Source organism: Somniosus microcephalus, chromosome 26 (assembly GCF_052327205.1).
Source record: "Somniosus microcephalus isolate GS21.2 chromosome 26, FLI_Smic_1.0, whole genome shotgun sequence".
In the NCBI taxonomy this organism is placed as follows: Eukaryota; Metazoa; Chordata; class Chondrichthyes; order Squaliformes; family Somniosidae; genus Somniosus; species Somniosus microcephalus.
Window position 1 is genome coordinate 46,372,333 of NC_141012.1, and position 72,089 is coordinate 46,444,421.

The following is a 72,089-nucleotide window of genomic DNA, read 5'->3' on the forward strand; positions in this document are numbered from 1 at the left end:
ATGAGCCTTAATTTTGCATGATAATCTTTTGTGTGGAACCTTATCGAAGGCTTTCTGGAAGTCAAGGTACACCACATCCACTGGCTCTCCCCCATCTATTTTACCAGTTACTTCCTCAAAAAATTCCAGCAGATTAGTCAAACACGATTTACCCTTTGTAAATCCATGTTGACTCTGTCCGATCCTTTCCCCATTTGTCAAGTGCTCCGCTATTTTATCCTTAATAATGGACTCTAGCATTTTGCCCACAACCGATGTAAGGCTTACTGGTCTATAATTCCCTGCTTTCTCTCTACCCCCCTTTTTAAATATTGGGATAACATTAGCTACCCTCCAATCCACGGGTACTGTTCCCGAGTCAATGGAGTTCCGGAAGATGATCCTTAGAGCATCTGCTATCTCCAGGGCCACCTCCTTAAGTACCCTAGGATGTAGTTTATCAGGCCCCGGGGATTTGTCGGCCTTCAGTCCCCTCAACTTACCCAACACCATATCCCTAGAGATACTAATTTCTGTCAGCTCCTCCCTCTCATTAGTCCCTATGTTTGCCGATATTCCTGGGAGGTTATTTGTGTCCTCCTTTGTGAATACAGAACCAAAGTATGAGTTTAATTGGTCTGCCATTTCCTTATTCTCCATTATATATTCTCCCGAATCGGACTGCAAGGGACCGACTTGGGATTTTACCAGTCTTTTCCTCCTGATATACCGATAAAAGCTTTTGCAGTCTGTCTTTATGTTTGCTGCAAGTTTACTTTCGTATTCTATTTTCCCCTTCCTGATTAATCCCTTTGTCCTCTTTTGCTGTATCCTGTACTGCCCCCAATCTTCCGGTCTGGTGCTTTTTTTTGCCAGTTGATATGCCCTTTTTTTTGATTTTATGCTGTCCCTAATTTCCCTCGTTATCCACGGTTGAGTCACCTTTTTAGGTTTATTTTTATGCCAAACCGGTATAAACATGTTCTGGAATTCTTCCATTCTATCTTTGAATGCTTGCCATTGTCTATCCACTGTCAATCCCCCCAGAAACACCACCCAATCAATCTTACCCAATTCCCGTCTCATACCCTCGTAATTCCCTTTATTTAAGTTCTGGACCTTAGTCTCTGATTCAATTTCCTCACTCTCCATCTCGACTGAGAGCTCGATCATATTATGATCGCTCTGACCCAAGGGGCCTCGTACAAGAAGATTGCTGATACATGGAGCAAGGGTGGGGAACTGGAGTTGAGGTTCAGATTGCCCATAATCTAATTGAATGGCAGAACCGACTCAAGGGGCTGAATGGCCTCCTCCTGTTCTGTGTGTGTCTGTGTGGAGTTTGCACATTCTCCCCGTGTTTGCGTGGGTTTCCTCCGGGTGCTCCGGTTTCCTCCCACAGTCCAAAGATGTGCGGGTTAGGATGATTGGCTATGATAAAATTGACCCTTAGTGTTAGGGGGATTAAATACGTGGGGTTACGGGGATCGGGTGGGATATGTGTTGGTGTAGGCTCGATGGGCCGAAATGGCCTCTATCTGCACTGTGGGGTTTCTGTGATTCTGTGATTCTGTGACACTCAGTGAACCAATTGTAATATGGGCTTGGGGATGAAGTGACCAGCAACATGGGCTGATTACCGTCTCGCAATCTCTTAAAAATATATATATTTAAAGGGGGAAACAAGTCATGAAATTAGTCATTAAATCGGCTGTGCAACAAATAATAGATTACGATTTGGCAACAATTACCATTAGTTTTAAGCTGAGAGGCTTTCATAATGGTGAGCACTCACCTCTAGTAGGGAATGAGATGCAGATCATACAGGGCACTCATTTTAATCTAATTTGCTGGGCGGGAATCCCATAGCCACCCAATATTACTCTCAATGGAAAGAGAAATCGGGCGGGGGTAAAACTAGCGTTGCACCCGATCCCGTCAGTTTCCCGACAGGTGTTCTCGGTTCAAATTGTCCCCAAGGTGTCTCTGAAGAAACAAAGATTCATCCCCCATCATTAGGGCAGGTGATTTTCCATTATTCAGAAATTGGCATTTTCGCTACTTTGAGGACTTTTAACTCAAATTCGTGTTAGTTATGAGGTAAGTCACACTAATCCCAGTAAGTAAAGACGTTCCCAAGATTTTGTGCAGTGTGGTATGCCCAATCCCTTGTCCTAGTCATCACAGCTCCTGATCTCAGCCACAGATGATATCAGGAAGATGGTAGCAAGCGGAGGCCAAACAGATGCAGGAGGGGCAAATCAGAGGGAGATGGCATCTGGGGCGCTTTCAAGCATCTTCCAGTGATTGGTCTCAGAGCGAGACCATTGGAGGTCTGGGAGCAGGTTACCTGCTGCCCATTCCAGTAGAGGTGGTGCAAGACCTGGGGAGATGAAGAAAAGAAAATGGAAGAAAATTAGCACAAGATCACTAATGTCTGAGTAAAGCTGTATGCAGTGACATTGAAGCCAGGTTGACCCCACCATCAATAGGGCTAGTTCATGGACAGGGTGCCTGTCTGATTCTTGCTGATGGATTGAATGTTCCACCATTTTCTGGTTCGTAAACGAGCAGTGTCCGGTTTAAACCCAGGTATTTGAAAGTAGGAAAACTATAAGCAGAAATTTTCATCACATCTGATGCCCTGGGAACCATTTCACTGTGAAAGGAGACATCGAAGGTGGTTTGCTTTGATTTTCTTGAGCAGAGAATATATCTAACTAGGCTCCACCACATGGATAGAGGAAGGCAGCAAGCAATAGTAAAACATTCCTCTTACAGAGGTAGGGACTATCAGAAGGCAAATTGCCAGAGCCCCGTCTTGTACCACTTCAAGTGGTAATAAAATGATTAAGATGATTGTTGAACAAACTGTCTTTCGGTGTCAGCTCCTTCTCAATCAATGGTCAGATCCATTTTAATGTTGTTTTCCTTCTCTCTTTAGGTTCCTCACTCCTCCCCCTACCACCATACAGTGACCCTCAGGGGTCTCTCAATGCTCCTGAACTGAGTCAACGTGCATTGAGATGTGGACACAAAACCCATGTCCAGTCACTTAGTGTGACACTTTTCAGCACCAGGTTGAGCTCCACACCACGTCATAAACATCAGATTTAATGGCCTATCATGTAATATCCATTTAGAACATTCATTTCCAAAATTCCATAGATTCTGGACCGGTTCCTGTGGATTGGAAGGTAGCAAATGTAACCCCACTGTTTAAGAAAGGAGGGAGAGAGAAAACGGGGAACTATAGACCAGTTAGCCTGACATCAGTAGTAGGGAAAATGCTAGAATCTGATATTAAGGATATGGTAACAGGGCACTTAGAAAATAATAATAGGATTGGGCAGAGTCAACACGGATTTAGGAAAGGGAAATCGTGTTTGACAAATCTGTTAAGAGTTTTTTGAGGTTGTAACTAGCAGTATAGATAAGGGGGAACCAGTGGATGTGGTGTATTTGGATTTTCAGAAGGCATTCGATAAGGTGCCACACAAGGGATTATTAAACAAAATTAGGGCTCATGGGATTGGGGGTAATATACTAGAATGGATTGAGGATTGGTTAATGGACAGAAAACAGAGAGTAGGAATAAACGGGTCATTTTGGGGTTGGTAGGCTGTAACTAGTGGGGTGCCGCAAGGATCAGTGCTTGGGCCTCAGCTATTCACAATCTACATCAATGATTTGGATGAGAGGACCAAATGTAATATATCCAAGTTTGCTGATGATACATTCCCACCCAGCTTTGTAAGTTGTGAGGAGGATGCAAAGAGGCTTCAAGGGGATATAGACAGGCTAAGTGAGTGGGCAAGAACATGGCAAATGGAATATAATGTGGAGAAATGTGAAGTTATCCACTTTGGTAGGAAAAATAGAAAAGAGTATTTTTTAAATGGTGAGAGATTGGGAAATGTTGGTGTTCAGAGGGACCTGGGTGTCCTTGTACATGAATCACTACAAGTTAACATGCAGGTACAGCAAACAATTAGGAAAGCAAATGGTATTTTGGCCTTTATTACAAGAAGATTTGAGTATAAGAGTAAAGACGTCTTACTGCAATTATATAGGGCCCTGGTGAGACCACACCTGAAGTATTGTGTACAGTTTTGGTCTCCTTACCGAAGGAAGGATATACTTGCCATAGAGGGAGTGCAACAAATGTTCACCAGACTGGTTCCTGGGATGGGTGGATTGTCCTATGAGGAGAGATTGAGTAGACTAGGCCTATATTCTCTAGAGTTTAGAAGAATGAGAGTTGATCTCATTGAAACATACAAAATTCTTACAGGGCTTGACAGGGTAGATGCAGGGAGGATGTTTCCCCTGGCTGGGGAGTCTAGAACCAGGGGTCACAGTCTCAGAATAAGGGGTCAGCCATTTAGGACTGAGATGAGGAAAATTTTCTTCACTCAGAGGGTGGTGAATCTTTGGAATTCTCTACTCCAGAAGGCTGTGGAGGCTCAGTCATTGATATATTCAAGACAGAACTCGATAGATTTATGAATATTAAGGGAATCAAGGGATATGGGGATAGTGCAGGAAAGTGGAGATGAGGTAGAAGATCAGCCATGATCTTACTGAATGGCAGAGCAGGCTTGAGGGGCTGAATGGCCTACTCCTGCTCCCATTCCTTATGTTCTCATGTTCTTAATTGGAAGAACATTCATTACCACACAGACTGCAGCAGTTCAAGGCGGTGGCTCACTACCACCTTCTCAAGGGCAACTAGGGATGGGCAATAAATACTGGCCTTGCCAACGACACCCACATCCCATGAACGAATAAAAAAGGTCAGCCTTAAAAACATGGCAGATAGATCAGCAATGTGAGGCTGATTGGACTAAAAATGACATTTATTAACATCCGCCCTATGAGTGAAGCCGTTTACCTTAACTCCCTTCCTGAAGACTTTGAGGAACACATTTTTCTTAACATTTTTACCATTGTTTCCCTTTGGAAGGGTGGAGGGAGGGTGAAGATGCCAATAAAGAATTTCTCAGGTAAAACCACCATCTCCCCCCCTCCTGGTTGGCAACAGGCACTAGAGCATTTTGCTTGTATGGAGGTATGAGAGTCCACTGGGCTCATACTAATTAAAATGACCCCCTCCTGACCCCGCATACTCTGGCAGGATTAGTGCTGGAGGGCACCAATGAATGTGATCGCGACATAACTACCAATTTCAGGGTCATTCGGCTCGTTAACTCTTGTTTGTTAACCCTTGTCTGTTAACCCTTGTATTTGAGCTATTTCACAGGTACGAAGTATTTAATTAAAAATATAAATGTTAAATGTAACCCAAGAAAACAAGTTGAAGTGGCTCTCTGAGAATCCTTCTCACAGTAATGCCAACCGAGTGGATGGGACTTTATTTCTGCAGATACCCTTTATACATTGACTTATCATATAATTTGTCCCCATTTTTTTAGAATTACATGCCACTTCAGAAAGATTTCCTCTCTGCTGGTCACTTAGATTTAGTTGCCCATTTGATTGAGTTACCAATCTGCACTGTGGTGATCTGTTCCGAGCCGTTGTACTTCCCCAATAGAGAAGAGTGAAGACCAGGAAATAGGTTCCTCTAACCGGGCCACTGTTACGTGCCTGCTTGTGGCCTGTTCAGAGGGACACTGCTGGAGGCTTTTATACCCTCATCCCTCCTCTCTCAGGTACAGGCCACATGAGCAGAAGAAAAGGTTTTTAAAAAAATGATTTGTCTGTCAAATGAAAATGATGATATACGAAGGGGCAGCTCTTCCTGTTGCTGCGATTAGGGTTATTGGATTACCCTGGCACAGCGAAAATTGGGCGGCCTAGCTATCAATTTAAATGGACAGAAAATGGGGCCGGCTCCCGTACGGATGTGAACTCCCTCCCACTCGGATTTCCTCTATCCGCCACGATCCAAATGCTCCGGCGAAGCAACAAGAAAATCTGCCCTTAACCGCAGGTGATGTGTAATTAAAGTTTGGTCAAAGAGGTCGGTTTTAAGGAGGGTCTAAAAGGAGAGTCAGGTGGAGAAACAGAGGGAAGGAGTTCCAGAGTGTGGGGACTGGTCAGATGAAGGTACGGATTCCAATGGTGGACTGATAGGAGGGGGAGTTGCTTAAGAGGCCAGAGTCAGAAGAATGGAGAATTTGGAGGAGGTTGCAATGCTAGAGGAGGTTACAGAGATAGGGAGGGGCCATAGAGAGATTTAACCATAGGGATGATGAGTGAGCAGGACTTGGTGCGGACTAGGATACGGGCAGCAGAATGTTGGACCAGCCAAAGTTTATGGTGGGTGGAGGATGGGAGGTCGGCCAGAAAAGCATTGGAGTAATTGAATCTGGAGGTGACAAAGGTATATATAGGAATTTCAGCAGCAGATGGGGTGAGGTATGGGGTGCAGGCAGGTGATGCTACAGAGGTGAAAGGAGCCAGGCTTTGTGGTGGAGTGGATATGGGGTCATAAACTCAGTTAGGGGTGAAACAGGATATCAAGATTACAAACTTATCGGTTCAGCCTATCCAGGGAGGGGATTAGAGTCAGTGGCACAGACATAGAGCTCGTAGCAGGGGTGAAGATAATGGCCTTGGCCTTCCCAATGTTTAGATGGAGGAAATTGTGCCTTACCCAAGACTGAATGTCGACCAGCAGTGGAAGATTCATGAGAGATGGTGAAGAGGGAGAGCTAGATGTCATCCGCATACATGTGGAAGCTGAGCCCATGTCTGCAGAGGATGTTGTCAAGGAGCAGCATTTCAATGAGGAAGAGGAGGGGGTCAGTGGTATATCCTTGGGGGACTCTGGAGGTGGCAGTGAACAGGTTGCAGGAGAAGCCATTGCTAGAAATGTTCTGGCTATCATTGCATGGGACCCAGGTACAGTAGCGTAGTGGTTATGTTACTGGACTAGTAGTCCAGAGAATGTGAGTTTAAATCCCATCTTGGCTGTCTGAGAATTTAAATTCAGTTTAAAAAATGTGGAAATAACAAACTATTAAAGTGACCATGAAGCTGACAGATTGTCATAAAAACCCAACTGGTTCACTAATGTCCATGAGGGAAGGAAATCTGCCGTCCTTACCCGGTCTGGCCTATATGTGATTCCAGGCCCACACTAACTCGTAACTGCCCTCTGAAGTGGCCGAGCAAGCCACTCAGTTGTATCAAATCAGGGCAACTAGGGATGGGCATTGGGCCTGAATTTCCGATCGGAGGCTCCCTGCGGGCGGATGCCTCCCATCAGAAAAAATCTATGCACTTACCTGCTGGCTCCGTAGGTCTCGACACTTCCGATCCTGGGCCTCTGCTCTATGAAATGCGCAGAGGCCCAGATATCCCAGGGGTGCAGGTGGTTCACAAGCGTCCCCGGGATCACGTGGGCCATGGGGAACCAATCAAAGAAGGGAATCCCCCCCTTCACACTTTTGACAGGTTTCGATGCACGGATCTGTCAAAAGTATGAATGGGGATCACTTAAAAAACAGTTAAACATTAAGGGGGAAAAATTCAGTTGTTTGCGCCTCCCGTTAGCGCCTTAAGAGGGTGCCAATTGGGGCGCAAAGCAACTAGCGCCCGGGTGCGGCGATGTTTGCGCCGCTCACGAAATTAACTAGACATTTTGCAGCAGTGCTAAACACTACCGCCACGATCTCCTGCGCCGGCAGATCGTGACGTCAGTCGAACGCGCAACGCCCCGTTAGCGCCCCGGACCGGATATTGAGTGGCGCCCCCTCCCTTACCGCCTGCCGCTAGCAACGACAGGTTGAGGGCAGCGTTATGCTGTCAGAAAGGGACTAGGGGAGCGCTATTTAAAGGCGACCGCTTCCTGCCTTTTTTTGTCGGTGACATTTTTGCACCACACATTCTGAGAGAGAGAGAGAGACTTCTGGAGAGATTCAACGCTGTGTGAAGGAGTTTTGGGTACTGAGCAGCACTTTGCAGGTTCATTTTGATTGGCCCTTCCTTGCTTCGCCAGTGATCTGAGGTAGCGCCTCGCTCCTCGGCCTTTGCGCCTTAAGACAGGTGTGAAGCGCCTGATTTAGCGCTCCAATCACCTCCAGGGGCGATAAAAGCCAAGTTTGCCGTCGGGGCGACAATTAGCACCAGGCGCTAAACTTTGCGCACGGCCGATAATGGCGCCCCCAAACGGGGCGATACTGAATTTTTCCCCCAAATACATTTAAAAAAAATCACATTTAAAATTAATTAAAATGACATTAAATTAAATATTTTAAACACATTTAATTTTTCTGAAAAAATAATTCAAGTTTTTTACGGGGCTAAAAATAAACTTACCTTTTTTAAAAAAGTATTTTAAAATGATAAATGAGTGAAAATGTTTAACTTTTTATTTTTTTAAACTCTTATGCGGGTAAAAGTAGGCCTTATGCTGCTTTTACCAAGCGTAAGATTTTTAAAGGCTTTCAGTGGGCGGAGGTTGTGCAGAAAGCGGAACTCTCCGCCCGCAGGCGGATGATGTCAAGAGGATTCTTCACAGATTGCAAGTGCCGGGTTTTATCGCATGTGCTTCGCATGCCTAAACCCAGCACTTGCCCGGCCCCTATGGGTGCATGCACACCTCGTACGCATCCATAGGGGTCGCAAAATCCGGCCAATAAGTGCTGACCAGTGATCCAGATCCCGAGAAGGAACAGCAACAAAACTCGCACAAACAGAAAAGCAATCAGATCATCTGTTTCTTGTGGAGCTGGTTGAGCTTTTGTTCAAATAGTGCCATAGCCCAGATTGGTTTCGCATCTCCTTCAATAGACAGCCCGTCCGACAATACAGCATTCTCTTATGACTGCGCTGAACTGTCGGTTTAGATTGTGCAGTTAGATCTATAGTGGGACCTGAAACCAGTCTCCCGACTGAGAGACAAGACTGCTACCAACATTCCAACATGTATTTCAACAGTTTAAGAAATAGAACAGAAAATGGCGGAAGTGCACAGCACAGTAAGGAAAGAGTTAATCAAAGTTCTCTTAAGTCTGCTAGTTGCAGATTTCTCTTTATATGGTAGTAACATTAACCTTTGCCTGTTAAGTCAATTTAAGTCAATGACCACTGAGCTGCGGAACTGAGACTGACTCTAAAGTAACGGTCAGTTTAATCACTTCAGTAAGACATGTCATTTCATAGTGATTCATATATTTCAGAGAACTTTAATCAGTTGATAAAAAGTGCAGGAAAAGCAGTTCGCTCTGCAAAGCAAAACACCTGGGTATACATCAGCCTATTTAATTGGGGCCTCTGTAGCAGCAGGAGATTGACTAGTACCGAATGGTACTGGATCAAAGACAAACTTATAATTAAAGATTTCGTTTGGTAGAATAGCAATTATATGTAACAAGAGTGAAACTATTGACAAGATAACAAAGTAAGGGTTCTCGTTAACACATATAACTCGCTATGTAAGGAAACGAAAACTATTGGTAAGGGACAAGCTCATTGAAATTCACCTTATACGGGGTTGTCACTTAACTTTCGTATAATCATATAATGCAGAAATGTGTGGATTGTCACATAGAGGGGGGTAAGGGAAAGGTATAAAAAGTGGGAGTTTGTGCAGATATCTAGGATTCAATGAGGTCTGATCAACCTGTATACCGAGCTCGGAACTGTGACACGGTTGATTAACTCAACTAAACTAAACTGTCAGGTTCAGTTTTTAAGCTCTATCTTTTAAGTCTATATTTAAATACTACCGCAGGTACTGCAGACTTAAATCTATGACACCTGATTTTCAATGTTCAAGAATGTTATTGATTTGAGGAGTAAATTATAAATAAGAGCCGATCTTCTAACATCTGAAAGAAGAAAGCGGGCTAACGATTTATGTGCGATACTTTGTCAGGGCTGGCTGCTTGCTCCATTTCTCTTTCCGATGCTAATTGCCCTGCTGTGTATTTGTGCTGCTTCCGATTTCTATTTCACAATTCCAGCGTTTGCTGTTTATTTTCTTTTATCTCCAGGAATCTTCTCCTGATCCCAAGTGAATCTGGTGGCAGCATCACTAGCAACTGGTTCCGATCTATTGGACCACAGCTATGGAGATCCCTGGATCAATGTACCCAATTTCATCAACAAAGGTGAATGTGAGATATATTTTTAAAATGTTAGCTGATTTCCATGGTATTTATCAGGGGTACTTCGGTTGTGATGTTTAGCTCCTAATTCAGAACTGTGTTTGACTTGGCCTTTCCCTTTTAAGGAACTTGGTCCAATGCTCTCTGCAGAGAGGTTCCTCAGGTGAATTAGAGGGTCATTGCTGAGCAAACCTGTTGATTTACCGCTCCTTGCAAATCCCTGCCTTCTGCCCCTGGAGACAGGGAGGAACGAAAGAACTTACATTTCTATAGCACTTTTCATGATCTCCGAACTTCCCAAAGGACTTTACAGCCAATGAACTACTGTTGAAGTGTAGACGCTGTTGTAATGTGGGAAACGTGGCAGCCAATTTGCGCACAAGAAGCTCCCACAAACAGCAATGTGATAATGACCAGATAATCTGTTATAGTGACATTGGTTGAGGGATAAATAATGGCCAGGAAAACGTAGAGAACTCTCCTGTTCTTCTTCGACCAGTGTCGTGGGATCGTTTACATCCACCTGAGAGAGCAGGCAGGGCCTCGATTTAATGGCCCAGAAATTCGGGTCGGGGGCGTCCCGCGGGTGCAAGCCCCCGACCTGCACTTACCTACTGCGCCGGCCGTTGCGCTGTGGGCCCGCGTGGGATTCCGATCCTGAGCCAGCTCCAACTGCCGGCGCGCAGTGCTTGCGTATCCCAGGGGCGCAGTTAGTTCGAGGCGTCCCCTGGGATCACGTGGGCCATGGAGAGCCAATCGGAGCAGGGAATCTCCATTCATAAGTTTGACCGGAAGAGCTGTCAAACCTATAAATACTATCAGCCCCAAAACATCACTAAATCTTCAAATAATTTTTTTTTTAAATCACATTTTTAAAATAACTATAAATTACATGAAATAACTATTTTAAACAATAATTTAAATTTTTGAAAAAATTAATTACGTTTTCTAACGGGGCTAAAAATAAACTTACCTTTCTTTAAAGTATTTAAAAATAATAAACCTGTTGAAAAAATATTTTAATTTTAATTAATTCACCACTTACCTTGTAAAAAGCAGGCCTTGCGCCTGCTTTTTAAAAGTGCAACTCCTGGAGACTTATCTTCCCGGAGAAACCTGGAAAAAAAAACGTAAGTTCGATGCGCACGCGCTGTCTCTCCGGCGCACGTGTTCCACCTCTCAATCCCTTCTTTCAGGGGAACGGAAGTGCCGGTTTCCCGCGCATGCGCAGTGCATGCAGGAAACCGGCACTTCCATTGGGCCTATGGGTGAGTACCCCGTGCGTACTCGCCCATGGAGACCTGAATTTCTGGGCCAATATCTCAGCTGAAAGACAGCCCCTCCCTCAGTACTGCACTGGGAGTGTCAGCCTAGATTCTCTGCTCGGGTCTGTGGAGTTAGAGTTGAACCTTCTGACTCAGAGGATGGAGGTGCTACCACTGAGCAATGGCTGACACCTATCAATGAATTACATCGGACTACATAGAATACACAGCACAGAAACAGGCCATTCAGCTCAACCAGTCCATGCTGGTATTTATGCTTCACTTGAGCCTCCTCCCGTCTTTCCTCATCAAACTCTATCAGCACAACCCTCTATTCCCTTCTCCCTCATATGTTTGTCTAGCTTCCCCTTAAATGCATCTATACTATTCGCCTCGACCACTCCCTGTTGTAGCGAGTTCCACATTCTCACCACTCTCTGAGTAAAGAAGTTTCTTCTGAAATCCCTATTGGATTTCTTGGTGACTCTTATATTGATGGCCTCTAGTTTTGTTTTCCCCCACGAGTGGAAACATTCTCTCTGGCCGGAATTTTCTGTACCTGGGCAGGTTGGGTATGGGCGGTCCTTGTGGTGGGTAAAAACCCAGTTCGTCATTCCATCCCACTCCTGAGATCGACTTTCTGTTAATGGGACCTAGTAAGGCAGCCCTGCACCTTACCCAGCCCTAGTAAATCGTGTAGGTCTGATGACATCATCAATGATGCCTTTTCAGCTGGGACATTTAAAGGAGCCATGGCCACATTGCATTTGAAGGTTCATCAAGGAGTGTGCAGGCACTGCACTGCGCCATTGGAGTGTTGCGAAGAGTTTTAAACATGACTGCACTGAGACAGAGGGCTGCACCCAGGTTCTCCGATGACTCCCTCCATAGGCTTGTGGAGGGAGTGAGAGCCCACAGGGAGGTCCTCTTCCCTTCTGATGGGCAGAAGAGACCTCCCCAACAGATCAAAGGAGCCTGGCTCCAAATAGAAGAGGAGGTCAACAGCAGGGATGTTGTGAGGAGGATCTGGGTGTGGTGCTGCAAATGTTTCAATGATCTCATTAGATCAGGAAAGGTGAGCACAAAGCTACACTCAACTACATCCTGCTGTGCCTATCATCACATCCCACCACTCTACCTTCCCAACCCTACTCCTGCACATTCTTACTCACACCAACATACCTTGCACGTCTACCCATCCCCCTCTCTCTATCTACATTATCACATCCCCATCTAGCTAGCCACCCCTCACACTCACCCTCATCCTAATGCAATCATACCAACTAACCACACACAAGGAGGCCACTTGGCATTGGCACCACACTCCATCATAGTCACCCTCTAAAGATGTAACCCATTCCATCACTCTCACTCAACTGTCTCTCCTTTCCCTCCTTGCAGGGGAAGAGAACCCACAATAAGAGGGGGAGGGAGACAACTGGAGGTGGCCCTTCATCATTGGCCATAACAGCAGCAGAGGAGGTTGCCTTGGAAGTGTCTGGAGTCGAAGAGCAGCTGGTGGTGGGAGACAGAGAGATGGGGACATCTCACCAACCTGGTGACAGAATTACATCTCATACAGCCACATGGCATACAGCAGTCACTCATATGGGGACTGATGTCAGCAGCCAGTGAATGTTCATCATGTGCATAATGGTATCTGTACCCATTCTTAATATAAAATATCTAACTCAGCTCTTTACTCTCCCACAGGTCCACAGGAAGACAACTCCTCAGAGGAGCCTCCAGCCTCTGAGGGCGCACCGTCACCAGACATAAGCGAACCCAGCACCAGTGCAGATATGCACACCTCGGTGGGTGCAACAATGAGATAGAGTAGTGTTGTCATCTGGTGTCTCACAACTCATAAGTGAGCAAGAGCAGATGGTGGAGACAGGGACAGCAGTGGAGGTTCCTTGCTGGAGGGCGCATGATGCTCCCAGCTCTGCTCAGCTGCAAGCAGACGCTGAACCTCGGGGACCATCCAGAAAGAGGGCGTTCCTGGACCAGCAGCAAGAAATGCAGCAGGCTCTGACAGGTTTTATGACCGCGATGTCTGCAAATGTCCAGAGAATGGAGGAGTCCATCTCCAACATGAGCACCAATGTGTTGCAGGTGATGGCGACTGTAGGTTCTTCCATGGAAAGGATACCCACCTGCATGGAGCAGCTAATGTGCCACTCACAGGAGCACATGCTATCTATGGAGAACAGATGGCTATCTACGGAGAATCTACATCCTAAGGTACTTAAGGAAGTGGCCCTAGAAATAGTAGATGCATTGCTGGTCATCTTCCAAAATTCTATAGACTCTGGGACAGTTCCCATGGATTGGAGGGTAGCTAATGTTACCCCACTATTCAAAAAAGGTGGTAGAAAACGGGGAATTATAGACCGGTAAGCCTGACATCGGTAGTGGGGGAAAATGCTAGAGTCCATTATAAAAGATGTAATAGCAGAGCACTTGGAAAACAGTGACAGGATCGGACAAAGTCAACATAGATTTACAAAAGGTAAATCGTGTTTGACTAATCTCCTGGAATTTTTTGCAGATGTAACTGGTAGAATAGATAAGGGAGAACCAGTGGATGTGGTGTATTTGAACTTTCAGAAGGCTTTTGATAAGGCCCCGCATAAGAGATTAGCATGTAAAGTTAATGCACATGGGATTGGGGGCAAGGTACTGACTTGGATAGAGAACGGGCTGGCAGACAGGAAGCAAAGAGTTGGAATAAACGGCTCTTTTTCCGAGTGGCAGGCAGTGGCTAGTGGGGTACCGCAGGGATCAGTGCTAGGACCCCAGCTATTCACAATATATATTAATGATCTAGATGAGGGAACTCGATGTAATATCTCCAAGTTTGCAGACAACACAAAGCTGGGTGGGCGTGTGTGCTGTGAGGAGGATGCCAAGAAACTCCAGTATGATTTGGACAGGTTGGGTGATTGGGCAGATGTATGGCAGATGCAGTATAATGTGGATAAATGCGAGGTTATCCACTTTGGTGTCAAAAACAGGAAGGCAGATTATTATCTGAATGGCAATAGATTGGGAGACGGGGAAGTGCAATGAGACCTGGGTGTCCTTGTGCACCAGTCGCTGAAGGTAAGCATGCAGGTGCAGCAGGTGGTTAAGAAGGCAAACGGTATGTTGGCCTTCGTAGCGAGAGGATTCGAGTACAGGAACAAGGATGTCTTACTGCAGTTGTATAGGGCCTTGGTGAGACAACACCTTGAGTATTGTGTGCAGTTTTGGTCGCCTTTATCTGAGGAAGGATTTTCTTGCCATGGAGGGAGTGCAGCGAAGATTCACCAGGCTGATACCTGGGATGGCAGGAATGACATATGAGGAGAGATTGGGTCGATTGTGCTTATACTCGCTGGAGTTTAGAAGAATGAGAGGGGATCTCATTGAAACTTATAAAATTCTAACAGGACTGGACAGACTAGAAGCAGGAAGGATGTTCCCGATGGTGGGGGAGTCCAGAACCAGGGGTCACAGTCTAAAGATAAGGGGTAAGCCATTTGCGACAGAGATGAGGAGGAATTTCTTCACCCAGAGAGTGGTGAACCTGTGGAATTCTCTAACACAGAAGGCAGTTGAGGCCAATTCATTAAATATATTCAAGAAGGAGTTGGATATATTTCTTAAGGCTAAAGAGATCAAGGGATATGGGGAGAAGGCAGGGACAGGGTACTGAGTTTGGATGATCAGCCATGATCTCATTGAATGGCGGAGCAGGCTCGAGGGGCCAAATGGCCTACTCCTGCTCCTACCTTCTATGTTTCTGAATAGATGGCAGAGGCTCATAGACCTCCTCTCTAGGACGTGGGTCCTCATGGCCCCACTGCTGTGCAGCAAGGTGCTCTCCAGCTCCTTGCCAGCAGGGAGGGTCGGGTGGCCCATGAGAGGGATGATGGTGAGAGGGGACATGGAAGTGGGGGCTCCTCTCAAAGCACTCACACTTCTCCCCCGTTCCCCCCCCGCCCCCCCACCCGCCGCCGTCAGTCAGAGCCTCAGATGGCTCCTCGGATCTCGATGGCCAAGTCTGCCCCTGCACAGTCGCAGGATGAGCAGACTTTGGCGGGGCCATCACAGGCTCCAGAACCCAGAGGACGCCCACCAAAGGACATCTAAGCAGTCGCAGCAGGGAAGTGAGCGAGCTGCCTCTACCTCTGCTAAAGCCACAGGGGTTGCACATCATAGAAGCACACGTAAGAGAAAGATGAAACACAAGTAGATGCACAAAGGTAGCCACTTGGGTATTTTGATAAATGTTTCTGTAAAGTTTCCGTTACTGTGATGCCACACACAACTATTTATTTTCACCACTTTCCGGTCATGAACAAATTTGTGTGCACCTTTGGAAGTGGCTTAGTGTGAAAGAAATGGTTTGATCATTGTAGGGATGCTTTATGGTGTTGCTGTGGGGCGACGCAAGCCTGGTGCAGCATGTGGCAGCCGTATGGGTGTAATACGTAAAGTTAAGTAAATCTGGCCATGATGAGGCCATCCCTGGCCTTCCGGGCAGCAATGTGCTCGGGTGCTGGTGGGATCTGGACAGCAGGTTCCTCCTGCTCCTCCTCCGCTGATTCTGAAGAGGCTGTATGCTCAGAGCCTTGGTTCTCATGCAGCACTAATCCTCGCTGCTGCATTATGTTGTTCAGGGCACAACAGACCATGATGTTTCTGGTGACCCTGGCTGATGTGTACTGAAGGGGTCCTCCAGATCTGTCAAGGCATCTGAAATGCATTTTCAGAATGCATATTGTCTGCTCTATGACACATCTTGTGGAAATATGGCTTTCATTATATCTCTCCTCGGCCTCAGTACTTGGCCTCCTCAAGGGTGTCATGAGCCACGTCTGCAGTGGATAGCCCTTGTATCCAAGCAGCCAGTCGGAAAGTCTGTTTGGAGGAGCGAAGAGCTGAGGGAGGGTGGATTGGCGCAGGATGAAAGAGTCATGGCAGCTGCCAGGGAATTTGGCGCACACTATGGGTGCAGACGAGCTGCACATTGAGGGAGTGGAGCCCTTGTGGTTGACAAAGACTTCTGTGTGATGATGGGTTCCTGATGGCCACAAGTGTGCAGTCGATGACGCCCTTCATCCATGGGAACCCAGCCAGAGCGGCAAAGGCCAGCACCCGCTCAGTAACACTGGCTTCATCAGTGACAAAGTTGATATAATTGGCTGACTTGTCAAAGAGGGCATTGGTGACCTGTGTGATGCACCTGTGGGCGGTCGACTGCGAGATGCCACAAATGTCTGCTGCAGATACCTGGAAGAAGCCTGAGGCGAAGAAGTTGAGGGCACTGGTGACTTTGACAGCCACTGGTAAGGCATGTCCACCCTTTCCGCAGGTCTTGCTCCAGCAATCTGCAAATGTCGGCGATGACCTGGCGCGATAGCCTGAGCCTCCTTTGGCACTGCTGCTCCGTCATGTTGAGGGCTCATCCTCTGCCTCTATACCCTGTGTTGGGGGTATCGCCTCTGACGCGGTGTAGCCCTGCCCTGATGCCCTCTGTCCTGTGGAGCATCAGGTGGTTGAGGGAAAGGTTGGTGCTGCTGGTATGCATGGAGCTGCTTGTGTTGGGGCTGATCGTGGTCCGATTCTGAGGACCAAGGTAAGACAGTATAAATGGCACCCATTCTGATGTAATCGATGGCAGGTCAAGTTGAGATGACAGAAGCAATCTGTCAATGATGTGATAGGTTCTACCAATGAGGTGTCAGTGGATCCTGACTTTGCTGGAAACACTTTCAACCTTGAGAAAGCTAAATCTGTGCTGACAATGCGCTCAGCAACAGCATCTGCATTAGGAAAGTGACTAGCTGTCAGGTGGGAGTTTTTATTGTACATTTCATGCTGTGCACTAATGAGGTTCACAGGCGTGGTTCCCGAGCTGCATGATTCCCATGCTCATTGAGGGAAATTGGAAAGGTTGGGTTAAAAGGACGCTTAAGGGTCTGACAAGTACCTCATAATGATCTCGATTACCTCAGCCGCCTCTGCTGTTCGGGTCGCTGCCACGCTGGCAAATGCACCCGAGGGAAAGACACGTGTGGGCAGGATGACGGTGGGTCCCCAACCCGCTCCAAGGTTTTTCATATTTCTCTCCCAACCCACCTCCAATTGCGCCCCAACGGACCCCAGAAAATAGTGTCTACTCTATCAAAACCTTTCATAATTTTTAAGACCTCTATTAGGTCATGCCTCAGTCTTCTCTTTTCAAGAGAAAAGAGACCCAGCTTATTCATCCTTTCCTCATTGGTATACCCTCGCATATCTGGTATCACCCTTGTAAATCTTTTTTGCACCCTCACCAGTGCCTCTATACCCTTTTTATAATATGGCGACCAGAACTGTACGCAGTACTCTAAGTGTGGTCTAACCAAGGTTCGATACAGGTTTAGCATAACTTCACTGCTTTACAATTCTATCCCACTAGAAATAGACCCTAGTGCTTGGTTTGCTTTTTTTTACGGCCTTGCTAACCTGTGGTGCAACCTTTAGTTATTGGTGTATTTGCACTCCAAGATCCCTTTGACCTGTACCCCATTTAGATTCTTATTTTCCAAGAAATATGTGATCTCATTTTTATTATTAAAATGTAATACCTCAGTTATCTATGTTGAAATTTATTTGCCAATTATATGTCCATTCTGCAAGTTTATTAATGCCTTCTTGTAATTTGTTGCAGCCTTCCTCAGTAGTGATTATCCTCCTACCCCCTCAATTTGGTGTCATCCGCAAATTTAGAAATTGGCCCAGAAATTCGGGTTGGGGGCTTCCCGCGGGTGGAAGCCCCCGACCTGCACTTACCTAGCGAGCCAGCCATTGAGCTGTGGGCCCGCGTGGGATTCCAATCCTGGGCCTGCTCCAACTGCCGGCGCGCAGTGCTTGCGTATCCCAGGGGCACAGTTAGTTCGATGTGTCCCCTGGGATCACGTGGGCCATGGGGAGCCAATTGGAGCAGGGAATGCTCCATTCATAAGTTTGACAGGAAGAGCTGTCAAAACTTATAAATACTACGGGCCCCAAAACATCACTAAATCTTCAAATAATTTTTTTTAAATCACATTTTTTAAATAAACTATAAATTACATGAAATAACTATTTTAAACAATAATTTAAATTTTTGAAAAAAATAATTTTATTTTCTAACAGGGCTAAAAATAAACTTACCTTGCTTTAAAGTATTTAAAAATAATAAACCTGTGGAAAAAATGTTTTAATTTTAATTAATTCACCACTTCTGCTTTTTAAATGTGTAAATTCTGGAAACTTACCCTCCTGGGAAAACCTGCAAAAAAAACGCAAGTTCGATGCGCACACGCAGCCTCTCCCGCGCACGCCCTCTTAACCCCTGCTTTCAGGGGTACGGAAGTGCCGGTTTCCCGCGCATGTGCAGTGCATGCAAGAAACCGGCACTTCCATTGGGCTTACGGGTGAGTACCCCGTGCGTACTCACCCGTGGAGACCCGAATTTCTGGACCAGTATGTTTTTGATTCCAAAGTCTAAATCATTAATGTAAATTGTGAACAAGTGGTCCCAACACTGATCCTTGTGGAATACTACTACCCGCCTTCTGCCACTCTGAATAACTACCGTTTATCCCTACTCTCTGCTTTCTGTCTTGAAGCCAGCTTGCTTTCCATTCTGTTACTTGTCCCCTGACTCCGCATGCTCTGACTTTATTCATTAGTCTGTTATGCGGTACCTTATTGAAGGCCTTTTGCAAATCTAGATATTATATCTTCTCTTTACCCTTGTCTACTCTCTCTGTTACCTCTTCAAAGAATTCAGTGAGGTTCGTTAAGCAAGACTTTCCCTTCTGAATCCATGTTAACTATTCATTATTATATTTTTGGATTCTAGATGTTTTTCTATTTTCTCCTTTAGTAGGGGTTCCATTATCTTTTCTACCACTGATGATAAGCTGACTGGTCTATAGTTCCCTATCTCCTTAATTATACATATAATGTTAGCTATCCGCCAGTCCTCTGGCACTACACCTTTTCCTAACAAATTATTAAATATTTGTAATAGTGCCTCTGCTCTCTCTGCTCTAGATTCTTTTAAAATGTGTGGATGCAGACCGTCTGAACCAAGGATTTTATCCACTTTGAGTTTGATTTGTTTATTTAATATTTCTCCTTTTTTAATTTTAACTGCAGTTATATCATTTCTAATCACTTCTTCCGATGTCAGGTCCACCTGCTCCGTCTCCCTGGTAAATACTGAAGCAAAATAATTATTCAATATTTCTGCCATTTCGCTATTGCTGCCTATGATTTTAACTTGTCCGTCCTTTAGTGACCCTATTCCCATTCCGACTTTCCTTTTATTCTCCGCCTCATCTGCTCAGATGATGCCACCTTCCACACCAGTGCTTGTGACATGTCTTCCTTTTTCCTCAACCGAGGATTCCCCTCTACCGTGGTTGACATGGCCCTCGACCGTGTCCGTTCTAGCTCCCGCACTTCTGCCCTCACCCCTGCCCCTCCCTCCCGGAAATACGATAGGGTTCCCCTTGTCCTCAGCTTTCACCCCATCAGCCTCCACATTCAAAGGATCATCCTCTGCCATTTCTGCCACCTCCAATGTGATCCCACCACCAAATGCATCTTCCCCTCCCCCTCCCCTTTCAGCATTCCGTAGGGACCGCTCCCTCCGAGACACCCTAGTCTACTCCTCTATCACCCCCAGCACCCCTTCCCCCGGCACCTTCCCGTGCAAGCGCAGGAGATGCAACACCTGCCCATATACCTCCCCCCTTCCCATTGTCCAGGGCCCCAAACGCCCCTTCCAGGTGAAACAGCGATTTACTTGTACTTCTTGCAATCTAGTATACTGTATTCGCTGCTCACGATGTGGTCTCCTCTACATTGGGGAGACCAAATGCAGATTGGGTCACCGCTTTGCGGAACACCTCCGTTCAGTCTGTAAGTTTGACCCCGAGCTCTCGGTCGCCTGTCATTTTAATTCACCACCCCATTCCCACTCAGACCTCACCGTCCTCGGGCTCTTGCATTGTTCCATGGAAACCCAGCGTAAGCTCAAGGAACAGCACCTCATCTTCCGATTAGGCACTTTACAGCCTTCCGGACTCAATATCGAGTTCAACAATTTCAGATCATAACCTCGGCCCCCATTACATTTTTACATATTTTTTATCCACACCTTTGTTTTGGCCCTTCCCCCTTTTTCTCTCTCCCACATGGCAGCTGTCTCTCATTCTGCCAGCGCATTTCACACCTAATCTAGAGCCGTCTTTTGTCTCCACTAGTCCTATCACCATCTCAACTGGTTTTGAATACCTCTTAATGTCTCTTCACTTCTCTTTTGTTCTTTCATCCCCATTTCCCAGCCCCCAAACAGGCCTTTTAATCTGTTTCATTTCCTGTGCTTTTTCAGTCCTGATGAAGGGTTTTGACCTGAAACGTTGGGGTCGATTTTCATTGACCCGTGGAGTCGGGATTGGAGGCGTGCGGGGGGTTAAAGTCCCGAATTCGGGGGTCCCGACACCATCCCGCCCCCAACCTGCCTCCATGTAAGTTTCAAAGGAGGCGGGTACCCGCCCCACACTGGGACCCGCCTACCCGAGGCGGGAAGGGATTAGTGCCAATTAACTGCCTGTTAACAGGTAGCTAACAGGCAGTTTTTAGCCTAATCCCTATTTTAAAGCTTGAAGTGTGGGATTCCCGACAGCTCCAAACCACGCCAAGTTAGAGGAGGCAGGCCGTTGGGTTGAAGGACTTGGAGGGGTCGAGATGTCGGTGTTCAGGTGAGTGATGTGTGCATGAGTGCAAAGGTAAGTGTGTTTGGTGTGTCTAAAGTGTGTAAAGAAGTTTAAATTACCTGTACTTACCATTACAGCCTTCCTTCCTCTAGGTTTCGGGAGTCCATCATCTAAGCGGCACAGAAAGCAGAATGGCTGTGAACTGTCAAAAGTGACAGCCTGCAGCTTTCTGTGCTGGTGAGATTTCTAACTGAGTCTGTGTATAAGGACTCAGGCTAGAAGTAAGACTGTCAGTGTTTGACAGCTTCAAACAGCTGTGAAACACTGATATTTCATCTGTCAAAACGTCTTGACAGATGAAATTCAGTCTGTGACGTCACCTGTTGCCGGGTGGCCCTTAATTGGCCTGCTGAGCCCGCTGGGTGGGCACAACGTCAATCAAGTTAAAATGGCGTGGATTGGCCGCATCTCGATGGAGGCGGGACTACAACCCCAAATGTTGTAGTCCCGCCTCCTTCCCGACTTCTGAATGAAAATCATCCCCGTTGACTCTATTTCTCTCTCCACGGATGTTGCCTGGCCTGCTGAGTTTTTCCAGCATTTTCTGTTGTTATTTCGGATTTCCAGCATCCGCAGTATTTTGCTATCATTCCTTTTTTTATTTATGTGCCTCTGGAATATTTTACTATTTTGTTTTATGTTCCTTTATAAGTTAATTTCATAGTTACTATTTGCCTTCCTAATTTTTTTTGACTTCTCTCCTAATCTCTTCGTAGTCTCCCTTGTCATGCTCTCCCCTGCTGTCCATGTACTTAGTGTATACCTCTCTCCTTGCCTTCAATTTTTCCCTTATGTCTTTATTCATCCATGGTGTCTCATTAGTGTTTAGTTTGTTCTTGTTTTTTAGCGGAATATATTTTTCCTGGACTCTGTTGAGCACCGTTTTAAATTTTGCCCATTGCTGTTCTACATCATTGTTTGTCAATATTGTTGTCCATTTTATTTTCCCAAGTTCTATTCCCAGCCCCTCAAAGTTAGCTTTTCTCCAATCCATTACCCTGGTAAAAGGAAAGTATCAGGGTCAGAAAAACCAGCTGGAAATAAGTGGCTTTCTTTCTACTTTATTTATAGCTTTGGCACTTCTGAAGTGTGATGGGTGTGTGCTACATGCAAAACTTTCATATTTACCGATAACAATAACTGGCAACCACACACTATACATACACCTCTGATTCCTTCTTTGTATTGTACCAATGTATACTTGTACAGAAATTGAGTTCATGTATAATTATTCGGATCTGTAAGCTAAATTAATAACACATCAAACGTTGTCTATTTAAATTTTAAATTATTTCCTCCATTGTGCCTTATTCAACACCATTTTAATTGGAAAAAACATTCCTTGGTGTCGGTATTCACTGAACTGTGAGTCGCAGAACAATTCCCAATAGCCACAAAGGATCAGAGCAGCAAGGAAGCAGAGAACCAGAAAGGAAGGATCAGAGAGGGGAGATAAATATAATGGCGTTACTGACAAGTGACGTTGTTTTTCATTTAGAGGTATATTCAGACAGGGATTTGAACACAATAGGGTGGAAATTGGTTCCGGACAGTTTTCGGGCCTGAGATAGGAGTTCCGAGATTCACCCGAAATTGGGCCTCGGCTCTCATCAGCATATTGCGCCAATTGGGTGTCCAGAGGGCAGCTTGCTGGTTCCATGAGGATGAATTTGGCTGGCTGTCTCCCCAGCAGCGGCCTTCAGGTAGGTCCTGGGTGGGAGGCGATCAGGAGCACTCTTGATCCTCCCAGCTCCACATTCAGGTAAGTAAATTTTTTTTAATATATCTTTTTGTTGGCGGCCTGCAGTGGTCCCTTTTCAGGACCGCTGGTTAGGCCGCACGTGGACCTGATTATCCGGAACACAGCAGACCTGGCGCTGGCTGCATTTAAGACAGCTCAATTTTCAGAAGGGTCCCTCAAATAAGCATTAGGCTTCTTATTTGCAAATGGAAAGGGCCAAATGCCTGCTCTAGGCATCGGCCCTAGAAGCCTAGACTGGGGCCTTTATCAAGATTGGATGCCACATTGGATGCTCGTTTTATGCCTTCTAGGCCAACGCACAGAGGCACCACGTGTGCCTATTTCTAGCCAAGTTGAAAACGCAGACCAGAGGAACTTGCACCTTGAAATGTGAAAAGTAATGGAAGATTACCCAGTCTGAAACCTGCAGCAGCTGAACTGGCTCCTGATTAGCAGTCAAAGCACCCCTCAACCCCCAGCACACCCTGCAGTGCTACTGCAGCCTGCCTAGCGCAGTCTAATCAGGAGACTTACCTGAGCCTTTGGGAGTTGAGAGCTAACACAGATGATCCAGGCTCCTCCCAAATTACTGAGGGTTAATTCATGTTTGTGTTTTTCTATAGGGGACCACATGGGCCCATCTCTTGTGTGATGTGTTGAGTGCGCTGGTACTGCAACTGTTAAGAATTTTCACAGTGGCCCCTGACGTGATCTGAGTCTCCAGCAGGGGCTGAAGTCTGGATTAGCCGAGAAAATGCTTCATGCTGAATATTGAGTTCCACCCTGTCTCACAGCTGGTGTTCCAGGCAGGGAACCCCACTTAAGACTAACGCGAACTTTGGGCTCATTTCACAGTATTGAGTCACTAAGAGCCGTTGCTGTTGGAGAGCACGGGGCAATCTGAAGCCCATTTGCTGAAGAAAAGATATCTTCAGGCAAGTAACTATGGGATTTAAAAATCCATTAGTAATATTTTGTGTTCACCACCATGATCATTAGGAGCTGAAAGTTCTCATTTTACTCAGACTAACAATGATCTCTCCCAGTAATCACCATATTGCTTGCAAAAAATATTTATCTGGCTGTGTTGGACAGACATTCTGTTGTTATTGTTCGTGCTGTGTTGCTGTTCATAGAATCATGGAGCCCAGAAGGAGGCCATTTGGCCCATCATGCCTGTGCCAGCTCTTTCAAAGAATTATCAATTAGACCCACTGCTCCGCTCTTTTCCCACAGCCCTACATATTATTCCTTTCCCAAGTTGTCAAAGCCCCTTTTGGAACCCCTCAGTGGACCGCTCAACAGACTAGAGCTGAGACATCATTCTAGAAGCCCACCTGGAACTAGAGCTCGCTGGCCGGTTAACACTGGAGCTATCTCATTGAAGACCATGTACCAGAGTTATGATACGGGAGCCCGGGTACATGAGCCCGGGTACATGAGCCCGGGTACGGGAGCCCGGGTACGGGAGCCCGGGTACAGGAGCCCGGTTACAGGAGACGAGGTACATGAGCCCGGGTACAGGAGCCCGGGTACAGGAGATGAGGTACATGAGCCCGGGTACAGGAGACGAGGTACAGGAGCCTGTGCAGAGGAGACGAAGTACATGAGCCCGGGTACAGGAGCCCATGTACATAGAAACATAGAAACTAGGAGCAGGAGTAGGCCATTCGGCCCTTCGAGCCTGCTCCGCCATTCAACGAGATCATGGCTGATCATCCAAACCCTAGCACCCGGTCCCTACACCGACAGCCCGGGTACAGGAGACAAGGTACAGGAGCCAAGGAACCTGGGTACAGGAGCCATTGGCTGCTGGGACTGTTTGAATGATGGAAAGAATCAAATTTGGTTCCTGTACCCTGTTCTGTCTTCTAGCGCTCGTAGTGCTTTGTAAAGACGAATCTGGACTTGGTAGTTTGTACTTATAACTACTGTTTTATTTGTGTTGTAATGGCTGCCTGCCGCATGGTGCAGGGTGATATATCCGAGTGCTGTGCAGTGCCTGCGCACTACTTTCCCAGCATCGTAGTGCTGCTACACTTGATTTGAGTGTTAGTACACTTGTACAATGTAGTCCCAACATAACTATGTAACATCCCTCTTTCCCTACAAAACTAATTACATCAATTTTCTATTTTACAATGTTTCCAGTTGAATAACATTAACAGAATACAGAACCTGAGCTTTCTTTGCTCAATTTATATACAGATATTTGTCCATGTTGTTTTACTGTTCTGTGTGAATTATAATTGTCTTTATAATTATTCGCGATACCGCTCAGGTGGTTGTATGTTACTCCTCCATCTTGTGGACTTGGCTGTAACTATTCCTTTCTGCGGTGTTTTGTTGTGTTCTTTTCTTGTTGCCGGTGCTGTCGTGTTTGGCTCTGGAGAGTGCATGTTTGCAGTTGTTGTATTTGAGGTGTTTGTTTCTGGCGTTATATTGTTTTCCGTGTCTGGTACCCTAACTGCTGTTAATGTTGTCCGCTGTTTGACAGCTTCAGGTGAGGGTCTGATATGGATCCTGTTTCGCCTGTATTGGTTTCCAGGTTCTGTCTCTACCAAGTAAGATCTTGGAGTACCAGCTTTTCCAATAACCTTGGCTGGACTCCATGTTCTCAACAACGGATCTTGTATATGCACTGATTGCCCATTTAACAGCTCCGGTAATGGTTTTGCATGCTTGTTATAGTGTGTGCTCCCCGTAGCTTGTGTTTCCATCAGCTTCTGCCGAACGTCCTCTTGGTCTTGGGGAGGATATACCTTTGCTGGTAGAGTTGTTTTGTATTTTCTACCGTTTAGTAGTTCTGCTGGTGATTTTGAGTCTGCTCTCAAAGGTGTCGATCTGATTGCCAAAAGGGCGAGGTCTTGGTCTTCTCCCATCTCCTTGCTTTTAATGAGAGCTCTTTTGACTGTTTGGATCTGTCTTTCAATAAATCCGTGTCCCCCTGGGTAATGTGGGGATGAGGTAATTATTTTAAATCCGTATTTTCCAGTCAGTGCTCTGAATTCGCTGGAGGTGAATTGTGTCCCATTGTTGCAGATGACCTTCTCTGGGATGCCCTGTTCTGCGAATAAGTTTTTCGCAATTTTTGTGATTGTTGTGGCTCTCATGTCGTTTATCCTTCTGACAAAAGGAAATTTTGAGTAGTAGTCTGCTACTATGATGTACCACTCCTGGTTACACAGGAACAGATCTGTTCCGACTGTGTGCCATGGTCTCGGGGGTACTTCCATTTGAATCATCTCCTCCTTCTGCTGTGTGTTTCGGTATTTCTGGCATATGCAGCATGTGGACACCATTTGTTCTATGCTTTTGTACATGCCTATCCAGTACACAGCTGATCTGGCTCTTAGTTTACATTTCTCCATCCCCATATGGCCTTGGTGTATTAAGCGGAGAAGTTCCGTTTGCATCGTTTTTGGTATTATGATTCTTGAGCCAACAAGGAGAACACCGTCCTCCACCGAGATGTTGTCTCTGATTATCCAGTACTGTTGGATTTGGTTTTGGACCTGCTGGATCTTCTCCGGCCACCCCTGTATTACCTGTTGCATGAGTAGTAGCAACTCTTCTTTACCAGTCTCCTCTTGAATTTGGCTAAGCTTTGTGGGAGTAACATTTACGAGGTGGTGTATTTTTACTGTCAGGCCCTTCATCTCGTGTTTTTCGTGTGGTGACAATCGAGACAATGCATCTACCAGTGCCATTTCTTTCCCTGGCCGGTATTTTAATTCGAAGTCATAACTTTGGAGTCTTAACAGTAACCTTTGCAGTCTTGCTGGGGCCTTGCTTAGGTTTTTCTTGTAAATTTGTTCGAGTGGACGATGGTCACTCTCTACCTCGCATTTTCTTCCGTATAAGTAGGTGTGGAACTTTTCGCATCCGTATACTACTGCCAATAGCTCTCTTTCGATGTTTGCGTATCTTGTCTCTGCTGATGTCAATGCCTTCGATGCAAAAGCTATTGGTTTTCCTGCGCGAGGGCTGCCCCTAGCCCCCTGGTAGAGGCATCTACCTGTAGGGTGACAGGTTTTTTTCTATCGTAATAAGACAGGCTGGTTTCTTTACATAATAATTCCTTTAGGTGTTTGAAGTTCCTCTCATGGGATTCTGACCATTGGTATTCGGTGTCTTTTAGTAATTCTCTTAGGTTCGCTGTGTAGTCTGACATGTTCGGGATGAAAGAGCTCATATACTGGACCAAGCCGAGGTAGCTTCTCAGCTCCTTCTTGTCGTTTGGAGGTTTCATCTCTGCTATCGCCTCGACCTTTTCGGGATTAGGCTTGACATCCTCCGGTGTGTAGATCATGCCAAAAAATTTGCATTTCGTACTTTTAACGATGCACTTCTCAGCGTTCAGCTTGATGCCAGCTGTTCTGGTGCGCTCCATGGCCTCGTGCAAGTGCACGTCATGGTCTCTTTCATTTGATCCGTAAACTTGGATGTCATCAGCGATTCCAATGGCTCCTTCACAGCCTTTGTATGGTTCATCGATCTTTTGTTGGAAGATGTCTTGTCTGACTTTCAACCCGAATGGCAGCCGCAGGAATTTATAACGCCCCAATGGTGTATTAAAAGTCGTCAGGTTAGTTGATTCTTCGTCCAGTTTTATGTTCCAGTAGCCGTTTCTGGCATCCAGTTTGGAGAAGACTTTGGCTCCTGCCAGTGCTGGTGTGATTTCTTCTAATGTTGGTGTGGGGTAGTGGTCCCGCTTTATTGCCTGGTTTAAGTCTTTGGGGTCCAGACAGATTCTGAGCCGCCCGTTCGGCTTTCTCTTACCACAATCGAGTTTACCCAGTCTGTGGTTTCAGTGATCTTTGCGATTATTTCTTTCTCTTCCATTTCTTTTAGTTCGGTGTATAATTTTTCTTTTAGCTCGATGGGTATTTTTCTTGGAGCGTGGATGATGGGTTTTACCTCTGGATCTATTGTTATATGGTACTTGAACTCCCCGAAGCATCCTACAGTGTCATCAAAACATTCTGGATACATGTCCATCAAATGTTTCGTGTCCATGATTTGTGGACGATTCTCCAGTGGGGTGTTGCTGTCGACTTTCAGTGATGTTTTTGTTAGTTCGTGGTTTACCGAGATTAACCCCAGCTTCTCGCAGCTGTTTAATCCCAGGATCGCCGGTCCCTCGGAGTCGGTCACATAGAACATGCAGTTGATGTTTCTGCTTTTGTGTGTTCCTTTTATATAGGTTGTTCCGAGTTGTCTGATCTCGCTCCCCCCATACGCTGTCAGCGTGACGTTGTTTGCTTTTAAACATCCTCTTTTCACGTATCTTCTTCGCCCAAGTTTTCGGGGAAGATCCTCTGGTATAGCCTCAGTGGAAGGATGTTGCTCTGAGCTCCTGTGTCCAACTTTACTTTTAGATTGACGGTTCACAGAATCACAGAAACCCCACAGTGCAGATAGAGGCCATTTCGGCCCATCGAGCCTGCACTGACACATATCCCACCCGATCCCTGTAACCCCTACACCAACACATATCCCACCCTATCCCCGTAATCCCATGTATTTAATCCCCCTAACACTAAGGGTCAATTTATCATAGCCAATCAACCTAACCCGCACATCTTTGGACTGTGGGAGGAAACCGGAGCACCCGGAGAAAACCCACGCAAACACGGGGAGAATGTGCAAACTCCACACAGACAGTCGCCCGAGGCCAGATTCGAACCCGGGTCCCTGGCGCTGTGAGGCAACAGTGCTAACCACTATGCCACCGTGCTTTGTGTTCGATCCTCTTTTTAATCTGGATGATAGTGTGCCATTCTTTCTTTGGGGTGCTTTCCGCTCTGGACGTTTCGTGTAAGAGAACCTTTATGGTTTCAATGTTCAGAGCTTTGTCGTACCCGCAGTCTTTGTCATCTTGCTCACCCATGGTATGGATTTTGTTTTTCTTTTGTTGGTTCTGCTGCCCACCTCTGCTTTTGGTGTGTAGCCCCTCTCTTTTAGCGCTGCACATCTTTTGCCAGTGGTTTGCTTTACCACACGTGTTTCAGCTTGTTCCATAAGCTGGGCATTTTCTTCTGTCTATGTAGTCGTGTTGTCTTCCGCAGTTTCTACATGTATTCTTCCCGCTGTCATATACTTGTTTTTGTGTGCTGTGCTTTTCGCGCACTGCATCTACTCTGTGATCCGGTTCTGGAGTTGTCCGCACGTCAGCCGTATGAGTATTCAGCGTTTTCATCTGTTGTTTTGTGGCTTCGTGAGCCCTCGCTGTATCTATGGCTTCTGATATTCCGAGCTTTTCTTTTCCTATTAGTTCTTTTTGCACTTCTGTATGTGCTCATCCCCATATTAATTGGACTACCAGCCTTTCTTCTAGTTCCATAAACTTGCATTTGCTGGCTTCGTTTTTTAATCTCGTGAGGAAATTGTCAGCCATTTCACCAGGTTCCTGTCTTAAGCTTTGGAATTTATACCTGTGTATGCGGTGTTTTGATTTAGGCTCGAGATGGTTACTGAACTTTTCATAAATCTCCGTAGGGTTCGTTTTATCCTCTTCGGATAAACTCCAGCTGTTATAGAGGTCTAAGCCTTTTTCTCCTGCCCACAGTAGAATGTAGCTGACTTTTTCCTCATCGGAGGAGCCTTTCAGGAAACTTTTAAATGTAAGCTCGCATTTTTGCTTAAATTTCCGGAAAGCTTCCACGATATCGTCGGCTTCCCAGTTCATGATGGGGAGCATATTCGCGGTCAGTGCATTAGACGCCGCCATTTTAGCTGCCAGTACGATTTGCGGTTACAACGCTGCAGAGTTTACTTATAAATTTCTTTCTTCAATCTGATATCATTTTTATTTGCGTAAGTTTCACTCACTTATACCGCTGCCACCATGTTATGTCTTCTAGCGCTCGTAGTGCTTTGTAAAGACGAATCTGCACTCGGTAGTTTGTACTTATAACTACTGTTTTATTTGTGTTGTAATGGCTGCCTGCCGCATGGTGTGGGGTGATATATCCGAGTGTTGTGCAGCGCCTGCGCACTACTTTCCCAGCATCGTAGTGCTGCTACACTTGAGTGTTAGTACACTTGTACAATGTAGTCCCAACATAACTATGTAACATACCCAGACCCCTTTACCCGGGCTCCTGTACCCGAACCTCTTTACCCGGGCTCCTGTACCCGAACCCCTTTACCCGGGCTCCTGTACCCGAACCTCTTTACCCAGGCTTCTGTATCTTGAAATCTATGCACGGGCTCTTCTCTCTCATGATGGAAATTAAAACAAAAGGTTGTGCTCAATGTTATGTGGGGAATAGATTGACCAGTAATAACACATGAAGCAGAAAAGATGTTTCTTTGTCAGGGAGGATCGCGTTTGAAGTGATTTCTGTCAATGCTTGAGCACTAGATCGGCTCAACATTAAGCATTGTGCGTAGTTAGAGAGCTGATACTTTATCTCGCACAGGCAGACAGGCTGGACATACTCCAAGGTAAATACCACGTGTGTTGCGACACTGCTAGTGTATCCCTGTAATAGCAGTGTGTGTGTGTGTCAAACTCAGACCCTCAACATAACTACAAGGCTTGCGAGTCTTGCTTCACAAGATAATGGCACTCTCTCCAGGTGAAAACAATGAGCTGCCACATCCCACTAAAGCTGAGTTTGAGAACTTGTTCCATCAGATACAAGGTGACATCGACTGGACTGAAAGTGATTTAAAAATATATCTCGGGGATCTGACTGCAAACCGATTGTCTAATACCTGCTCAGCAGGAGAGCGGCCTTTGACAATCACTCTCAGCCACACTGTTAAAGGGAGTGGATTGAAGGGGATAATCAAATCTACAGGAAGTGTCTTCTTGATTTCTGAGGTCATAGCTCGCTTCCATTTTAGGTCTCGACTATATTTTACAACAAAGCTTTTTCATTGACAATTGTCTGATATACTTTACCCAAAGACCATAAACGTTTCTCAAATTAAGGACCTAGGAACAGGAGGAGGCCATTCTGCCCCTCGAGCCTGTTCCGCCATTCAATTAGATCATGGCTGATCTGCATCTTAACTCCATCTACTCGACTTAGCTTTTTGCTAGGTATTAAGGGATATGGAACTATCAATCTCAATTTTTGCAATTTTCAATTGACCCCCAGCATTCACAGCTTTTTGGGTGATTGAGTTCCAGATTTCCACTACCCTTTGTGTGAAGAAGTGCTTCCTGACATCACCCCTGAAAGGCCTCACTCTAATATTAAGGTTGTGCCACTTGTTCTGGACTGCCCCCACCAGAGGAAATAGTTTCTCTCTAACTCCCCTATCAAAATCCTGTAATCATCTTAAACATCTCGATTAGATCACCCCTTAATCTTCTGCACGCGAGGGAATACACACCTCGGAGAAAAAATTCAGTACCTTAGCACCTCCTGTTAGCGCCAGCAGATGGCACTAGCAGGACGCTAGAGCATTATCACTGGGGTGTGGCGAATCCAGCGCTACACGCCAAATCCCGCCACCCCACAGCGCTGTCGCTAACATTTATCGCTGGGAGCCTCAACACCAGGTGGATTGTGACGTCAATGAGTGTGCAACGCTCACTGACCGCCCGATCTGCGAAATTGATTGTCACCACCTGCCTTAGCACCTAGAGGAAACAGCGACAGGAAGAGCTGGTGTGAAGCACTAGGAAGCTGGCTCCAGGGATGTTATTTAAAGGGATCACCAGTAATGAGTCACAGCTGTAGGTTAGTAGAGTTTCAGTGCTTTCTTGTCAGTTTCGCAACAGTGTCATTCTGTGATTTTGAAGTTATTTAGTATTAGGAGTGTTGTGGCAGCTAAAAAGTAGCTACATTTATTCTTAAAAAAATCAAACTGCTACATTTGGTTACATTAATGCGGGCTGTACTGGCAGTCGACCTCGTCCTCCAGGATCTACGGTGGAGGGAGCGGAGTCAGAAAGATAGAGTGGAACATGTGGCCAGAGGGAGGAGGAGGGCATCAGGGCTCTCAACAGGAGGCCTTACCCTCCGAGGGTATTCTGAGAGCACTTCTCCTACCTCCAATTAAGCGAGGAGCAGTGTATTAGAAGGCTCCGCTTCAGCATGGAGGTGGTCACAGAACTCTACCACCTCCTGCAACCAGACCTCCAGCCTCAATTTCTTCGCCAGCGGATCCTTCCAGTCTGCAGCAGGAGACATAGCTAACATCTCGCAGTTCGCCGTCCACCACTGCATCCGGGAAGTCACAGAGGCTCTTTACAGTAGGAGATGGGACTACATTTCCTTTCCCATCACCAGAGAGAAGCAGGACAAGTGTGCACGTGGCTTTGCCAGGATAGTGGGATTCCCCATGGTGCAGGGCGCCATTGTCTGCACCCATCTAGCTTTGCGGGCACTGCATAATAATCCTGAGATCTTCCGTAACTGCAAAGGCTACCACTCACTTAATGTGCAGTTGGTGTGCGACCACAGACAGTGAATCTCAATGTCAGTGCCTGCTATCCTGGCAGCAGCCACGATGCCTTCGTTCTGTGCCAGCACTGCTCCAACTACCACGCCAAGCTCGCGGCTGGCTGCTCGGAGACAAAGGCTATCTGCTCTCCACCTGGCTCATGACTCCCCACCGCAACCCTAATGCTCCTGCCTAGTGCTCATATAATGATAGCCATGCTGCCACCAGGAACATCATCGAGCAGACCATCAGCCTGCTGAAGCAACGGTTTCGCTGACTTGACCACTCGGGAGGAGCCCTTCAGTACTCGGCTGAGCTGGTCTCCCATTTCATGGTGGTCTGCTGCATGCTCCACAACTTGGCCATCGTGAGGGCCCAACCCTTGCCACCAGGGATTGCGATACCACCTCAGGAAGAGGGAGAGGAGGATGATGAGGAGGACGAGGACGAGGAGAAACAGGAGCGATGGAGGAGGCAGCTACTCAATTTGCCTTCTAGAAGGGTGGCCTGTGACCACCTCATCAGACTGCGGTTCCAGTAAATTAAAACCCAGACCCCTGTTGCTCACCACATCCCCATCATTCCATCCCTGTCACAGGCCAGATCACAGCGCCAAGCTGAAATCAGAGACACCACAAAAGAATCCAAACTGAATGATTTATCAATAATCAGTGACCCACTGCCACTCCCCCGGGGCAGCACCTCAGCATCCCTAGCAATCTGTTGGAGCTCAGATTGCTGGCCTGCTGCGACACCATGAAAGCCCTGGTCGACGGTGATAGACCCAGCCACGATGGCAGCAGTCAGAGCTTGCGTGGCATCAAGCTGAGACTGCATGAGAGCAGTCTGAGATTGAACGGCACCAACCATAGACTGCACTACAGCACTAAGATGTTGCGTTACTTCCGCCTGTGCTGCAATGGAAGCTGCCAGATCGCCCATCACATGCGGCATCAGGTCTGGGTCGCAACAGTCTCTCTGGGAGTCTACCATTCTTTGCAGACTGGATATGATGGGCTCCATGGTGTGTGCAGAGCCTTGTACAATATTGGAGGCAGAATCCTTCATGCTCCTTATCCGCCGTCAGGCTCTCAGGCACTCTTGCCATCGCACCTATCATCTCCGTGCGCATGCCCATCACCCTTCTTAAAAAGGCCTCCCCATCGAGATCCTCATCTGAGTCCTGTGCAGCAGAACTTGCGCGAACTCGCCCTCCGGGGAGCTGGTTCCTGAGCTACCCTTTCCCCCTGGCCTTGCTGCAGCCCATTTGTCCCCGGTGCCTCACCCTGTGCAGATCCCACTACTACACTAGCCTCTAAAGAAAGCATAGTGCCAATATCTGAGCTGGTGCCTGCGGGTGAGACATGCAGTGATGCGGTGTGTTCTTTGTCCTCCTCTTCTCCCGCCGCACTCTCTACGGTGCCCTCAGGGACAGGCTGCTCCAGTGCTTGCTCATTATCAGAAAGCATAAAGGCACAAGAGTGAGGGGAGGGGAGAGGGGCAGGAAGGGAGAAATGCATGCATACAGCATGATTAGCTGGAAAGTGGGAAACGCTTGTGGGGTGAGGGGGAAGTGGGATGTGAGAAGGAGTAGGGATGAACATACCATTGTTGTCCCCAAGGGGGTCAACGTCACCGGTGGCCACGGCGCCCACCACCTGGCACCCAATAATCTGGAGCACTTTATTTTCCAGCGCAGACAGTGGTTGGGTGTCGGCTTGTCCCCCACCTGTGCACTCCTACTCCCTCCTGTTGTGAGCCACTTTGGCCTGCAAGAGAAAGGAAAGTGTGTGAGTGAGTGTGGAGCAATGTGTTTGGCTGATGTGCCTGCCATAGTTGAATAGCTGTCATTATGTGCAAGGTGTGAGATGTGGGTGTGAGTGTTGGTAGGTAGAGATTGTTGGTGGGTGAGTGCTGGTGGGTGTGGTGCTTTGGGCAGTGTGTGCAGACTGTGGTTCAGACGGTGGTATGTAGCATTTGTAGAAACATTCACTCACCCTGAGCACCCGAGTGAGGTAGTTAAATTTCTTCCTGCACTGTGTGTGGATGCTGGGGAGCACAGTGCTGCCTGAGGCGTGCTGCGCTACCTCCCTCCACATGGTGCGGAAGACTTGCGGCGAGGGCCTCCTGCCACTTGTCGGGTCGAGCACCGCCCTCTGTCTCTCCACAGCGAACACCAACTCCTCCAATGCTTGATCGCAGAATCTGCGGGCTTTCTGCGGACTCTCTCCCTGGGACGTGGATCTTCCATGAGTACAGCTGCTTCAGCCCTCTGGCTCCTTTTCCTTGACCTGCTGCTGCTTGCTGAGGCAGCTGTACAACCAGCAATGCTAAGAATGAGGTTCTGCAGCATCAATGAACCTCCCCTTTAAGAACTGGAAAAAGCCGGTGGCAATCATGACTTGTGATTAGACTGCACTTGATATTGGTCCACCCTTTGAGTGTAGCTCCAATGATCTTGGGCTTAAAGACTTGAATTAGGACTCCCAATCATTTCCTTGAGTAGTGAGCACGAATTTTGTGTGCAGTCCAAAGCATTAGCGCCTGGTGCTAATTCGCCAACTTTTCTAATTATATCGTACATTCCTGGGCTATAATGAATTTCTAGCCCCTAGTCTATGCAACTTGTCCTTATAATTTAACCCTTTTAGCTCTGGTATCATTCTGGTAAATTACCTGTGAGAATCCTGTAGTTGATTGTTTCCACTTCAAGACTTAGGTCTGTTGATAGGGATATGGCGACTCTGTCCTCCACTTCTGATGAAGGGTCACAGACCTGAAACGTTAACTCTGTTTCTCTCTCCACGGATACTGCCTGGCCTGCTGAGTGCTTCCAGCATTTTCTGTTGTTATTTCTGTCCTCCACTTGTCATGGCTATCTCAGATGATGTTACTGGAACAGTTAATACAGTAATTTGTTGTTCTTGATTCAGTCTATGTCTCTTTGCACTGCCTGATGGAATCAGCTGGGTTGACACTCCAGACTTGCATGGCCTACCAGTGATTCTGGGCTGGATTTTCATGGGGAAGACGGGTTGTGGACGGGGGGGGGGGGGGGGGAACCCAGAAGAGCGGGTTTCCCGCAGACCCTGCTGAAGCCTCTGTTTCCCACCCACAGCCAGCCAGATAGAGAGGCCTGAAATGAAGATTGGGGCCTCCGGACGATTGTGGGGTGCGGGGGGAGCAGTGAATATCCAGGCCTCTGGAGGATCGTGGGAGGGAAGAGCACATTGGGGCCGGCCACCAGGGGATCGGGACCAGCCTCAGGATCATCGTGGGGTCGGAACGAACAGCAGATCGGGGCCTCGTCGGCGGGGGGGGGGGGGTGTAAGGCATGGATCCTGGATCCAGGAGGTAGGTATAAAGGCACTTACCTCCTGCATGCTGCAGTCTTCATCTTGCTGTAACTGCTGGGTTTTACAAAGTGTGTAAAATCCGACCGGATAGAGTTAAAAACAAAATGGTGGTTGAAGAAGAGGCTTCCAGCCTCATTAAAATATTTAAATTAACGTCCTGCCTCCAGGCAGCGGGTTGGTTGACGGCCTCATCCCATCACCCCCTCCCCCGCCCCCATCCCGCCTCTGTTACAACCGGAAGTGGGCTCAGGTTTGGAATTCTGATTTTTTTTAATGATTTAACTACTCCCACGCTCCAAACCCACCCGTTTTTTCCAGGTAAAAATTCCCCCCCCCTCTGTTTTTTGATGAGTTTTATCCTGATCAAGTGGCCATTCTTTGTCTACGAGTCTGGACCATCTGAAGAGCAGCAGGCTGTTTGAGAATGGGATCTATCCCAGCCAAGCCTGGTCCAATTCCCATCTGCCATCCACACTTCCCAGCGGAATCACTGGATAGTGATTGGGAGCGGGAATGCTGGCTTATCTCTCTGTCTAAAAGCATGGGCATTGTGAGATCATTGGCAACTTCCCTAGGCCTGCCCAGCCCACGCTGGGATCATCCAAGTTAGCGTAGACCTAAGGAATGAACCCTGGTCTTTCCTGGACTGTAATAGCTCTAAACCTCACCACATTTTTAAAATTAATGTTGCACCACCACCCAGTAAAAATATACACGGCAATATGGACACAAAGAGCAGAAGTATGGAATCTTGTTTTTATTTAGAGGGAGCACTGATGTGTGATTGAATGACTGGGACAGAGAATTGCTAATTATTCCTTCTCCTCTGCAGTTCACAGAGATGCAGATCGCAGCAGGGTGTTTCTGGGTAACTGGTTCCGTGCCTATCGCTGTTTAACTGGACTGCAGAAAGAAAACCTCATACAAAACGAATTCAAAAGTTCATTGAAGCAATTCACAGAACAACAGTTGTAACTGAATATCAATAATACTCATTGAGATTGAACTCTTTGGGCAGAAATCTACATGCTGATCCTCAGCTACATCATCCGAAAATGCAGGGTCAATTTCCACATGTACGCTGACGACTCCCAGCTCTACCTCACCACCACCTCTCTCGACCCCACCACTGTCTCTAAATTGTCAGACTGCTCCAGTACTGGATGAGCAGAAATTTCCTCCAACTAAATATTGGGAAGACCGAAGCCATTGCCTTCGTTCCCCGCCACAAACTCTGTTCCCTAGCCACCAACTCCATCCCTCTCCCTGGAAACTATCTGAGGCTGAACCAGACTATTCGCTACCTTGGTGTCATATTCGACCCTGAGATGAGCTTCCGACCTCATAACTGTGACATCAGTAAGACCGCCTATTTCCACCTCCGTAACATCGCCCGTCTCCGCCCTTGTCTCAGCTCATCTGCTGCTGAAACCCTCATCCATACCCTTGTTACCTCTAGATTTGACTGTTCCAATACACTCCTGGCTGGCCTCCCATTTTCTACCCTCCATAAACTTGAGGTCATCCAAAACTCGGCTGCCCGTGTCTAACTCGCACCGAGTCTCGTTCACCCATCGCCCCTGTGCTCGCTGACCTACATTGGCTCCCAGTTAAGCAACGCCTCGATTTTAAAATTCTCATCCTTGTTTTCAAATCTCTCCATGGTCTCGCCCCTTCCTATCTCTGTAATCTCCTTCAGCCCCACAACCGCCCCCCCCCCGAGATATCTGCGATCTTCCAATTCTAGCCTTTTGCGCATCCTCGATTATATTTGCTCTACCATTGGTGGCCGTGACTTCTGTTGCTGAGGCCCTAAGCTCTGCAATTCCCTGCCTAAACCTCTCCGCCACTCTGCCTCTCTTTCCTCCTTTAAGACACTTATTAAAACCTACCTCTACTGTCCTACTATCTCCTTGAGTGGCTCGGTGTCAAATCCTTTTTGATAACATTCCTGTGAAGTGCCTTGGGACGTTTTACAATGTTAAAGGCGCTATGTTGTTGTTGTGAAACAGCATCTGGAAGCTGGGCAAATGTACTTGTGTCTCTTACTTCAGGGTATGCAAACTAGGTGTGTACCATCTTCTCAGTCTCCCCTCTGTGGGGGGATATCTGCCATATTCCTGATCCTGGGGCTCTGAAGCTTTGTGCATTGCCAAAAATACAACTGCTGCAAGATCTGGAGCAACATCTGGAATTGGATAACACAAAGCTAGAATAAAGTGTAGAGCCATTCATCATCAAAAGAAAGCACAGTTTATTTAAAGCAGCCTTGTCATGTAGTTTTGGTAGAGGGATGGCCAATAGGTTTATGGAAAAGGCAGAGAATATGCTCAACTACCCAGGTCTGCTCAGTTAAATTAGCTGATGTCAGGTTGGGCACAACAAGTAACCTCAGTATTCCTGATCTCGGGAGGGGAAATCAGCCAACATTCCCACTCTCAATCAGCGCCCTCTGCAAGGTGTAAACTTTGGGTGCGGTGAGGTGACCAGTGGGCTCAGCTGTGACCCCCTTCATCATTAAATAACCTGGCGACATTCACCTGCAGAATGGCCACCTGCCAATGTACTGGAGGAATGGCCACCTGCCAAGCTACTGGAGGAATGGCCACCTACCAAGGTACTGGAGCAATGGCCACCCGCCAAGCTACTGGAGGAATGGCCACCTACCAAGGTACTGGAGCAATGGCCACCCGCCAAGGTACTGGAGGAATGGCCACCTACCAAGGTAATGGAGCAATGGCCACCCACCAAGGTACTGGAGGAATGGCCACCTACCAAGGTACTGGAGCAATGGCCACCCGCCAAGGTACTGGAGGAATTGCCACCTACCAAGGTAATGGCGGAATGGCCACCTACCAAGGTACTGGAGCAATAGCCACCTGCCAAGGTGCTGGTGGAATGGCCACCTGCCAAGGTACTGGAGGAATGGCCACCTGCCAAGGTACTGGAGGAATGGCCACCTGCCAAGGTACTGGAGGAATGGCCACCTGCCAAGGTACTGGAGGAATGGCCACCTGCCAAGGTACTGGAGGAATGGCCACCTGCCAAGCTACTGGAGGAATGGCCACCTGCCAATGTACTGGAGCAATGGCCACCTGCCAAGGTACTGGAGGAATGGCCACCTGCCAAGGTACTGGAGGAATGGCCACCCGCCAAGGTACTGGAGGAATGGCCACCTACCAAGGTACTGGAGCAATGGCCACCCGCCAAGGTACTGGAGGAATGGCCACCTACCAAGGTAATGGCGGAATGGCCACCTACCAAGGTACTGGAGCAATGGCCACCCGCCAAGGTACTGGAGGAATGGCCACCTACCAAGGTACTGGAGCAATGGCCACCCGCCAAGGTACTGGAGGAATGGCCACCTACCAAGGTAATGGCGGAATGGCCACCTACCAAGGTACTGGAGCAATAGCCACCTACCAAGGTACTGGAGCAATAGCCACCTGCCAAGGTGCTGGTGGAATGGCCACCTGCCAAGGTACTGGAGGAATGGCCACCTGCCAAGGTACTGGAGGAATGGCCACCTGCCAAGGCACTGGAGGAATGGCCACCTGCCAAGGTACTGGAGGAATGGCCACCTGCCAAGGTACTGGAGGAATGGCCACCTGCCAAGCTACTGGAGGAATGGCCACCTGCCAATGTACTGGAGCAATGGCCACCTGCCAATGTACTGGAGCAATGGCCACCTACCAAGGTACTGGAGGAATGGCCACCTGCCAAGGTACTGGAGGAATGGCCACCTACCAAGGTACTGGAGGAATGGCCACCTACCGAGGTACTGGAGGAATGGCCACCTGCCAAGGTACTGGAGCAATGGCCACCTGCCAATGTACTGGAGCAATGGCCACCTGCCAATGTACTGGAGCAATGGCCACCTGCCAATGTACTGGAGGAATGGCCACCTGCCAAGGTGCTGGTGGAATGGCCACCTACCAAGGCACTGGAGGAATGGCCACCTACCAAGGTACTGGAGCAATGGCCACCTATCAAGGTACTGGAGGAATGACCACCTGCCAATGTACTGGAGGAATGGCCACCTGCCAAGGTACTGGAGGAATGGCCACCTGCCAAGGTAATGGCGGAATGGCCACCTGCCAAGCTAATGGCGGAATGGGCACCTGCCAAGGTACTGGAGGAATGGCCACCTGCCAAGGTACTGGAGGAATGGCCACCTGCCAAGGTACTGGAGGAATGGCCACCTGCCAAGGTACTGGAGGAATGGCCACCTGCCAAGGTACTGGAGCAATAGCCACCTGCCAAGGTACTGGAGCAATAGCCACCTGCCAAGGTACTGGAGGAATGGCCACCTGCCAATGTACTGGAGGAATGGCCACCTGCCAAGGTGCTGGTGGAATGGCCACCTACCAAGGCACTGGAGGAATGGCCACCTACCAAGGTACTGGAGCAATGGCCACCTATCAAGGTACTGGAGGAATGACCACCTGCCAATGTACTGGAGGAATGGCCACCTGCCAAGGTACTGGAGGAATGGCCACCTGCCAAGGTAATGGCGGAATGGCCACCTGCCAAGCTAATGGCGGAATGGGCACCTGCCAAGGTACTGGAGGAATGGCCACCTGCCAAGGTACTGGAGGAATGGCCACCTGCCAAGGTACTGGAGGAATGGCCACCTGCCAAGGTACTGGAGGAATGGCCACCTGCCAAGGTACTGGAGCAATAGCCACCTGCCAAGGTACTGGAGCAATAGCCACCTGCCAAGGTACTGGAGCAATAGCCACCTGCCAATGTACTGGAGCAATGGCCACCTGCCAAGGTACTGGAGGAATGGCCACCTGCCAATGTACTGGAGGAATGGCCACCTACCAAGGTAATGGCGGAATGGCCACCTGCCAAGGTACTGGAGGAATGGCCACTTGCCAAGGTACTGGCGGAATGGCCACCTGCCAAGGTAATGGTGGAATGGCCACCTACCAAGGTACTGGAGGAATGGCCTCCTGCCAAGGTACTGGAGGAATGACCAGTGCCCATTCCACTCAGGAGACCATCAGGAATACAGGTGGCTGTGGGTACGCCGAAACACAAAAAGCGCGGTGAGACTGATGGCCACGTGGCCACATTTAAACACAGGGATACACTGAAACATGTGGACACAGTGGGGGGAATTTTAACATAGGTGAGCAGATGGAAGTGGGTGGGGGTTGAATGGTGAAAAATTGGAAGTGTCTCGGGAAGTCAGCCCTGACCCGCCAACTTCCAGCTTTTACTCTGGCGGGACATGGGGCGGGCAGCCAACCTGCTCCCAGGAGGTGGGTTGGCACTTTAAATATGGTAATGAGGCCAGAAGCCTTGGATTTAACCTGTGGTGCCGGTTTTACTGCCCCGGCAGCTGCGGTGAAGCGAGGACAACCTTGGGAAGCATTCCTTGTGGGCCAGGAGGGGCAGGAGTGCTTCATCACGGCCCCCCAAGCTCCTGAACCATTAGAAACCACCCCCATACAAACCTCACCAACACCCCCCCCCCACCCCCGGCATTAGAACCCTCGTTCAGGGATCGGCCCATCCCGGGATCGGACTCTCCCACTCCAGGATCGAACGCCCCACGGGGATCAGACAGGCCCCTTGGACCCCCGGGGTTGGGGATCGGCCCATCCCAGGATCGGGGATCGGGGCTTGGATCTCCCCCGGGATCGGGGATCGGACTCTCCCACTCCAGGATCGAAACACCCATGGGGATCAGACCTCCCCCCCCCCCCTTGGGATTAGACCCCCCCGGGGTCGGGGATCGGACCTACCTGGTCCTGTGGCCTCCTCCAGAGTGCTCCCCACCCGACTGGAAACCAAGCCTGTCAATCAGGCTGACTTCCGGGTTTCCTGCGCGTTTGGGACTAACCCCCCCCACCCCCTCATCCGCCCACCCCCTCATCCACCCACCCCCCCCACAGCTCCCAGCGGGTCTGTGGGTAAAATTCCGGCCACGGAAAACCCATGGAGGGGAATTTTTTGGGGGTCAGGTGGCGGGTTGGGTGGGAAAAAAAAAGTTTTGACAGCGAGTTGGGACCCTGCTGTCAACCCACCACCATGCACCTTTCCCAAATGTCGGGTCTGTCAGTGCTGAACAGACCCGACACGCAGCGGTGGTGGAGGTAATTCAGGTAATTATGACCTGGTTAACAACCCAGTAAGAGGTATTTTGAGCTCACTTTCAGTGTTTACCAGGTCGCCCACAGAATCCATGCTGCTTGGGGATCATGTCAGGTAAGCAGGTCGGGAGTTGAATGGCCATGGAATCATCTCATTACTTGACAGCTGCAAATGGGCTATAAAAGCTCCCATCTCACAGCTGTTCACTCTCCAAGCTCAGAAGCTGTTGCTCACTGCATTTGGAAGACAGATTGAGCTTTATGCAGGTGGCAAGTGTTCGCAGTAAACTCTCTATCCAGTGTCACCACATTGGAACAACCTCTGTCGCCACTGACAGATCGCTTCTGCCATCTCAAGTTCACCTGCCATCTATTCCATCAGCATTGGTGCCCTAGAAACTATCTCACCTTGGTCCTCAGAATCCCACCACGATCAGCCCCAACACCAGCAGCACCAGGCACACCAGCAGCACCAACAACCACACCAACCTTCTTCGCAATCAACTGATGCTGCACAGGACACAGGGCATCAACACCCGACCACATTGCTGCCCGGGACGCCAGGGATGGCCTCACCATGGCCAGATTTACTTTACTTGACGCTATACACTCTGCCTGCCATATGATGCTCCAGGTTGGCACCACCCCACACCAACACCATAAAGCATCCCTACAATGCCCAAGCCATTCCTTTCACACTCATCACCATTGCAGGGGGTACCGTTATATCTCCCCATTCACTGTAACTCACTAAGCTACTTCCAAAGGTTCACACAAATCTGTCCAAGAACACAAAGTGTTGAAAATAAAGATTTCAATGTTTGATAGCACATTAACAGAAACTTCACATGAACATTGGCTAAAACACATAAGTACCTACCCTTGTGTGTTGTTAGTTGGTATGATTGGACTAGGATGAGGGTGAGTGTGAGTCTGCCTCTGACTCTGGTAATTGATCTCATGTGACTTCAGTCCATAAGTTACATTACCCGGGGGTGACCGGTGGCACATGCTCCAGTGCAAAGAGACAGGAGGGTGAATGGTTTGTTTGGTGTTGGCAGTGGCGCCAGAGTGGAATGGATATTTGTTGGCTGGGAAATTGGGTGGGGATCGCTTCCACCAGATCTCTGTCCTCCTTTGCATGCCATCTTCCAGCCAGCTTAATATGGTCCCAACAGGAAGAACCTACACTGATGTAACACATTCAATGGCAAGTCCAAAAGTGCTTCACATTGACCAGACGCTCTGCAGTAGTGGGACAAGGGGTTAGGGTAGTTGACCAACGGCAATGCCAAAGAGGCTTCTGAAGGAGAGGAGAGAATTAGCAAAGGAGAGCATTGAGAGCACAGAGCTGAAGTAGGTGACTACTCTGCAGTCAATGGTGGGGCAGATAAAAGATATGGGACGGGGGGGGGGTGGGGTGTGAGGATGCGGGGGTATACACTGGAGGCCAGAGTAGGAAGAATGGAAGACTAACGCAGGAGTAGAGGACTGGAGGAGGCTGGGCAGTGAGAAAGGGGCAAGGCTATTAGGGCGCCTATCGGTGATGGAAAGAATTTTAAAATTGAGGTGTAGAGGGATCGGGAGCCAGTGAAGTCTGGTGATCAGCGATAAGGAAGCAGGACTTAAGCCCTGATTGTAACCTAACCCACCTAGCGGAAACGGGGCAAATGCGGGTCAGTACACATTTTATACCCCACCCCATTTCCCGCTCCATTGACGTCCATGGAGTGTAAAATCGGGCATCTGATCCGAACTTGCTCCGTTCCCATCGGGGCAGGCTAGGTCAAAATGGGGGCTTTAAAGTGGGGTAAGGTGTGGGCGGTGGAGTTTTGAACGAGTTACAATTGGTGAAGGGGAGCGCTCCATAGCGTAACTGGTTTCTGATCTTGCTGATCATACGGTTAGATTTGCTGCTGCCCACAGCAGCACAGAGGTGACATTCTGCAGAGGGAAGAACTAATCGCTCTGAGATTACTGGTGGAGGGTTAAGTAATAAGCACCATTTCAAAAATAATGATGGATGGAAAATGGATTTTTTTTTTCCCTCTCCGGAGGAAATGAGAAAAAGGAGAAAAATCGTAAGCAGTAGAATGGTTGAATACGACACCAAGAGCTGCACAATGACTGAGAGGAACCATTCTGAAATATAGAAAGGAATCAGCTAGTTATTGGCTGGGGTTCAATATCAGGTTGCTATCACTAAGAGCAATTGTGTTCTGAGCAGCGTCTCAAGTGCTTTTGATTACAAGTGGAAATAGATTATTTTAACCCAACAGAAGTCCAAGGTAAGAACATGTTTAGAATTTTGTACAAATGGAACAAATTGTGATGAGGAGCCAATCATTTTAATAGAGGTGGGGTTTTTTTTCTCACGGTGCACTCTCCAACACACTGGAAACTTGCAGGAGAAGCGCCTCTTTCATCTTCAAGACAGCACAGTGGTTTAAGTATTGCTTACATTGCAGAGTGCTGCACTACGGCATTGCTCCCACGATGACCCACACACACTGGGCCAGACATTGCTGTTCTTGCAAATCTTGCTGAGGAAATAGGTGTAAGTGTGGGATGCTGGGAGGGAGTGCTAACCTGCCATGTGCCTGTCTTGAGTCAGCTGTGAACATCCCTAAACCTTTGAACTATGGATACAAAAAGAAAGAAAGACTTGCATTTATATAGCGCCTCAGGGCATCCGATAGCGCTTAACAGCCAATTAAGTATGTTTGAAAAGTAGTCCCTGTTTTAATGTAAGGTCACACAGACAGCAATGAAATAATGACCAGATAAATTTTTGTGATACTGACTGAGGGATACATTTTGGCCAGGACACCTTTCAAATAGTGCCATAGGATCTTTTACGTTCACCTGATAGGGCAGTCGGTGCTTCGGTTTAACGTCTCATCCAAAAGATGGCACCTCCGACAGCGTGGCATTCCTTCAGAGCTCCAATGAAACGTCAGCCCAGATTTTGTGCTCAATTCTTTGGAGTGGGACTTGAACACACGACCTTCTGACTTCGAGGCAAGAGCCCACTGAGCCAAGTGAACAGTCTGAGTAAAGGCCAATGATTATTTGTTATTGACAAGGAACTCATGCGACATTGCACAGGTGCAGTGGTGCCAAAAAATGAGTATCTTGCTCAGATGAGTCCTGGAGCCAGTGAGTATAATGAAAGGGAACTGTTCAAACCCCCCCTGACCCTGAACACGGGGGCCCCACAAGGATGTGTGCTGAGCCCCCTCCTCTACTCCCTCTTCGCCCACGACTGTGTGGCTGTTAATGGTTCCAACACCATCATCAAGTTTGCAGATGACACCACAGTAGTAGGCCAGATCACCAACAATGGTGAGTCAGCCTACAGGGAGGAGGTCCAGCATCTCGTGAAGTGGTGCGCCGACAACAACCTGGCCCTTAACACCAAGAAAACAAAGGAAATAATCGTGGACTTCAGGAAGTCCAAAGGCGGAAGTCACACCCCCATCCACATCAATGGGGCGGAGGTGGAAAGGGTGGCCAGCTTTAAGTTCCTCGGAGTCCACATCACGGAAGACCTCTCCTGGTCCCTCAACACCTCCTCTCTGGTGAAGAAGGCCCAGCAGCGCCTATATTTCTTGAGGAGGCTGAAGGGATGGAATCTGTCACCCCCGATCCTCTCTAACTTCTACCGCTGCACTATAGAGAGCATCCTGACAAATTGTATCACGGTATGGTACGGCGGCTGTAGCTCCCATGACCGGAAAGCCCTGCAGCGGGTAGTCAAAACTGCCCAACGCATTACCGGCACCCGGCTACCGACCATAGAACATATATATCAGAAACGTTGCCTACGGAGGGCACGGACCATCATCAAAGACCCTACCCACTCCAGCCACAGTCTGTTCGCCCTCCTACCATCTGGAAGACGCTACAGATGCATTCGCACCCGTACGACCAGATTTAGGAACAGCTTCTTTCCCAGGGCTGTCATCCTACTGAACTCCACAAATAAACACTAAAGCCTGCACATCTGCCGATGCACTTTATTCACTTTATTATGGTCATATTTATGCTAATATATATGTACAAATGTATGTTGAAATGTTTAAGTGTCCTAATCCAAATTGTACACTCTCGGGAGCCGCAAGCCTACATTTCGTTGTACTGCACTTGTGCACTAACAATGACAATAAAAGTTGATTTGATTTGATCACAGCAGAAAAATAAAAAGTACAGAGGAGTCGTCTGTCCATGGGCATTGGTGTAGCGCCTATGGATGGGTGTATTGCAATAGAGCATGAGAGGAGAATGCCTGGGGTGCTTGGATGGCAAAGGAAGCACTGACTCACAGCAGGCAATAACCTAGGCAGTGGGTCTACTGAACAGAGTCTGTTACCTGGGCATGACTGAGGGGCAGTGCACATAGAGGCACAGGATCATCAAGGGTAGTTGTAAATGAATTGTGGTACCAGACTTAAAAAGATTGGTGGGACAGTCAAGCATCCATTATTGCACAACCAGGGCCACTGAAAGTCACCAATGTCTCAAGGTTTATGTCACAGGGGGACTTTTCAAGCATCCACCCACCATACAGCCGACAATGTGTTCCAGAGGCTCACTACTCTCTGGGAAAAGGAAAACCACCGAACATCCAGTCTATTCTTACTCTTACATAGTGAACTTGTATCCCCTGGTCCCTCGTGTCCCCCGGCCCTCCCCAATCTGCTAAACTGGAATCATCTATTAATAGGGACACTATCCAGCCCTTTGATTATTTTATAGACCTCTATCAGGTCATCTCTAGTGTCAGCTGTGGCTTAGTGGGTAGCACACTCACCTCCGAGTCAGTAGGTTGTGGGTTCAAGTCCCACTCCAGTGACTTGAGGCATATAAAGCTTGGCTGACACTCCAGTGCAGTGCTGAGGGAGGGCTGCACTGTGGGAGGTGATGTCTTTCAGATGAGATGTTAAACCGAGGCCCCATCTGCTCTCTCAGGTGGACGTAAAAGATCCCATGGCACTATTTTAAAGAAGAGCAGGGGAGTTATCCCTGGTGTCCTGGCCAATGTTTGTCCCTCAACCAACATCACTAAAACAGATGATCTGGTTGTTATCACATTGCTGTTTGAGGGAGCTTGCTGTGCACAAATTGGCTGCTGTGTTTCCCACATTACAACAGAATAGTGATTCCACTTCAAAACTACTTCATTGGCTGTAAAGCGCTTTGAGACGTCCGGTGGTCGTGAAAGGCGCTATATAAATGCAAGTCTTTCTTTCTAAGTCTACGCTGCTCTAAAGTAAATAGACCAATGTTCTTGAGCCTATCTGTGCAGCTGAGGTTCTTTAAGATAGGAATTATTCTTGTACCTCTCCTCTGGTCCTGTCCCAGGGCCACTCTATCACCCACCATGTGGGGAGGCCAAAACTGGGCAAAGTACTCTAGATGCGGTCTGACCAGCAACCTGTACAGTGACACAATGATGTTCTTTGATATATACTGAATGGTTTTATTAATACCACCCAATACCCTGTTAGCTTTAGCTACAGTTTCTATACATTGGTTATGAACCTTCGGTGATCTGTGCACATTAACACCAAGATCGTTTTCTCTCTCAACCTCTTTCAGCATTGTTCCCTGCAAATTATACATGTATTTTGTGTTGGCCCTGCCAACATGCATGGCACTTAATTTATCTGAATGAAATGCCATTTGCCATTGTGTGGCCCACATCCTAGAACATCTAAATCTTCCTGTATTTGATTTAACTCCTCTACTGTCTTAAACCTTGCACAGATTTTGTTGTCATCTACAAATTTACTGACCATACTCCCAACATCACTATCCAGGTCAATAGTAAAGACAGAGAAGAGTAGTGGGCCTACGACTGATCCCTGGGCCACTAGTAAACTGCCTCCAGGCTGAACCACATCCGTTAATTTAAACTTTTTGAAAGTTGAGGGAAATCATAGAATCATCGAAAGTTACAGCACAGAAGGAGGCCATTCGGCCCATCTTGTCCGTGTCGGCCGACAAAGAGCTACCCAGCTTAATCCCACTTTCCAGCACTTGGTCCATAGCCCTGTAGGTTACGGCACTTCAAGTGCATATCCAAGTACTTTTTAAATGTGATGAGGGTCTCTGCCTCTACCATCCTTTCAGGCAGTGAGTTCCAGACCCCCACCACCCTCTGGGTGAAAAAAATTCTCCTCAACTCCCCTCTAAACCTTCCACCAATTACTGTAAATCTATGCCCCCTGGTTATTGACCCCTCTGCTAAAGGAAATAGGTCCTTCCTATCCACTCTATCTCAGCCCCTCATAATTTTATACACCACAACTAGGTCTCCCCTCAGCCTCCTCCGTTCCAAAGAAAACAACCCCAGCCTATGCAATCTCTCCTCATTGCTAAAATTCCCCGGCCCAGGCAACATCCTTGTAAATCTCCTCTGCACCCTCTCTAGTGCAATCACATCCTTCCTGTAGTGTGGTGACCAGAACTCTACAGTACTCTAGCTGCGGCCTAACTAGTGTTTTATACAGTTCAAGCATAACCTCCCTGCTCTTATATTCTATGCCTCGGCTAATGAAGGCAAGTATCCCATATGCCATCTTAACCACCTTATCTACTGTCCTGCTACCTTCAGGGATCTGTGGACATGCACTCCAAGGTCCCTCTGATCTTCTGCACTTCTCAGTGTCCTACCATTTAATATGTATCCCCTTGCCTTGTTCGCCCTCCCCAAATGCATTACCTCACATTTCTCCAGGTTGAATTCCATTTGCCACTGTTCTGCCCACCTGACCAGCCCATTGATTTCTTCCTGCAGTCTGCAGCTTCCTTCTTTAGTATCAACCACACAGCCAATTTTTTAATCATCTGCAAACTTCTCAATCATGCTTCCTACATTCAAGTCCAAATCATTGATATATTATACCACATAAAGCAAAGGACCCAGTACTGAGCCCTGCGGAACCCCACTGGAAACAGCCTTCCAGTCACAAGAACACCCTTCGACCATTACCCTTTGTTTCCTGCCTCTGAGCCAATTTTGGATCCAACTTGCCACTTTGCCTTGGATCCCATGGGCTTTTAGTTTTGTGACCAATCTGCCATGTGGGACCTTATCAAAAGCCTTGCTAAAATCCATATAGACTACATCAAATGCACTACCCTCATCGACCCTCCTTGTTACCTCCTCAAAAAATTCAATCAAGTTAGTCAGACGTGACCTTCCCTTAACAAATCCGTGTTGACTGTCCCTGATTAATCCGTGTCTTTCTAAATGAAGATTTATCGAAGGAATTAACGGTGGGAACTTGCAATGTTGCGTGGGTTGCATTTATTGCATCTTGCACTTTGGGGTGCCCAGCAATGCAATAAAATGATGCGGCCTTACTATGATGCTGCCGTGCTACCATGCCACACTGGATGATTTGCCCAGCTCTCCCGTAAAGTGTGTCAGTTATCCGTTGACAACATATTTGGACGGCGCCCTGGGTGATATTACACAGCCTTACACGAGATAAGCTGGAGGCATAAAAATTAAATGTGGTTGTCCCTTTCACAGCCACAGGCACAGCTTTCCAGGCGGATGATCTTTCCCACATGCTTTCGTGTGGTACAGCTCCCCTCTGTAATGGAACATACTCTTCTCATACATCGCTGCTCACTGGGATCTTCATAAGATCTGCTTGGCTGGTAAATTCTTTGACGGTTAATATCTTGCAAGGCGACGCCTCCCCGTATGTTGCCTCACTCTACTTTCCCCTATCCTTAACTCCTGTGAGCGGAGGGCAGGTATCCTACCTGTTTCACAAGGTAAGTACAAATGAGAGAGCCCATTCATCTCATCTCAGCTCATCCATCCAGGAAAAAACTTATACTCCTGCATCACAGCCTCCAACCAGATCGCGAGTGAATTGAAGATTTCCATTTCAATTGTGCTACCATGAAAACCAATCCAAGGACTGATCCTGAGTGAAGAAGCTGTTTGTGATATCAGTCCTAAATTAGCCTTTCACCACTTTGACTCGGTGCCTCTTGCTCTTGAAGTAATGTGCAGGATTTACCTTTTGCATTCTGTTTAGTATCTTATAAAACTCCTCTCAGTCACCTCCACTCAAGGCTGAAAAGACCCAGTTTTCCAGTCTTTCGTCAATCCTCTAACACTAGATATTTCCCTTGTGGTTCCTCGCTTCACTGGCTTGACTATATCCCTTGTATTATGGACACCAAACTTGGGCACTATACCGAAGGTGCTCTCTGACCAGAGCACTGTGTAGTTGAAGCATGACACCCTCCAATTTATGCTCTACTGATTTAACAACATAGTTCAGCAATCTATTTGCTTTATTGCTGCTCCAGAGTGTTTTGACATGTTAAATACTAAGTTTACTATCACCCAGATCTCTTTCTACTTCAGTCTTAGCTATTTCTACACCATCCATAGTGTCAGTATGATGACCATTTTTCATTCTAATGTGCAATCCTTTCACTTACTTCTATTAAATTTTATCTCCAGCTGTAGTTCATTTCCAGCTTTTATCTAACGCTTTTTACAGATCACTAATTGTTTCAGTCCGACTCAACTCCCCTCTAAGCTTTTATCTGCAGATTTGTATTGAATTCCAAATCCAGAAAGAAAGGACTTGCATTTATATAGCGCCTTTCACAACCTCACAGCCAATGAAGTACTTTTGAAGTGCGGTCATTGTTGTAATGTAGGAAAATGTGGCAGCCAATTTGCGCACAGCAAGGTCCCACAAACAGCAATGTGATAATGACCAGATAATTGCTCCAGTTGTCCGGGCCAATATTTATCCCCCAACCAACATCACGAAAACAGATAGGGGAAAAAAAGACTTGCATTTCTATAGCACCTTTCACGACCTCAGGACATCCCAAAGCGCTTTACAGCCAATGAAGTACTATTTTTTTTGTAGTGTAGTCACTATATTGTAATATAGGAAACGCAGCAGCCAATTTTGCGCAGAGCAAACTCTCACAAACAGCAATGTGATAATGACCAGATCATCTATTTTTGTTATGTTGATTGAGGTATAAATATTGGCCAGGACACCAGGGATAACCCCCCTGTTCTTCTTCGAAATAGTGCCATGGGATCTTTTATATTCACCTGAGAGAGCAGGCTGGGCCTCGGTTTAACGTCTCATCCAAAAGACGGCACCTCCAACAGTGCAGCACTCCCTCAGCACTGCACTGGAGTGTCAGCCTAGATTATTGTCACTGGAGTGGGACTTAAACCCACAACCACTGACTCAGAGTCACAGCTGACACACAAAGGGACAGGAGGAGGCCATTTAGCTCCTCGAGCCTGTTCCGCCATTCAATGAGATCATGGCTGATCTGTGACCTGACTCCATATACCGGCCTTTGCCCCATATCCTTTAATACCTTTGGTTAACAAAAATCTAACAATCTCAGATTTAAAATTAACAATTGACCTCACATCAATTGCCGTTTGCGGAAGAGAGTTCCAAACTTTTACTACCCTTTGTGTGTAGAAGTGTTTCCTAATTTCACTCCTGAAAGGCCTGGCTCTATTTTTTAGGCTATGCCCCCTAGTCCTGGACTCACCAACCAGTGGAAATAGTTTCTCTCTATCGACCCTATTAGTTACCCTTAATATCTTGAAAACTTCGATCAAATCATCCCTTAACTTTTAAATTCCAGGGAATACAACCCTAGTTTGTGTAATCTCTCCTCATAATTTAACCCTCGTCCAGGTATCATTCTGGTAAATCTATGTTGCAATCCCTCCAAGTCCAATGTATCCTTGCTAAGGTGTGGTGCCCAGAACTGCTCACGGTACTCCAGGTGTGGTCCAACCAGGGTTTTGTATACCCTTGTATTCACTTTCTCGAGATATAAATGCCAGCATTCCACTAGCCTTTTTGATTATTTTCTGTACCTGTCCACGACATTTTAATGATCTATGAACCTGCGCCTCCAAGTCTCTTTGGACCTCCACTGTTTTTAGCCTTTCACCTTTTAGAAAGTACCCTGTTCTATTATTTTTAGGCCCAAAGTGGATGACCTCACATTTGCCTACATTGAAATCCATTTGCCACAGTTTTGCACATTTGCTTAATCTATTAATATCTCTTTGTAATTAGGTCTGTGCGTTAGGTCACAGATCAGCCATGATCTCATTGAATGGCAGAACAGGCTCGAGGGGCTAAATAACCTACTCCTGTTCCTTTATTCCTATCTGTTTTAGTAATATTGTTTGAGGGATGAATATTGGCCAGGACACCAGGAGAACTCTCGTGCTCTTCTTCGAAATAGCGCCACGAGATCTTTCACATCCACCTAAGAGAGCAGTTAGGGCCTTGGTTTAAATTCTCATTCAAAAGACAATACAGCAATCCCTCAGTATGGCACTGAAATGTCAGCCTGGATTATATACTGAAGTACAGTCTCCACCACATATAGCGGGCCTGTTTGTGTGAACGTCATTTGCTCACTATACGCGCTGCTGGTACAATGTTTGACAGCAATGAAATACTGTAAATAACCAAATGGTGATTAAATGAGCTTAATGTCAAAGCCTGGGTTTTGCCCTTTTTCACAGACAGTGCAGAGAAATTAACTTCTTTTCACAGACAGCCTGACTTAATTTCTAGTACAAATGCATGCAACGCAGTTAACACATTTGTGGATCTCAGGAGGATCCACAATGGGTTTTCTTTGAGTTTTTTTTAACAAGTGACCATAGTTTTTGGGACCGCGTTAATGGCGATGGACAGAGATGAGGAGGAATTTCTTCACCCAGAGAGTGGTGAACCTATGGAATTCTCTACTACAGAAGGCGGTTGAGGCCAATTTATTCAAGAAGGAGTTAGATATATTTCTTAGAGCTAAAGGTATCAAGGGATATGGGGAGAAGGCAGGTACGGGGTACTGAGTTTGGATGATCAGCCATGATCTCATCGAATGGCGGCGCAGGCTCGAGGGGCCGAATGGCCTACTCCTGCTCCTATCTTCTATGTTTCTATGTTTCTATGTTCCTTCTTTTACATGAAAATAGCTCCACAGACATGTGGTGCAATCTTTGCTGGAAATGTTTTGGTGCAAGGAGAAGATCCGGCAGTGCGAGCGTTCCTGTCTCTGCTTTACAACCAACGGGGGCGATTTTGCCAGCCTTGCGGAGGTGGGTATGGAGGCTGGACTGCCGGGAAAATGGCAGAATTCGGGGGCAGGTGGCAAACCCGCCCCCAACCCGCCTCCATGCCATCTTGCCAGGAGGTGGGTTGCCGTCCCGTGCCGGGTCCCGTCTCCTTGGAGGTGGGAAGGGACTAAAGCCTATTAACTGCCTGTTAACAGGCAGAAAATAGGATTATCCCCTTTTTGCCTTCACAAGTGCGGGCTTCCCGAAGGCTCCAAAGCACGTCAGCTCAACGAGGCGAGTACTGGGTCTGCGGGGGTCGGGGTGGTGCAAAAGTGTGGTGTGAAGGTAAGTGATGGGTGCAAGAGTGCAGAGGTGAGTATCTGAGGTAAGTGCAAGGTGTTTTTAAAAGTGTACTTACCTTTGTTTCTTCCTGCAGGCTTCAGTCGGTTTCTATATGGAGAGTCTCGCACCTCCGTGTTGCAGATGAGAGATGTCCGTTTCATTCTCAGATGCAACAAACATCTCATTTCTGTAAAAGAAAGAAGGTTGATGAGGTCTTGTATGCAAGACCTCATCAAACTGCAGAGAATGTCAGTGTTTGACAGCTTCACAGAGCTGTCAAACGATGACAATTCATCTGTCAAAATTTTATGACACATCATATGTTGACGTGCTCTGCAACCGGCTTCCCCCTAATTGGCCTGCTGAGTGGGCTTAACAAGGTCAATCAAGGTAAAATAGCGTGGGTTGGCCACAACTCGATGGAGGCGGGACAACAACCCGCCAAGCAGCAGTCCTGCCTCCAGCGCGCTACCATTCACAAAATCACCCCTGCGCATCATTTGATTCTGAAATTGAAATTGATAAAATATATTGATATGAGTTACTGATCAAGCTCTCGAGAATGGCAAAAATCAAATGTTTTATTTAAAAAGAAGAGTCCAGGTTAAGTGGTTCCTGCACAATGCTGTTATATTTGTGGGAAGAAAATTAACATTGACAAGTCCTGTCAGTTTAACAATGCCAGTCCAGTTTGACCCTATTCCTGGTGTGGAACACCGGGGAGACTGCGGTAACTAACATCCCTCGTTTGACCCACTGGAATCGGTACGATATTGAAAAGATAAAATGGAATCAGGCACAATAAAATGGAATATCTTCAGAAAAAAGGCCCAAGGAAAATGTATTGATATATTGGACCAAACTGGGTGCTTCTAATCTATGTGTCAAACAGTAATGGTTTTTAGTTTATTGAATGGAAAAGTTCCTCCGGAGCTAATGAATGAGATGAAATGGTAACGTAAAGGGATGTGTAAAATTGGACTAGAGGAAGTGACTAAGCATATAAGATAGAAACAGGAAAATTACACTGTCAAATGGGGTCTAAGATCACCGCCCTGGGGGATTATGGGTGAATTTCAGGAATATGAACAGAACACTTTAGGGAAAAGAGGTGGAGAGTGCGGTGTACATACTGTCAGTGTGCGGTGTACATACTGTCAGTGTGCGGTGTATATACCGTCAGTGTGCAGTGTATATACTGTCAGTGTGCGGTGTACATACTGTCAGTGTGCGGTGTATATACCGTCAGTGTGCAGTGTATATACTGTCAGTGTGCGGTGTATATACTGTCAGTGTGTGGTGTACATACTGTCAGTGTGCGGTGTATATACCGTCAGTGTGTGGTGTACATACTGTCAGTGTGCGGTGTATATACTGTCAGTGTGTGGTGTACATACTGTCAGTGTGCGGTGTATATACTGTCAGTGTGCAGTGTATATACTGTCAGTGTGCTGTGTAAAACTGTCAGTGTGTGGTGTATATACTGTCAGTGTGCGGTGTATATACTGTCAGTGTGCGGTCTATATACTGTCAATGTGTGGTGTATATACTGTCAGTGTGCGGTCTATATACTGTCAGTGTGCGGTGTATATACTGTCAGTGTGCGGTGTGCATACTGTCAGTGTGTGGTGTACATACCGTCAATGTGTGGTGTATATACTGTCAGTGTGCGGTGTATATACTGTCAGTGTGCAGTGTACATACTGTCAGTGTGCGGTGTATATATTGTCAATGTGTGGTGTATATACTGTCAGTGTGCGGTGTATATACTGTCAGTGTGCTGTGTACATACTGTCAGTGTGCGGTCTATATAATGTCAGTGTGCGGTGTATATACTGTCAGTGTGCGGTGTATATACTGTCAGTGTGCTGTGTATATATTGTCAGTGTGCGGTGTATATACTGTCAGTGTGTGGTGTATATACTATCAGTGTGTGGTGTATATACTGTCAGTGTGCGGTGTATATACTGTCAGTGTGTGGTGTATATACTGTCAGTGTGTGGTGTATATACTGTCAGTATGTGGTGTATATACTGTCAGTGTGCGGTGTATATACTGCCAGTGTGCGGTGTATATACTGTCAGTGTGTGGTGTACATACTGTCAATGTGTGGTGTATACACTGTCAGTGTGTGGTGTATATACTGTCAATGTGTGGTGTATATACTGTCAGTGTGCAGTGTATACACTGTCAGTGTGCGGTGTACATACTGTCAGTGTGCGGTGTATATACCGTCAGTGTGTGGTGTACATACTGTCAGTGTGCAGTGTATATACTGTCAGTGTGTGGTGTACATACTGTCAGTGTGCGGTGTATATACTGTCAGTGTGCAGTGTATATACTGTCAGTGTGCTGTGTAAAACTGTCAGTGTGTGGTGTATATACTGTCAGTGTGCGGTGTATATACTGTCAGTGTGCGGTCTATATACTGTCAATGTGTGGTGTATATACTGTCAGTGTGCGGTCTATATACTGTCAGTGTGCGGTGTATATACTGTCAGTGTGCGGTGTGCATACTGTCAGTGTGTGGTGTACATACCGTCAATGTGTGGTGTATATACTGTCAGTGTGCGGTGTATATACTGTCAGTATGCAGTGTACATACTGTCAGTGTGCGGTGTATATATTGTCAATGTGTGGTGTATATACTGTCAGTGTGCGGTGTATATACTGTCAGTGTGCTGTGTACATACTGTCAGTGTGCGGTCTATATAATGTCAGTGTGCGGTGTATATACTGTCAGTGTGCGGTGTATATACTGTCAGTGTGCTGTGTATATACTGTCAGTGTGCGGTGTATATACTGTCAGTGTGTGGTGTATATACTGTCAGTGTGTGGTGTATATACTGTCAGTGTGCGGTGTATATACTATCAGTGTGTGGTGTATATACTGTCAGTGTGTGGTGTATATACTGTCAGTGTGTGGTGTATATACTGTCAGTGTGCGGTGTATATACTGCCAGTGTGCGGTGTATATACTGTCAGTGTGTGGTGTACATACTGTCAATGTGTGGTGTATACACTGTCAGTGTGTGGTGTATATACTGTCAATGTGTGGTGTATATACTGTCAGTGTGTGGTGTATATACTGTCAATGTGTGGTGTATATACTGTCAGTGTGTGGTGTATATACTGTCAGTGTGTGGTGTATATACTGTCAGTGTGTGGTGTATATACTGTCAGTGTGTGGTGTATATACTGTCAGTGTGTGGTGTATGTACTGTCAGTGTGTGGTGCAGAAACTGTCAGTGTGCGGTGTATATACTGTCAGTGTGCGGTGTATATACTGTCAGTGTGTGGTGTATATACTGTCAGTGTGCGGTGTATATACTGTCAATGTGTGGTGTATATACTGTCAGTGTGCGGTGTATATACTGTCAGTGTGTGTTGTATATACTGTCAGTGTGCGGTGTATATACTGTCAGTGTGTGGTGTATCTACTGTCAGTGTGCAGTGTATATACCATCAGTGTGTGGTGTACATATAGTCAATGTGTGGTGTATATACCGACAGTGTGCGGTGTATATACAGTCAGTGTGCGGTGTATATACGGTCAGTGTGCGGTGTATATACTGTCAGTGAGCGGTGCATACACTGGCAGTGTGCGGTGTATATACCGTCAGTGTGCGGTGTATATCCCGTCAGTGTGCGTTGTATATACTGTCAGTGTGCGGTACATATACCGTCAGTCTATGGTGTATATACCGTCAGTGTGCGGTGTATATACCATCAGTTTGCAGTGTATATACCGTCAGTGTGCGGCGTATATACCGTCAGTGTGCGATGTATATACTGTCAGTGTGCGGTGTATATACCGTCAGTTTGCCGGGTATATACCGGCAGTGTGCGGTGTATATACTGTCAGTGTGAGGTGTATATACTGTCAGTGCGCGGTGTATATACCTTCAATGTGCGGTGTATATACCGTTAGTGCGCGGTGTATATACCGTCAGTGTGTGGTGTATATACCGTCAGTGTGCGGTGTATATACTCTCAGTGTGCAGTGTATATACAGTCACTGTGCAGTGTTTATACTGTCAGTGTGCGATGTATATACTGTCAGAGTGTGGTGTATATACCGTTAGTGTGCGGTGTATATACAGTCAGTGTGCGGTGTATATACTGTCAGTGTGCGGTGCATATACCGTCAGTGTGCGGTGTATATACTGTCAGTGTGTGGTGTATATACCGTCAGTGTGCGGTGTATATACCGTTAGTGTGCGGTGTATATACCGTCAGTGTGCGGTGTATATACCGTCAGTGTTCGGTGTATATACCATCAGTGTGCGGTGTATATACTGTCAGTTTGCGGTGTATATACCTTCAGTGCGCGGTGCATATACTGTCCGTTTGCGGTGTACATGCCGTCAGTGTGCGGTGTATATACAGTCAGTGTGCGGTGTATATACCGTCTGCGCGGTGTATATACTGTCAGTGTGCGGTGTATATACCGTAAGTGTGCGGTGTATATACAGTCAGTGTGCGGTGTATATACTCTCAGTGTTTGGTGTATAGACTGTCAGTGTGCGGTGTATATACCGTCAGTGTGCGTTGTATATACCGTCAGTGTGCGGTGTATATACCATCATTGTGCTGTGTATATACTGTCAGTGTGCGGTGTATATACTGTCAGTGTGCGGTGTATATGCTGTCAGTGTGCGGTGTATATACTGTCAGTGTGCGGTGTATATACTGTCAGTGTGCGGTGTATATACTGTAAATGGGTGGTGTATATACCGCCAGTGTGTGGTGTATATACCGTCAGTGTGAGCTGTATATACTATCAATGTGCGGTGTATATACCGTCAGTGTGCGGTGTTTATCCTTTCAGTGTGCGGTGTATATACTGTCAGTGTGCGGTGTATATACCGTCAGTGTGCGGTGTATATACCGACAGTGAGCGGTGTATATACTGTAAATTTGTGGTGTATTTACCGCTAGTGTGCGGCGTATATACAGTCAGTGTGCGGTGTATATACCGTCAGTGTGCGGTGTATATACTGTCAGTGTGCGGTGTATATACCATCAGTGTGCGGTGTATATACTGTCAGTGTATGGTGTTTCTACCATCAGTGTGTGGTGTATATACCGTCGCTGTGTGGTGTATATACCGTCAGTGTGCGGTGTATATACTGTCAGTGTGTGCTGTATATACTGTCAAAGTGCGGTGTATATAATGTCAGTGTGCAGTGTATATACTGTCAATGTGCGGTGTATATAGTGTCAGTGTGCAGAGTATATACTGTCAGTGTGCGGTGTATATGCTGTCAGTGTGCGGTGTATATACTGTCAGTGTGCGGTGTATATACAGTCTGTGTGCGGTGTATATACAGTCAGTGTGCAGTGTATATACCGTCAGTGTGCAGTGTATATACCGTCAGTGTGCTGTGTATATACCGTCAGTGTGGGGTGTATATACCGTCAGTGTGCGGTGTATATACCGTCAGTGTGTGTTGTGTATACTGTCAGTGTGTGGTGTATATACCGTCAGTGTGTGGTGTATATACTGTCAGTGTGTGGTTTATATACCGTCAGTGTGTGGTGCATATACTGTCAGTGTGTGGTGTATATACTGTCAATGTGCAGTGTATATACCACCAGTGTGCGGTGTATATGCTGTCCGTGTGCGGGGTATATATACTCTCAGTGTGCGGTGTATATACCGTCAGTGTGCAGTGTATATACCGTCAGTGTGCTGTGTATATACCGTCAGTGTGGGGTGTATATACCGTCAGTGTGCGGTGTATATACCGTCAGTGTCCGGTGTATATAATGTCAGTGTGCGGTGTATATACCATCAGTGTGCGGTGTATATACCGTCAGTTTTCGGTGTATATACCGTCAGTGTGCGGTGTATATACTGTCAGTTTGCGGTGTATATACCGTCAGTGTGCGGTGCATATACTGTCCATTTGCGGTGTATATACCGTCAGTGTGCGATGTATATACAGTCAGTGTGCGGTGTATATACCGTCAGTGTGCGGTGTATATACCGTCAGTGTGCAGTGTATGTTCTGTCAGTGTGCGGTGTATATACCGTCAGTGTGCGGTGTATATACCGTCAGTGTGCGGTGTATATACAGTCAGTGTGCGGTGTATATACCGTCAGTGTGCGGTGTATATACAGTCAGTGTGCGGTGTATATACTCTCAGTGTTTGGTGTATAGACTGTCAGTGTGCGGTGTATATACCGTCAGTGTGCGTTGTATATACCGTCAGTGTGCGGTTTATATACCGTCAGGGTGCGGTGTATATACCGTCAGGGTGCGGTGTATATACTATCAGTGTGCGGTGTATATACCGTCAGCGTGTGGTGTATATACCGTCAGTGAGCAGTGTATATATTGTCAATGGGTGTTGTATATACCGCCAGTGTGCGGTGTATATACCGTCAGTGTGTGATGTATTTACCGTCAGTGTGCAGTGTATATACTGTCAGTGTGTGCTGTATATACTGTCAATGTGCGGTGAATATACCGTCAGTGTGCGGTGTTTATCCTTTCAGTGTGCGGTGTATATACTGTCAGTGTGCGGTGTATATACCGTCAGTGTGCGGTGTATATACCGTCAGTGTGCGGTGTATACACCGTCAGTGAGCGGTGTATATACTGTAAATTTGTGGTGTATATACGGCTAGTGTGCGGTGTATATACCGTCAGTGTGCGGTGTATATACCGTCAGTGTGCGGTGTATACACCGTCAGTGTGCGGTGTATATACTGTCAGTGTGAGGAGTATATACCGTCAGTGTGCGGTGTATATACCGTCAGTGAGCGGTGTATATACTGTAAATTTGTGGTGTATATACCGCTAGTGTGCGGTGTATATACCGTCAGTGTGCGGTGTATATACCGTCAGTGTGCGGTGTATATACTCTCAGTGTGCAGTGTATATACCGTTAGTGTGCGGTGTATATACAGTCAGTGTGCGGTGTATATACTGTCAGTGTGCGGTGCATATACCGTCAGTGTGCGGTGTATATACTGTCAGTGTGTGGTGTATATACCGTCAGTGTGCGGTGTATATACCGTTAGTGTGCGGTGTATATACCGTCAGTGTGCGGTGTATATACCGTCAGTGTTCGGTGTATATACCATCAGTGTGCGGTGTATATACTGTCAGTTTGCGGTGTATATACCTTCAGTGCGCGGTGCATATACTGTCCGTTTGCGGTGTACATGCCGTCAGTGTGCGGTGTATATACAGTCAGTGTGCGGTGTATATACCGTCTGCGCGGTGTATATACTGTCAGTGTGCGGTGTATATACCGTCAGTGTGCGGTGTATATACAGTCAGTGTGCGGTGTATATACTCTCAGTGTTTGGTGTATAGACTGTCAGTGTGCGGTGTATATACCGTCAGTGTGCGTTGTATATACCGTCAGTGTGCGGTGTATATACCATCATTGTGCTGTGTATATACTGTCAGTGTGCGGTGTATATACTGTCAGTGTGCGGTGTATATGCTGTCAGTGTGCGGTGTATATACTGTCAGTGTGCGGTGTATATACTGTCAGTGTGCGGTGTATATACCGTCAGCGTGTGGTGTATATACCGTCAGTGAGCGGTGTATATACTGTAAATGGGTGGTGTATATACCGCCAGTGTGTGGTGTATATACCGTCAGTGTGAGCTGTATATACTATCAATGTGCGGTGTATATACCGTCAGTGTGCGGTGTTTATCCTTTCAGTGTGCGGTGTATATACTGTCAGTGTGCGGTGTATATACCGTCAGTGTGCGGTGTATATACCGACAGTGAGCGGTGTATATACTGTAAATTTGTGGTGTATTTACCGCTAGTGTGCGGCGTATATACAGTCAGTGTGCGGTGTATATACCGTCAGTGTGCGGTGTATATACTGTCAGTGTGCGGTGTATATACCATCAGTGTGCGGTGTATATACTGTCAGTGTATGGTGTTTCTACCATCAGTGTGTGGTGTATATACCGTCGCTGTGTGGTGTATATACCGTCAGTGTGCGGTGTATATACTGTCAGTGTGTGCTGTATATACTGTCAAAGTGCGGTGTATATAATGTCAGTGTGCAGTGTATATACTGTCAATGTGCGGTGTATATAGTGTCAGTGTGCAGAGTATATACTGTCAGTGTGCGGTGTATATGCTGTCAGTGTGCGGTGTATATACTGTCAGTGTGCGGTGTATATACAGTCTGTGTGCGGTGTATATACAGTCAGTGTGCAGTGTATATACCGTCAGTGTGCAGTGTATATACCGTCAGTGTGCTGTGTATATACCGTCAGTGTGGGGTGTATATACCGTCAGTGTGCGGTGTATATACCGTCAGTGTGTGTTGTGTATACTGTCAGTGTGTGGTGTATATACCGTCAGTGTGTGGTGTATATACTGTCAGTGTGTGGTGTATATACCGTCAGTGTGTGGTGCATATACTGTCAGTGTGTGGTGTATATACTGTCAATGTGCAGTGTATATACCACCAGTGTGCGGTGTATATGCTATCCGTGTGCGGGGTATATATACTCTCAGTGTGCGGTGTATATACCGTCAGTGTGCAGTGTATATACCGTCAGTGTGCTGTGTATATACCGTCAGTGTGGGGTGTATATACCGTCAGTGTGCGGTGTATATACCGTCAGTGTCCGGTGTATATAATGTCAGTGTGCGGTGTATATACCATCAGTGTGCGGTGTATATACCGTCAGTTTTCGGTGTATATACCGTCAGTGTGCGGTGTATATACTGTCAGTTTGCGGTGTATATACCGTCAGTGTGCGGTGCATATACTGTCCATTTGCGGTGTATATACCGTCAGTGTGCAGTGTATATATTGTCAATGGGTGTTGTATATACCGCCAGTGTGCGGTGTATATACCGTCAGTGTGTGATGTATTTACCGTCAGTGTGCAGTGTATATACTGTCAGTGTGTGCTGTATATACTGTCAATGTGCGGTGAATATACCGTCAGTGTGCGGTGTTTATCCTTTCAGTGTGCGGTGTATATACTGTCAGTGTGCGGTGTATATACCGTCAGTGTGCGGTGTATATACCGTCAGTGTGCGGTGTATACACCGTCAGTGAGCGGTGTATATACTGTAAATTTGTGGTGTATATACGGCTAGTGTGCGGTGTATATACCGTCAGTGTGCGGTGTATATACCGTCAGTGTGCGGTGTATACACCGTCAGTGTGCGGTGTATATACTGTCAGTGTGAGGAGTATATACCGTCAGTGTGCGGTGTATATACCGTCAGTGAGCGGTGTATATACTGTAAATTTGTGGTGTATATACCGCTAGTGTGCGGTGTATATACCGTCAGTGTGCGGTGTATATACCATCAGTGTGCGGTGTATATACTGTCAGTGTGCGGTGTATATACCGTCAGTGTGCGGTGTATATACTGTCAGTGTGTGGTGTTTCTACCATCAGCGTGTGGTGTATATACCGTCGCTGTGTGGTGTATATACCGTCAGTGTGCGGTGTATATACTGTCAGTGTGTGCTGTATATACTGTCAAAGTGCGGTGTATATAATGTCAGTGTGCAGTGTATATACTGTCAATGTGCGGTGTATATACCGTCAGTGTGCAGAGTATATACTGTCAGTGTGCGGTGTATATGCTGTCAGTGTGCGGTGTATATACTGTCAGTGTGCGGTGTATATACAGTCTGTGTGCGGTGTATATACAGTCAGTGTGCAGTGTATATACCTTCAGTGCGCGGTGCATATACTGTCCATTTGCGGTGTACATGCCGTCAGTGTGCGGTGTATATACAGTCAGTGTGCGGTGTATATACCGTCTGCGCGGTGTATATACTGTCAGTGTGCGGTGTATATACCGTCAGTGTGCGGTGTATATACAGTCAGTGTGCGGTGTATATACTCTCAGTGTTTGGTGTATAGACTGTCAGTGTGCGGTGTATATACCGTCAGTGTGCGTTGTATATACCGTCAGTGTGCGGTGTATATACCATCATTGTGCTGTGTATATACTGTCAGTGTGCGGTGTATATACTGTCAGTGTGCGGTGTATATGCTGTCAGTGTGCGGTGTATATACTGTCAGTGTGCGGTGTATATACTGTCAGTGTGCGGTGTATATACTGTAAATGGGTGGTGTATATACCGCCAGTGTGTGGTGTATATACTGTCAGTGTGCGGTGTATATACCGTCAGTGTGCGGTGTTTATCCTTTCAGTGTGCGGTGTATATACTGTCAGTGTGCGGTGTATATACCGTCAGTGTGTGGTGTATATACTATCAATGTGCGGTGTATATACCGTCAGTGTGCGGTGTTTATCCTTTCAGTGTGCGGTGTATATACTGTCAGTGTGCGGTGTATATACCGTCAGTGTGCGGTGTATATACCGACAGTGAGCGGTGTATATACTGTAAATTTGTGGTGTATTTACCGCTAGTGTGCGGCGTATATACAGTCAGTGTGCGGTGTATATACCGTCAGTGTGCGGTGTATATACTGTCAGTGTGCGGTGTATATACCATCAGTGTGCGGTGTATATACTGTCAGTGTATGGTGTTTCTACCATCAGTGTGTGGTGTATATACCGTCGCTGTGTGGTGTATATACCGTCAGTGTGCGGTGTATATACTGTCAGTGTGTGCTGTATATACTGTCAAAGTGCGGTGTATATAATGTCAGTGTGCAGTGTATATACTGTCAATGTGCGGTGTATATAGTGTCAGTGTGCAGAGTATATACTGTCAGTGTGCGGTGTATATGCTGTCAGTGTGCGGTGTATATACTGTCAGTGTGCGGTGTATATACAGTCTGTGTGCGGTGTATATACAGTCAGTGTGCAGTGTATATACCGTCAGTGTGCAGTGTATATACCGTCAGTGTGCTGTGTATATACCGTCAGTGTGGGGTGTATATACCGTCAGTGTGCGGTGTATATACCGTCAGTGTGTGTTGTGTATACTGTCAGTGTGTGGTGTATATACCGTCAGTGTGTGGTGTATATACTGTCAGTGTGTGGTGTATATACCGTCAGTGTGTGGTGCATATACTGTCAGTGTGTGGTGTATATACTGTCAATGTGCAGTGTATATACCACCAGTGTGCGGTGTATATGCTGTCCGTGTGCGGGGTATATATACTCTCAGTGTGCGGTGTATATACCGTCAGTGTGCAGTGTATATACCGTCAGTGTGCTGTGTATATACCGTCAGTGTGGGGTGTATATACCGTCAGTGTGCGGTGTATATACCGTCAGTGTCCGGTGTATATAATGTCAGTGTGCGGTGTATATACCATCAGTGTGCGGTGTATATACCGTCAGTTTTCGGTGTATATACCGTCAGTGTGCGGTGTATATACTGTCAGTTTGCGGTGTATATACCGTCAGTGTGCGGTGCATATACTGTCCATTTGCGGTGTATATACCGTCAGTGTGCGATGTATATACAGTCAGTGTGCGGTGTATATACCGTCAGTGTGCGGTGTATATACCGTCAGTGTGCAGTGTATGTTCTGTCAGTGTGCGGTGTATATACCGTCAGTGTGCGGTGTATATACCGTCAGTGTGCGGTGTATATACCGTCAGTGTGCGGTGTATATACCGTCAGTGTGCGGTGTATATACAGTCAGTGTGCGGTGTATATACTCTCAGTGTTTGGTGTATAGACTGTCAGTGTGCGGTGTATATACCGTCAGTGTGCGTTGTATATACCGTCAGTGTGCGGTTTATATACCGTCAGGGTGCGGTGTATATACCGTCAGTGTGCGGTGTATATACTATCAGTGTGCGGTGTATATACCGTCAGCGTGTGGTGTATATACCGTCAGTGAGCAGTGTATATATTGTCAATGGGTGTTGTATATACCGCCAGTGTGCGGTGTATATACCGTCAGTGTGTGATGTATTTACCGTCAGTGTGCAGTGTATATACTGTCAGTGTGTGCTGTATATACTGTCAATGTGCGGTGAATATACCGTCAGTGTGCGGTGTTTATCCTTTCAGTGTGCGGTGTATATACTGTCAGTGTGCGGTGTATATACCGTCAGTGTGCGGTGTATATACCGTCAGTGTGCGGTGTATACACCGTCAGTGAGCGGTGTATATACTGTAAATTTGTGGTGTATATACGGCTAGTGTGCGGTGTATATACCGTCAGTGTGCGGTGTATATACCGTCAGTGTGCGGTGTATACACCGTCAGTGTGCGGTGTATATACTGTCAGTGTGAGGAGTATATACCGTCAGTGTGCGGTGTATATACCGTCAGTGAGCGGTGTATATACTGTAAATTTGTGGTGTATATACCGCTAGTGTGCGGTGTATATACCGTCAGTGTGCGGTGTATATACCGTCAGTGTGCGGTGTATATACTCTCAGTGTGCAGTGTATATACCGTCACTGTGCAGTGTTTATACTGTCAGTGTGCGATGTATATACTGTCAGAGTGTGGTGTATATACCGTTAGTGTGCGGTGTATATACAGTCAGTGTGCGGTGTATATACTGTCAGTGTGCGGTGCATATACCGTCAGTGTGCGGTGTATATACTGTCAGTGTGTGGTGTATATACCGTCAGTGTGCGGTGTATATACCGTTAGTGTGCGGTGTATATACCGTCAGTGTGCGGTGTATATACCGTCAGTGTTCGGTGTATATACCATCAGTGTGCGGTGTATATACTGTCAGTTTGCGGTGTATATACCTTCAGTGCGCGGTGCATATACTGTCCGTTTGCGGTGTACATGCCGTCAGTGTGCGGTGTATATACAGTCAGTGTGCGGTGTATATACCGTCTGCGCGGTGTATATACTGTCAGTGTGCGGTGTATATACCGTCAGTGTGCGGTGTATATACAGTCAGTGTGCGGTGTATATACTCTCAGTGTTTGGTGTATAGACTGTCAGTGTGCGGTGTATATACCGTCAGTGTGCGTTGTATATACCGTCAGTGTGCGGTGTATATACCATCATTGTGCTGTGTATATACTGTCAGTGTGCGGTGTATATACTGTCAGTGTGCGGTGTATATGCTGTCAGTGTGCGGTGTATATACTGTCAGTGTGCGGTGTATATACTGTCAGTGTGCGGTGTATATACCGTCAGCGTGTGGTGTATATACCGTCAGTGAGCGGTGTATATACTGTAAATGGGTGGTGTATATACCGCCAGTGTGTGGTGTATATACCGTCAGTGTGAGCTGTATATACTATCAATGTGCGGTGTATATACCGTCAGTGTGCGGTGTTTATCCTTTCAGTGTGCGGTGTATATACTGTCAGTGTGCGGTGTATATACCGTCAGTGTGCGGTGTATATACCGACAGTGAGCGGTGTATATACTGTAAATTTGTGGTGTATTTACCGCTAGTGTGCGGCGTATATACAGTCAGTGTGCGGTGTATATACCGTCAGTGTGCGGTGTATATACTGTCAGTGTGCGGTGTATATACCATCAGTGTGCGGTGTATATACTGTCAGTGTATGGTGTTTCTACCATCAGTGTGTGGTGTATATACCGTCGCTGTGTGGTGTATATACCGTCAGTGTGCGGTGTATATACTGTCAGTGTGTGCTGTATATACTGTCAAAGTGCGGTGTATATAATGTCAGTGTGCAGTGTATATACTGTCAATGTGCGGTGTATATAGTGTCAGTGTGCAGAGTATATACTGTCAGTGTGCGGTGTATATGCTGTCAGTGTGCGGTGTATATACTGTCAGTGTGCGGTGTATATACAGTCTGTGTGCGGTGTATATACAGTCAGTGTGCAGTGTATATACCGTCAGTGTGCAGTGTATATACCGTCAGTGTGCTGTGTATATACCGTCAGTGTGGGGTGTATATACCGTCAGTGTGCGGTGTATATACCGTCAGTGTGTGTTGTGTATACTGTCAGTGTGTGGTGTATATACCGTCAGTGTGTGGTGTATATACTGTCAGTGTGTGGTGTATATACCGTCAGTGTGTGGTGCATATACTGTCAGTGTGTGGTGTATATACTGTCAATGTGCAGTGTATATACCACCAGTGTGCGGTGTATATGCTGTCCGTGTGCGGGGTATATATACTCTCAGTGTGCGGTGTATATACCGTCAGTGTGCAGTGTATATACCGTCAGTGTGCTGTGTATATACCGTCAGTGTGGGGTGTATATACCGTCAGTGTGCGGTGTATATACCGTCAGTGTCCGGTGTATATAATGTCAGTGTGCGGTGTATATACCATCAGTGTGCGGTGTATATACCGTCAGTTTTCGGTGTATATACCGTCAGTGTGCGGTGTATATACTGTCAGTTTGCGGTGTATATACCGTCAGTGTGCGGTGCATATACTGTCCATTTGCGGTGTATATACCGTCAGTGTGCGATGTATATACAGTCAGTGTGCGGTGTATATACCGTCAGTGTGCGGTGTATATACCGTCAGTGTGCAGTGTATGTTCTGTCAGTGTGCGGTGTATATACCGTCAGTGTGCGGTGTATATACCGTCAGTGTGCGGTGTATATACCGTCAGTGTGCGGTGTATATACCGTCAGTGTGCGGTGTATATACAGTCAGTGTGCGGTGTATATACTCTCAGTGTTTGGTGTATAGACTGTCAGTGTGCGGTGTATATACCGTCAGTGTGCGTTGTATATACCGTCAGTGTGCGGTTTATATACCGTCAGGGTGCGGTGTATATACCGTCAGTGTGCGGTGTATATACTATCAGTGTGCAGTGTATATATTGTCAATGGGTGTTGTATATACCGCCAGTGTGCGGTGTATATACCGTCAGTGTGTGATGTATTTACCGTCAGTGTGCGGTGTATATACAGTCAGTGTGCGGTGTATATACTCTCAGTGTTTGGTGTATATACAGTCAGTGTGCGGTGTATATACTCTCAGTGTTTGGTGTATAGACTGTCAGTGTGCGGTGTATATACCGTCAGTGTGCGTTGTATATACCGTCAGTGTGCGGTGTATATACCGTCAATGGGTGTTGTATATACCGCCAGTGTGCGGTGTATATACCGTCAGTGTGTGATGTATTTACCGTCAGTGTGCAGTGTATATACTGTCAGTGTGTGCTGTATATACTGTCAATGTGCGGTGAATATACCGTCAGTGTGCGGTGTTTATCCTTTCAGTGTGCGGTGTATATACTGTCAGTGTGCGGTGTATATACCGTCAGTGTGCGGTGTATATACCGTCAGTGTGCGGTGTATACACCGTCAGTGAGCGGTGTATATACTGTAAATTTGTGGTGTATATACGGCTAGTGTGCGGTGTATATACCGTCAGTGTGCGGTGTATATACCGTCAGTGTGCGGTGTATACACCGTCAGTGTGCGGTGTATATACTGTCAGTGTGAGGAGTATATACCGTCAGTGTGCGGTGTATATACCGTCAGTGAGCGGTGTATATACTGTAAATTTGTGGTGTATATACCGCTAGTGTGCGGTGTACATACCGTCAGTGTGCGGTGTATATACCATCAGTGTGCGGTGTATATACTGTCAGTGTGCGGTGTATATACCGTCAGTGTGCGGTGTATATACTGTCAGTGTGTGGTGTTTCTACCATCAGCGTGTGGTGTATATACCGTCGCTGTGTGGTGTATATACCGTCAGTGTGCGGTGTATATACTGTCAGTGTGTGCTGTATATACTGTCAAAGTGCGGTGTATATAATGTCAGTGTGCAGTGTATATACTGTCAATGTGCGGTGTATATACCGTCAGTGTGCAGAGTATATACTGTCAGTGTGCGGTGTATATGCTGTCAGTGTGCGGTGTATATACTGTCAGTGTGCGGTGTATATACAGTCTGTGTGCGGTGTATATACAGTCAGTGTGCAGTGTATATACCGTCAGTGCGCAGTGTATATACCGTCAGTGTGCTGTTTATATACCGTCAGTGTGGGGTGTATATACCGTCAGTGTGCAGTGTATATACCGTCAGTGTCCGGTGTATATAATGTCAGTGTGTGGTGTATTTACTGTCAGTGTGCGGTGTATATACCATCAGTGTAAGGTGTACGTACCGTCAGTGTGTGGTGTATATACCGTCAGTGCGCGGTGTATATTCTCTCAGTGTGCGGTGTATTTACCGTCAGTGTGCAGTGTATATACAGTCAGTGTGCGGTGTATACACAGTCAGTGTCTGGTGTATATACTGTCAGTGTGCGGTCTATATACTGTCTGTGTGCGTTGTATATACCGTCAGTGTGCGGTGTATATAATGTCAGTGTGCGGTTTATACACCGTCTGTGTGTGCGGTGTATATGCCGTCAGTGTGCGGTGTATATACTGTCAGTGTGCGGTGTATATACTGTCAGTGTGCGGTGTATATACCGTCAGCGTGTGGTGTATATACGGCCAATGAGCAGTGTATATACTGTCAATGGGTGGTGTATATACCGCCAGTGTGTGGTGTATATACCGTCAGTGTGTGGTGTATTTACCGTCAGTGTGCGGTGTATATACTCGCAGTGTGTGCTGTATATACTGTCAATGTGTGGTGTATTTACCGTCAGTGTGCAGTGTATATACTGTCAGTGTCCGGTGTATATACCGTCAGTGTGCGGTTTATATACCGTCAGTGAGCGGTGTATATACTGTCAATGTGTGGTGTATATACCGCTAGTGTGTGGTGTATATACCGACAGTGTGCTGTGTATATACAGTCAGTGTGCGGTGTATATACGGTCAGTGTGCGGTGTATATACTGTCAGTGAGCGGTGCATACACTGGCAGTGTGCGGTGTATATACCGTCAGTGTGCGGTGTATATCCCGTCAGTGTGCGTTGTATATACTGTCAGTGTGCGGTACATATACCGTCAGTCTATGGTGTATATACCGTCAGTGTGCGGTGTATATACCATCAGTTTGCAGTGTATATACCGTCAGTGTGCGGCGTATATACCGTCAGTGTGCGATGTATATACTGTCAGTGTGCGGTGTATATACCGTCAGTTTGCCGGGTATATACCGGCAGTGTGCGGTGTATATACCGTCAGTGTGCGGTGTATATACCATCAGTTTGCAGTGTATATACCGTCAGTGTGCGGTGCATATACCGTCAGTGTGCGGTGTATATACTGTCAGTGTGTGGTGTATATACCGTCAGTGTGCGGTGTATATACCGTTAGTGTGCGGTGTATATACCGTCAGTGTGCGGTGTATATACCGTCAGTGTTCGGTGTATATACCATCAGTGTGCGGTGTATATACTGTCAGTTTGCGGTGTATATACCTTCAGTGCGCGGTGCATATACTGTCCGTTTGCGGTGTACATGCCGTCAGTGTGCGGTGTATATACAGTCAGTGTGCGGTGTATATACCGTCTGCGCGGTGTATATACTGTCAGTGTGCGGTGTATATACCGTCAGTGTGCGGTGTATATACAGTCATTGTGCGGTGTATATACTCTCAGTGTTTGGTGTATAGACTGTCAGTGTGCGGTGTATATACCGTCAGTGTGCGTTGTATATACCGTCAGTGTGCGGTGTATATACCATCATTGTGCTGTGTATATACTGTCAGTGTGCGGTGTATATACTGTCAGTGTGCGGTGTATATGCTGTCAGTGTGCGGTGTATATACTGTCAGTGTGCGGTGTATATACTGTCAGTGTGCGGTGTATATACCGTCTGCGTGTGGTGTATATACCGTCAGTGAGCGGTGTATATACTGTAAATGGGTGGTGTATATACCGCCAGTGTGTGGTGTATATACCGTCAGTGTGAGCTGTATATACTATCAATGTGCGGTGTATATACCGTCAGTGTGCGGTGTTTATCCTTTCAGTGTGCGGTGTATATACTGTCAGTGTGCGGTGTATATACCGTCAGTGTGCGGTGTATATACCGACAGTGAGCGGTGTATATACTGTAAATTTGTAGTGTATTTACCGCTAGTGTGCGGCGTATATACAGTCAGTGTGCGGTGTATATACCGTCAGTGTGCGGTGTATATACTGTCAGTGTGCGGTGTATATACCATCAGTGTGCGGTGTATATACTGTCAGTGTATGGTGTTTCTACCATCAGTGTGTGGTGTATATACCGTCGCTGTGTGGTGTATATACCGTCAGTGTGCGGTGTATATACTGTCAGTGTGTGCTGTATATACTGTCAAAGTGCGGTGTATATAATGTCAGTGTGCAGTGTATATACTGTCAATGTGCGGTGTATATAGTGTCAGTGTGCAGAGTATATACTGTCAGTGTGCGGTGTATATGCTGTCAGTGTGCGGTGTATATACTGTCAGTGTGCGGTGTATATACAGTCTGTGTGCGGTGTATATACAGTCAGTGTGCAGTGTATATACCGTCAGTGTGCAGTGTATATACCGTCAGTGTGCTGTGTATATACCGTCAGTTTGGGGTGTATATACCGTCAGTGTGCGGTGTATATACCGTCAGTGTGTGTTGTGTATACTGTCAGTGTGTGGTGTATATACCGTCAGTGTGTGGTGTATATACTGTCAGTGTGTGGTGTATATACCGTCAGTGTGTGGTGCATATACTGTCAGTGTGTGGTGTATATACTGTCAATGTGCAGTGTATATACCACCAGTGTGCGGTGTATATGCTGTCCGTGTGCGGGGTATATATACTCTCAGTGTGCGGTGTATATACCGTCAGTGTGCAGTGTATATACCGTCAGTGTGCTGTGTATATACCGTCAGTGTGGGGTGTATATACCGTCAGTGTGCGGTGTATATACCGTCAGTGTCCGGTGTATATAATGTCAGTGTGCGGTGTATATACCATCAGTGTGCGGTGTATATACCGTCAGTTTTCGGTGTATATACCGTCAGTGTGCGGTGTATATACTGTCAGTTTGCGGTGTATATACCGTCAGTGTGCGGTGCATATACTGTCCATTTGCGGTGTATATACCGTCAGTGTGCGATGTATATACAGTCAGTGTGCGGTGTATATACCGTCAGTGTGCG